Source organism: Anthonomus grandis, chromosome 8, assembly GCF_022605725.1.
Source record: "Anthonomus grandis grandis chromosome 8, icAntGran1.3, whole genome shotgun sequence".
Classification (NCBI taxonomy): Eukaryota; Metazoa; Arthropoda; class Insecta; order Coleoptera; family Curculionidae; genus Anthonomus; species Anthonomus grandis.
Window position 1 is genome coordinate 5,106,450 of NC_065553.1, and position 63,301 is coordinate 5,169,750.

A 63,301-nucleotide genomic window follows, 5' to 3' on the forward strand; every position below is an offset into this window, starting at 1 on the left:
AATCCTTAGGTGATTTTAAGAAAAAAAGGTTCAAATAAACCTATGTCCTAATGTGCTTAATTTGTGAACTACTGATGAATGTTAAAAAAAACTACATAGTGTTAAAGTGTTGTGGTGGCTACTTTCAACAGCTAATCCAAACTATTTTTATTTTTGTTCACGTATTGTTCTTTTAATTTGATGGTAAAATAACGTATGCACAGGGTGGCCAACTAAGAATACTGTCTAGGTACTGTATCTCGAAACGAACTCATCGCGGAGGCTTGCGGTAAAAATATTATAAACTAAAAAGGTTAAGAGAAATACCTGGAAAATATTTTTAAGTTTTTAAAGTGACCGCTAGGGAGGGAATTTCGATATATTAACCTAAAAAAAAACTTTTTCTTTAAAGTAGAAGACCGTTCTTGCTGTATCTCTGAAAATAAAGTGGTGGGGGGGAGGTATTCAAAGGTTGCCGTAAAAAACACCCTGTATTTTAGAAGTGGCTCAGTCGACTTTTTTTTGGCTTAGTCGACCCAATTGTGTTCTTTAAAAGACCCATTTTTTGGATTTAACTGTTTTAGTATTCGAAGTTTCCTACGTTTCACATCTCGCCACTAGAGGGATTTTTTAAACATTCCGGCAGAAATGGTAGATTTTCTAAAAAAAAATTTAATTCATTTGTATGATTTTTTTCCATGAAAAACTGCATCTCGATATGTTATTCCTAACCTAAAATTTAGACCAAAAAAGGTTTTTAATGCCTCCGTATATGTTGAAAATGTTAATCATTATGCTCTATACATTCTTGAAACCTTTCTTTCATGGGTAGACAGAACTGCAGCTTCAATTTCGGCTCTGGGCATCTTTGACATATTATTATACTGCAAAATAGAATATGGGTGGAAGCAACTACAGTATTGGCCATAATAGTTGGAACTTTTGAAAATTTATTATATTTTGTGTGCCTTTAATTAGCATTTTATTTTCTTTTATAAAGTTGTTGTAAACGAAAAACTAGTGTTAATTAATTTAAATGTTGACAAAAATTCAGCACCAGTAGCAGTTCGGAATAAAAATTAAAAAAAAGCTGGACAAAATACTTGGAACTTATAAATGATTTTTATTCAAAAACGACATAAAACATAACTTATTGAAACCATAATATTATAATTAATATTTGGTATGATAACCCTTAGCATTAATTACTGCCTGCATTCTTCTGGGCATTGATTCAATCAAATTTTCAACAAGCTTATGAAATAGTTCATCAGCATTTTTGACTGTTCCAGATGCCCGAATTTTGCGATCCAGATGTTCCCATAAATTTTCAATCGGGTTTAAGTCTGGACTCTGGGCCGGCCACTTTAAAACTGTGATCTTTTCTTGGTCCAACCATTCTTTTACCAATTTTGACGAATGTTTTGGATCGTTATCATGCTGGAATACAAAATTTACTGGCATAGACTCAAATGTGTAAGGCTTCATTATATTTCGCAAAATATCCCGATACATAAATCGATCCATTTTCCCCACAATTTTATGTATTGGCCCAGTACCATACCAAGAAAAGCATCCCCATACTATCACAATCTCGGTGGAACCTCCACATGGTTAAAAGGTTGCCATTGATTAGAAAAAGGTTCTAATCAATTGAGGCCCTATAGACTGTAAAATTTATAGGTTGCGATGGTTCATGTACCTTTGGACGGTTTTACACCACAGCCTGCTGACTTAGCACGAAAAATATAAAAGTGATTGAATTAAATTAACAGTAAAAAGACTTACCTAGGGGTCAGTCAGGATCAGGATAACACAAGAGGTTTTTGCGGAAGGCCGCGCGAATACTGGTCGTAAAATGGTTATTAACAGTAAGACGATCTAGTACCGAGTGTTTTCACCTCGATTCCCCGCGTTAGTCTTTTCGGTACTTGCGTGTGACGTATTATTTGGGTATGTACCAGGTTTGTAGTAAAAGTAAAGAATAGCAAGTAAGGAAATATTATAGGGAGAGGCGAGGAAACAAGGCAAATCTCGACATTCATTATGTAAAACAAAAAAATATTAGCAGCAAGAAGCGATACTTTGAATGCACTTAAGAATATAACTTATAGAACTAAACTAAATCAAACTAAGTATTAAACTAATCAATAAAGTGAAATTGAGATGACTACAAGAACAGAACAATCACATTACCACCTCCATGTTTAACCGTAGGTCAAATAAACTTTTTCTTGAGTCTTTGACCTTTCGGTCGTCTTACTTGAAGTATTCCATCACTGGAAAACAGATTGAACTTAGATTGAACTTAGTCCAGTTAAGATGATCCGTTGCAAATTGTAGGCGTAACTTGACATTTTTCTTCCGCAGCAAAGATTTTTTAGCAGGTCTGTAGCTGTTAAGTCCACCAGAACACAATCGCCTTCTTACCGTTCTTGCAGAGATATTGGAAGGCTCACCTTCATTTAATTTTTGTAAAATCTTGGAGGATAACAAAAATGGGTCATTCTGGGAAATATTTAAAATTCGCCTATCTACACGGGCAGTCGTGGCTTTAGGTCTTCCAGTGCTTTTACCTGGTACCACATTTCCAAATATATACGATATTTCTTAATTATCCGTGACACGGTGTTCTTAAGAACGTTTAGTCTTTGAGCAATATTACGCTGCCTAACACCCTGATTGTAAAAAATCTAAAATTCTTTGAATGTCGCTGGAATAGGCCTTGCCTTTTCCCATGGTAACACAAAATAAAAAGAACCCACTTGCACACTTGTGTGTCAAAGACTGCCTGTAAAATACATCTTTTATAAAAAGTTCCAAGCATTTTGTCGTAGCCGATCGATAGTTCTAGCCTGGACACTTATCCCCGCTTCCATCGATACCTCACAACAGAAGCCGAAATCATGCGAGACGACGACCGCATCGCGATGGAAAAAATTCCGCGCTAGGGCACATATTTTGCGTTGATTCGAAATAATATTTTACTGCAGTTATTATTATAGTTTATAGTAAGATTACGCATTTCGAATTTTAAACTACCAAACTATTTTGATACTCGCTTTGAGTTTTAAAAAGAATAAAAATTCAATAATAAAAATGTAAAATATTAGGTCCCGCGGTATCTCCACTTAGTCGTTCCACTGTACGGCGTGCGCCACCAAATCTCGGCTTCAATTTTGACGTCACGAAACCAGTGTCACGGCTAGAACTATCGATCGGCTACGATTTTGTCCAGCACAAAAATTTAAAGTATTTCTTATTGTCTGTAACAAGATGTGGTTGAAATTCTGGTATGCTTTTTTGTTTACTTATAAATATGTTTATTGATTGGATGTACAAAAATAAAATATAAATTTAAAACATTGGAAAAATTTAAAATTTTTAAAAGTTCCAACTTTTATGGCTAATATTGTATTTCTAATACATATTTTTCAGGATATTACATTTATGTATCACACGCTCCCGAAACTTCCATATAAAAGTTTTCACTGTTCTTTTTGTCTTTAATGCCATATGATTTAATGGATAATAAGATTCTTTTTCAACAGATTACGCTATTCGTACGTACTTATTCAATGACTCCTTTAAATTAGTACGACTTACACCTCAAAAAAGAAGATCAATTTTAAGGGATCTTTCGCCTAATTACTCACGGGACATTTTTCTTTTAGCCTTAAGGGCGGTTTTTCCGATATTTTAAGCAGCTTTTCCCCAAGCTTTTTTTAAAATTTCGGACTTATACGTATTCCCGTGGTAATCACGAATATTTTATGTCTACATCTTTTTTGTATATTCTCCACAAAAACTAAACTTGTATGGATATAATTGCATTTTCTATTTTGCACATTTAAGATTCACAAAGTACTTACAAATGTCACAAAACTGTTTCTCATTTTTCTATTTTGAAGAACATCAGTCCTTGATTTTATACATGTCATAAGTGATATTTCTGATCTGTAATTTTGTTTTTTCAGGTAACTTCCCCAGATAACCCAAAATAACCCAGTCTTTGGTGTACTTACTTTATCTATCTCTGGTTCGTTCTTGTGGTCAATTCGTCGCATATTTTTTAACATTCCTTTTCCCCCCTGACGGATCGCACTGGAACCACATTATCCAACCGAATGAATTGAATATTATTTATGTAAATGCAGTTGCTTGCGAAAACTAAATTGTTTTGGAACATTGATTTATATCCGCCCGTGGGATGTTATTTATCGACCAACGGCATAAACTATACAACATTAGGGAACAACTTAAGTGGTCCAATCGTGTAGTAATGATTTAATTACAAAGGCTTGAAAAAAATTTCATTGAATAAAATCTACTGGGTCATATTTAAAATAATAGAATGTGCCCAATAGACGAAAGAACTCAATTTTTCCTGAATAATAATTGTAGATCCAATTTTTGAGTTGCAATAGCAGTAAAAAGCCTTTATCTCATTAACTCCTTAACGTGCATGTTAATTTTATATTTTCCAAAAGAGCTACGTAAATTTATTATTTAACGTGTATCCGTTAAGAGTGTTCAAGCGCTTGGAAAAAATAAACGAAAAAAAGGTTATGCCTTAGGCACAGGATCTAAAAAACTAAAAGTTCTTTCAGTATACTTCTTTAAAATATCCATTCTGAAAGAATGAATCTAGTCTTCTTTTTGTAAATTCAAGCCAAGTATAATACGTACGTATACACAAGTATTATGTACGCATTAAATCAGAAATTGCTTATTTTCGACATTAAATATATTCGCAAAATTTAAAAATTTGATTCAACAGAAGACTAATGCATCTTTTGTTTAATTATTTCGTCAAAAAATTTGGTCCAAAAAGGTTTATTTTCTTATATCTTAAATCTAAGCTTCGAGCTTAGGTATAACATGATTTTTACAAGTAAATTACGTAATAGGAGTAGATTTCGGATTGAACGTGGCGAAAAAATCACGTAATTCACCGCGCCTGGTGCGGACAATTTATATTATAAAAATAACGAAAATATCTTTTAGCCGATTAGGGGCAAAATTCAGAATGTCAGTTAGGGCAGGACGGAAGTTGAGATAATGCTGAATAAAAAATAACTGAAGAATAAAAAATGGCTGTTGTACCCCACAAATAAAAAGTGTATAATTATTATAAAAGAATTTATATTTATTCTATATGTTGACTTCTTTAATACAATAATGTTTTAGTATATTCTGAAAGAACCTTATATAGCTAAATAATGGGACGCAACAGGCTTCAAAATGTTTTAAATAGAGCCTGTAAAAATTATGTTCAATAGAGCATGACAATAGGCATAAGAAATATATTTAAACTTGATAGATCTCTGGTAAATTTCGTTTTTGTCGACTATCATTGTGATAATTTAAGTTACACGTACAGATGAACTAGATTAGGAAAAGTATTTTTATATATTTTATAGACTTGTTTTACGACATGATAATTTACTAGCAAATGATTATTTATTTCAGCGGGTTCGTGTTGCAATGCTGTGAAACACGCTTTGTATGCACGGTTATGTATTTAATGCCATTTGTGTGTAATTTTTTTAGCTGGAAATAGGAATAAAAACGCTTATAATAGTATTTTTAAATGCGTTTCTTTTAATAAAGGTCATTAGGGCCCTTAATTATGCTTATAAGGTTATTTTTTAATCAAATTTGTCCATTATAAGGGCAATAGTATTTTAAATATTGTCAATGATTAAAGTTACGTTTAAATTGATACCTGTTTCCAGACATGAATTTGTCATTTATGTCTCATAATTGGAATGGTTGGTAAAAAAATCTATCTAAAAAATCTTGAATTAAGAATGGGTTAACTCTAAATAAACTATTAATAACTATTATTGCTAACTATTAATGGTTTTCAAGTTATCTTTAAAACTATTGACAAACTTAAGGCACATATATTTTCTAGACTTTCCTTTGTCAGTGTCAGTTTGTGAAAAGGATAGTTAACGTTCAAAGTTTGTTGTTCAATGTTTCTATGTATATTAAAAATGTGCTTATTATTAAAGAAAAACTAAGCACTCGAAGATATAAAGTCTATAAAAAGTCAATATGCCTGATAATTTGAAAACACTTTTACAACTAGCAGCATCTCTTATTTTCCCAAAAAATGTTATTTGCCCTACTAATACAAGCTCGAAATATAATTCCACATTTTAAGATACATTCAATTTTCCAAAAATACAAATATGTGTTTTTTTTAACTCAAGAAGTTTAAATCACCCCAATTCCATGACAGCTGCTATTTAGCTTTTTCGATACCAGTTTTATGTGATACGTCCAATTAAAAAAATCGTCCAAATATAATCGGAGAAACTTTGTTTCGCTACTATTTCTTATGTTGGTATTTCCCAATTTAATTTCGCTTTGTATAAAACCTTTCAAAGTTTTGTTCTAAATTCAAGAGCGTTTGGTTAATTTGGATTCTAAAATGTTTTCTTTACTTTATTAAACAGATATCTACCTAATGAATTTAATTCGAAAGTTTTTTCCCTTGTTAGTAGATTGGCATCATCAGGATAGCAGGTTGAACATTCATTTTGAGTTTTTACTATGGAACCAACATCACTGAGAAAGGCCACAAACAATATAGGGCCCGGAATACTATTTTGAAGAATTCCTAAGTTGTTTTTTTAAAGTGCACATATGCGATTTTAGTTTTAAGGCATTTCCCTGCATACCATAAATATCTATTTTTTTTAACAGCAGATTTGGATCTACACAATGGTATGCTTTTGATGAATTTACACAAATGTCAATCCTCATGTTATCTTTTCTTAGCATTTCCGCAATTCATGCAACGAGCTGAAAAATAGGATTATTATTTTCACTCATAAAGTCCATTACTTTATCAACAGTCGGCATCACAAAATAAAGTAAATGTAGATGCAAGCAATGTCTATCATGTGTTCATTTTATGGTCTGTACCAGGTAAACAATGTTCCAAATGAAGCCAATTCAATCTTAGATTTGATCTTCTTGGAGGATGAAAATCTGGATTTATTATTACACTGGAGTATGTATTACATAGATAGTATCATAATATAGTATGATTACATTATACAGGGTGTTTGGAAGGTGAGTAGCCAAACGGAAATGGTAAATAGGTGAGGTTACTGGCTAATTAAAACGCATAGTATTTTTTTGTTTTTCCTCAAATTTAAGGAGTAATATACTTTTTCCTTTTTTTATCAGATTTTCCCTGTTTTTTTACTTTATCCTTCAATCTTTTTTAAATTTTTGGCCAAAATGGCGCACAATTAATTTTATTTTAAAGGCTAATGTTGTCTCATTCAGATTTAGGTAATAACTGAGAAAAATATTTAAAGAGAAACTAATAGTGGAGTAACAAACTTCCTCAAATCAATAGAAAAAAAATGTTACATCAACTTTACAAAAAAATTATAATAAAAAAAAAATGTGGGGTTTTAAAATGTGTTAAAAAACTTCTCTAGTTAACAGTCTTTCTAACGATATGCCACATGTAACAAAAATAATTAGGTAACTTACGAAAAACAAATAAGTCTGTCTTCAAGGACGCGTGAACCAATTTCTTGAAAGCAACCTAATTGAACAGGTATAAACTTATGTCTCTTTCTAACACTGCTAAACCTGTTACGCTATAATCTCCTTTATCATTCGGCGACACTCCCTTTGTCAAATTCTGATAATGGAAACTCTTCTTATGAGAAAAACGTTCTTACTGTTCTCTCTAAAAGCTTCTACGTCGATAACTGCGTGACGAGTCTGCCAAATAAGGAAGCTCTAGAGAATTTTATTCGTAAGTCCAGCATGATTTTAGCAGAGGGTAATTTTGTCTGGTGGGAGCACTGGTGGAAGCCAGTTAATGAATGAAAATTATGAACCAATAACAGCTCCACTCCTTGGTTTAAGTTGGGATACTCACAAAGATTTTTTATGTACTAGTGAGACGTGTTTGAGAAATGTTGAAAAGCTAATTTGCTAAATTATTCCCTCCGTTTGCTATACTCTTCACTACTTGAATACAGTTCTTCTGTTTGGTCCCCTTACTATAGTGAACATATTCATAAAATTGAAAGTCCGCAACACAAATTTCTAAGATAAGTGGCTTTGAAACAGAATGGACTGCTTATTATTTTTATCTAGATGTGTTTAATTATCAACAATTAGAGTCATATCTGAATTTAAAAACTCTGAGGACTTGTCGCAAACTTGAACATTGAATGCCGTGTTATTCAATGTTCAATTGAATGTGTATTAAATGTTCTAAGGTCGCAAAGATAAAGACTTAAAGGTGTTTTACATATTTTACAATATTCTTCATTTTATAAATTTGTGCTTTTTACTTTTACATAAAATAGGTCGTCATGGTTAACCTTATTAGTTTCATTCTACTGTTCTCCAAATGGCACGAATTATGGTCGCAATTCCGTTTTAGCAAGAAATATTAGGTTGGGCAATCTCATGAAGTGGACTGTTTTAGGACTCAGGTAGGCTTCAGGAGAGCTTTAAATTATTCCATTGCCTAAGCTATTTTACCTCATTAATAATTTTATAAAGCTTACCTATGAATATCTGTAATATTGTGATACTTGATATTTCCTTGTAAACATTTAGTAGTGAGATATATTAGTTATGGATTAGGTTAAGTGCATCTTGCATGATTATTTGTATATTCCTTTTGTAATATTTTGTTAAGCCCGTTGATAAATAAATAAATAAATTAGCCTTGACACATTGCCATATAGCTTAGAAAACGCTAGCAGAACACTTATGGGTGTGTTCCATCACTTACATCATCGTTACACTTCCAAGTTGACCATAGTCTCTCTTATGCAGATGTTTAATTGTGTACACTTTTCATTGAAATGAGAAAATTTCTCGTTTAAAAGCGTTATTAAAACTTGATGCAAATATGATTTGCTTAGGAGTGAACATTTTTGGGTACGAAATGTGCATGGTCAGAACTGGCAGAATGGTACCAAATATATGCAGGTATATGTTACTAGGTACTGAATCTAATTTATACAGACAGAAAACTGAAAAATTTATATTTCAGAGATCTCTAATATATTTTTTGTGAATTCCAGGCAATAAATATTGACCGTATTAATTTGGCTTTTTAATCAATCAGGTTGGCATGTATGCATATTAACGTAAATCTTTTACTAAATATACCATATTTTATTTAAATGTCGAAGTAAGCATAACAATTTCCAGTTGGTAAACACGCAATTTAGTAAAGATACTGTAAGAACATGGCTTACCAAAAGAAAACACTAGACGAAAAATGTTTGATTTAAACAAAAGCTACTTATTTCTTTCAAAGAAAAAGTTCTTAGATACGTATCTTTCACTTTCAGTAGGCATACAACTTAAACTTTCAAACGTTTATATAATATTTGAAGTGTCTTTATATAAAGACAAAAAGCCTTTGAAAAAACTTTCCCAGCTTAGATTGATATTAAAAAAAATGTCTACAGGATATTACAGAATAAGATGCTGATCCTTAATTAGTTCGAGTGTTAATAGGTGGTTTTAAGAAGAAAAGTTCAAATAAAGTTATGTCCTAAATCCCTTAATTTTTAAACTACAGGGTGTTAAAATCTTAAGAAAAAAATCGTTTCTTCATCATAACTTCCTAGATTCGTTTATGAAATTTAGCACACACTCTTTGAGTATCAACAGCCATTTTTTGATGTAGGAGATTTTTTTTATTTTAATAATTTCTATTCCTTTTAGGGCAAATTTGTTCTTGCCTTATTTTCGTCCGACATGCGATTACCGCGAAAAAAAATTAATTTACTTATTTTATAAACATATGTACATTGACATGACAGTATAGCAACTCTAGTTCTTAAAGTCTAGCGGTACTTTAATATTAAATAGTTTAAAAAAATTTCATACAGGGTGTCCTAAATTTAATTTTAAGGACGACAACCTTCAGCAATTTGTAGCTCAAAAGTTACGGAGTTTAGGACATGCTTTATTTGAAGATTAACGCTCTTAGGGATCTGCATCTTATTTTGTAACACCCTGTATAAAGAATGTTAAAAAAATTGAAGACTATCACTGACTGTCTTGGTCGATCATGCAGAGTAACAAGGTTAAACAATTCAACACCTACTCATTTTCTTAAAATTTAAAGAAATATCTTGCACATTTACAAAAGTAATCAGAAGCACGTGATACTACGAAATGCATGTTTTGAAAATCATTCCTTAGTTTAAATGTATCGAAGTATGTATGTTATAATAGGGCGGTAACTAATTGTCTTCTACAAGATCATGAAAAGAATTGACTTTCGCTAGTGTATGCTTTCTCCCCCATCGTCCGCAAGACGAACTTATAAATGCACTTCAGAGCCCGCCGATTTGAAATAATATGTAATAGTAGTTCAGTTCGATTGGGCTGTGATTTGTGCGGTTTTTTTTGGTGTAATACAAAAAGGGTAAGAAAAAAAATATGGTCTGTATTTTTGAAAGAAGTATTTTTTATCGTAGAAGTATAATTTAAACTGATAGTTTCAGTAAGGAAAATATGACATTTCGTATTTCTTAAAAAGACACTAAAAGCATGAAAAGTACTTTCCACTATCCCTTTCCTGCTAGCTTTTGCAAAAAAGAGTTTGCAATTGTCGGATGAACCAATTTTGGAAAGAAAATAAACGAAAAGGGAGTCTTGCGATTGGAATCTCGGAAAACGTAAAAGCTACAAAAGATCGGTAAAATTACGATAAAAAACCGTATTAGTTGAATTACGAACATTTCCAAAGGTAACAGAAAAAATAATTTAAAAAGAAGAAAAATCCACCTTTAAATAATATGCCGTAGAGCAAATTGATATAACTAAACCGACCTTGTATGTTCATTTAGTCGCCGAGATTCCAATGACGAGGTTCAAATTTGAGCCACCCTGTATATTACAGTTTACAATATCTGTAACTTCACAACTCAACTGACTTCCATAGACAATGCGGCTCCTAACGTCATGCGGTATGCCACTTGTGTCATTCCTGAGAATCAGCTAGATTCTCGATGTTTACAATATAGGGATGCCCAAAAATTAAAATAAATCGATTATAAGATCGTTTATGGCAAAATCGATCCAGAAGTAAATCGGCAACATAATATCGATCTTATTAAAAATCCAAATTTAATTATAAATTTTTGTTTCTGTGCTTGTTTTTTAATAAAAATATTTACATAAAATTGTATAGAAAATTTATTAAATAAAATCAAAAAATATAAATCATAACAAAAAGACATCGCAAACAAAATAAATATGCTCATATTACTAATCGAGGAAACATTAACTTATCAAACAATAAATAAAATCGATCGTTAATCTAACCAGTAGGAACTATATAATGAATGCAAAAACCAAAGTTCCGATAGATCTGTTCCACTTCCTTGTCTGAGTTACAATATTTCCTGCTTGAGAAAAAAACATTGGATATGTATTTTTTCCAACATTAACTCATCTGAATGGAAATTTGACCAACAGGATTATTTTCCAGTAGAATTGATAGAAGATTTAAATATGGTTTAAGGTAAACTGACATTTCATTTTGATTAGAAGCTAAAATTTTGCTTTGAGAAGTGACCTATTTTTTTGTGATTGATACAAATATACTACTATAAGTTTCTAAACCAGACTTACATAGGAGTTATGAGAATCACAGAAAAGAAACTGCAAATAACCTAATAATCTTAATGATAGATGACGCTTCCAATTTTAAATGAAATGGCATCGATATCTAGGTAGTAAGGTTAAAACTAAATTAACCATTGTTAAATGGCACTTCCTTCCTTTTATTTTTTGTATATTATAACAATAAACTTGTAAGATCATTTAGATAATCGATCTTCGATTTTGAAACAACTAGATCGATTACTGAAAAGATCGCCTTGAAAAAATCGATCTTTGACTAAAATCACACTAAATTAAAAGTTATTGTTTTTCTTTAGGCAACTATGATATTCTCTACGCAGATAATGGAAATAGAACTACTTGTATATTTGATATATGTGTATTTTAATAGCAAGACAATACAAAGGAGTAATCTAATTGAGATATTTAAATAATCAAAATTGATCATTTCTTTCTTTCTGGTCCTAAAGAGTTGTATATAAAGAGTTGCATTTCATTTGTCCGTGTATTTACCCAAAAATACAATACCACGAAACATATAAGAAAGGATTAAAAATGTTTTCTGGAGGTCTAAAAAATGTCTTAACAATGAAAACAACAAAAAATTCACCGCAATTGGATGGAAATAAAAGTCCATAGTAAAGCCTTGTATATAGGCTATCTATCCGGAATTAAATAATTTGAAAAGCACATGGATGCTAAAAAGGCAAGAGTTAATTTTTCTGAAAATCACACGCAAATATTATGGACAAAGGATTTAAAATGTGTGTAATTTTACCGGAAACAATATTTTATACGATTTAAAAAAAAAATAATTGAGATTTGTACGTCATATTCAACCTAACCAAACTTTTCTAAAAGCCGCACTTAAAATTATGGGAAAATAGTCTAGTTTCGACACTAAAATGGGAGGAAACATTACTATAATTTCATTTTATGTTAATGAGTACAGGGTCTTTCCCCATATATTAACCCTCTCCTCTACAGGATTAGGTGAAAAGTGTCTTACTTTAAATTTTTGAATCCAATGAATCCAAAAAATGACATTTTTATAAGAAAATGTCAATTTTTGATAGATCGTTAGTTTGTTCCTATGGAACACCCTTAGTAAAGCAACCTCCTATAGAGGAAACCCGAAGTAAAGACAAAAAACTTGAGAGATTATGAACAGGAACCAGGAACAACCAACTAATTTGTGTGATCAGCTCTATTAACTCCTTCTTTACATTTATCTTTGGTTTTCTGATTGCCCTGCCCTGAAGAACCAAAAAAGCAGAAACACGTGACGGCAGGTACCATCTTTATTTTCTTTGCTTCCCGTCTCACGAGTATCCCGATAAACCTATTCTTTTGCCATTTAACTCTCCGTACTAGCTTTTCTTATTGAGAGACTATATCGACTCGAGTTAAGGGTAGTGTAGATGCTGCATTTTTACTGCAAAACCGGAGTTAATAGAACTGATTTCACAAATTGGTTGTTTGCTCCTGTTCATGATCCCTTATCATTATTTTAATAATTATTTAATTTTAAATTAAATCCAAAAAAATATAACTGTTAATACAATTGATATAATCTCGTTCAATTTTGTTTGTGTCGTATTAATTATAAATTGTCCCGAAGGTTACATGTTTCGCTAATAAAGCATCATCAGACCTTATAAACTAGATGACCTGCTTAGTACTGACATTTTTTTTTTTTAATAATTTTTCTACGGAGCGCCTTGACGTCTTCAGTTCTCTGCTCGTAAACTTTATTTTGTCGGTATCGCCATAGAATAGAAAGGAATCAAGAGGTGTCAGGTCTGGACTGTTCGCTGGCCAACCAATTCGCTAAGTTCGTTCGATCCACAGCTAATATTTCTTAGTTAGAAAGGCCAAAACAGGTAAACCATCTTGATGCCATACTATTTGCTCGTATTGCCTTACGGGTAGATCTTCAAGTTTCGTTTCTATTTGATATTTAAGCATCTCTAGATATTTCTCTCCCGATAAGTTTCCGTTATAAAAGATAGGTCCTATGGATTGATCATTTAAAATGCGACAGTATACATGCAAAGATTGCCGCCCTTGAAAATTAATTCCTTTAATTATTCAAGGGATGGTCCTTGACCTAAAGCGTATCTTTTTCCGATTGTAAATGTCCCCAATTTTTTTATCACAAAGTTATTATCGTTTTTTTTAAATAGTAACATCTCTTGACAAAATGCAACCCGATTATTTCTTTGCTCTACACTTATAGTTTAAATAGGTAATATTCTATAAGCATAATGGTTATACTTTTTTAAAATTGAGTGATTTTTTTTTAGGTGACCGACCAAAGTAACTTTTGGCATCTTATATGGAATGATTTGGGTGTTCTAAAAATAAATTAAACAATATTGATAGGCAATCTAACAGAGTCATAAGCCCGAATACGATAGTGTAGATTTAAATGTGTTGAAAATTAGTAAAAATTTACCTACCTTCGAAAATTCTTCTTGATCGACGAGAACTGAGCGACGTCTTCTTCGCGTTTAATAGAATAAAAATTATGGGAATAAAAGTAAACGACCATGGTATGGATTTTAATTTTTTACAAGAAAATGGTGACTGGGAGCGCAAAAATTCAATGGCCCTTTTTTGTTGAAAATTAATACAGTATTTCTAAAAAAATATATAGTTTTAAAGTTTTTACAAAACAGTGGCGTAGTTTTTTTTCGGAAAAAAATTAACGCACGTGCTGCACGTCCGTCCCTGGAAAAGTAAAACCACCTGCAATTTCTCAAAAACTGGCCTCACCACCTATCATTTAAAACCTAAAATTTTTATTAAAATCGCATTTTTAATACAGAGGGAAAAATTGTATTTTGTTAAAAAATATTAACACCCTGTATTTTGGAAGCACTTCCGGCCATCAGTGTCCTATCTCAAAGTAATTCTCTGTGGTTCCTAGCATTTTGACTAGTCGAAAGGGGACACATTGGCCTGTAGAATGTTCTAAATAATAGGGTTCATTGTATTATTCTCTTATAAACCTTTTAAAGAAAGATAATCATCAATTACATAGAAATAAGTAGCACATAAATAAATTATGTGAATACGATATAAAGCATTTGGCAAATAGGTAACGTTATTAACTTACGCAAAATCATTATTTTAATAATAGAACCGGGCGATATAAATCATATTTTAAAGAGATCAGATACACTCGGTAATGTAAAATTCCAGTTTTAATAACCGCAGCGTAATATTAACTAGTTTTTTTAACATTTTATCAATAAAATATATATTTTAGGTACACGGGTTGCATAATATGTTTTTAACTTATACTTTCCCTCGTTAAGATGCAAAAAACTAATCAGCATAAATGGAATTAAAGTAAATTTATTACGAACCATATTATTAAAACGCGACTGAGAATCTATTTTCATGCATTTCTACAAATATTGTTAAGACTGAGTGAGTAGACCAATCTGTTTAATATTAATGAACGCGGTGCAATTTCCTAAGGCGAAACAAACGTAAGGAAAAAAGCGATCCCCGACGTTCGTTTTACTCTCACTTTCTTCGTGGAATGCAGTTCTTTTTGCATGATACGATTTTTGTTTTATGTTGTTATACCAACTTGCACTTTCTTATACAGGAAGTGCATGTATTGGTATTAGGTAATCATAACATAATATTAATATACTGAAGCAGTAAATAATCAGTCTGCTTGGGAAAAAGCTTTGCATATTCTCTATGAAAAATTACGGATTAGAGAAGTCTAAAGATTAGGCGGATATGAATTTAAATGGGTTTTATTCAAAAAATGTTTCCAAACAAAGATTATTAGGCAGGGTCATTCAGAAGATGGTTAAATATTTTTTGATACGAAAGGAGAGGTTTTTTAAGATTATAAAAAGTAAAATAATAATGGATTTTTAAAATATATGTTAAAATGATTACTATATATCAATAATTTCCCTAATTTCATTAAGGCTTTTGTTTCACATATTTTGTTGAAATCTAATACCCACTAGGCACGAAAACCCTCTTTCAAAATAAGAAGATTCATTTTCTATTACCAGAGACGTTTATTTTTTTACCTATAACTCTTTCCCACGAGACTATAAGCCCTAAAGAACGGCTGTTCGGAATCTTGTTTCTTTAAATAACTTTTAAAATATTCTGAAGGTATTTTTACAATTTATTGTAAAAAATTTCCAGCAGATTTGTTACCCAATTACAGAAAAGATAGAGAGAAAGAAAGAAAATGGAGACAATAAAAGAATGCTGAAGTACTTTGCAAGCAAAAAAAAATATATGTGTATATAAAAATAAAATAAAAATGAATAACACCCTATGGAACCTTGGGAAGTGTATAAAGTGAGTACTTTATGCACGGTAGTAGAAAAAAAACTTTTGACAAACTTAACCTGCGGAATATTTTTAAAACATCTACAACTCCATATCTAACGAGATATAAAAATCAATAGCAAAATTTTAAGAATTATGTAAAAAAATATTTAAGAACAATTTTTAAATACCCTTGTTGTTAAAAAAAAGCGTTCTACATAATTTTGCAATTAGTGTTCGATATGAGAGCCTCATACAAAGTCGCATTCTAATCCTTAAATGGCTTTTTACAAAACTGCTAGTCAGTTGACCTTGAATAACGTTTGTAGTATTTATTATGCGATTTCTTTCGTCTTTAACATTTAGCACAGGCTCCACATCATACATTAGAATTTTTATATGCCCCCAAACATAAAAATCCATAGACGTGGACTTCTCGCTGGCCAAGCAATATGTCCATCTCAGGAAATTTTGCATCTAACCACTGCCTTACCGTAATCTTGAAATGTGCAGGACATCCTGTCCAGAGGAACATCTTGAAGAAGCTCAAACGAATGTTCTCTAAGAAATTCGCATAAGACTATCCATTTAAATTATCGGGGGGAAGAAAATATGGGCCATTTAAATGACTGTTGGTTATTCCCATCAGTACGTTTAATGAAAATCGCCGCTGTGAACTTGTTGGTAGTTTCAGGATTTCCTTGCTCAGAAGGGGACCAAAATTGCACGTCTGTCGTTATACCATCTTGATCGAACTTTAAAGTCATTTAAGAAGTAGAATGCGACTTTGTATAAGAAATAGAGGCTCTCATATCAAACACCAATTGTAAAAGTATAGAACGTTTTTTTTTTAATTTATACATTATGGGTGTTTGTTTGATTTTTTTAAAGTAGTTCTTCAAAGACGTTGGACTTTGGACCTACACATTATTAAATAATTTATTAGCTTAGACCCCTTAAAAGGATCGTGACATGTTACCAGTAACCCTGTATATGTAGCTTTGTTTTCTAGAAGATGTCTCGCTGGATCCATCTCCTGATCTTTGGTGCAGCCATAGGCGTAGCAAAATCCGCCAGTTTTGTTAAGTTAGTTATTTTAGCAGGACTGGGATTGGCTGGTTTATGGATGGTTCACACTCTTGCACAAGATTTCTCCAATATAACTCAAAATGGTTTCGGTAGCGCGGGCGAAGATCACGGCGGTGGAGCAAAATTATTTAACGGTAAAAGCGAATTTATTTAAAACTAACCTCCTAATTTACTTATTTAATTATTCTTTTTAGATCAAGAAATCAAGGTATTTAAACGGTCCATCCAGAACCAGAAAAACGAGCACCGGATAAACTGGGAAATGGTTATCAAAAGGGATCCTGCAAGTTGTGCCAGAAGTTTCATTTGCCAGTTGGCTGCTACTAAGGAAGCGGATTTGACAGATGAGGAGAAAATTATACTAAATTTGACGAGGTAAAATTGAACTTTCAGTCAGTTTTGTTAGGTTGCGCAAAGTTTTGGTGTTCTGAGTAAGTCTTAAAGAAACATGAGATGATCTTAACTACCCAAATGATTCAAAATAATTTATATGAAATTTGCATTTTATTAAAGATATTGAAAATATGTTTCTCTACTTAGGACGGCAGCTACAGATGAAACTTGGGCAAGCAAACAGCTAAATGAGGCATTGAAAAACGGAAAATCGATCACGTATCCATATCAGTGCATGAAAATGTACAAATTCTGTCCATATACCAAACGAATGATGATGACCCTCATTCGGGTGTTCGGAAATAGATAAGAATGACAACAAAGAATTTGTACATAAATATTGACTTTTTTTTATTATTTATTGTAGTAATTTCTCTTTTGGTAAAAAAGGGACGTATTGGACGTATAATACTTAAAATAGTTAGAAAAATAAAAACAATTATATTATTGTTAGAAATACACCATTTTATTGTTAAAACAAATCGACAATTCTGTCATTTATATATAATAAATAAACATGTGTTTTTTACAAATTTTTACTCCTACTATAAAATCTAATTATTTTTTACCTTTTTTGCCTTTTTGGGGCGCCTGCACCCCAGTCGCGTCCGCTAGTTTTTGCTTGAGGGTTAAAAGTTTTTTCACTTCAGGTTCCCAAACTGATTTTTCTTTGCCCCCTTCTTTTAGTGATCTTACGAGAGCAGCCTTAAACAGAATTAGAAAAAAAAACGTTGATTTTTAAACTATTATAAATTTAAATCTATTACTAGGGTTATTTGATTTTATCATGCGCATTTTGTTTTATTTTGACAACTCCAAAAAATAGTAATAAATCTTTTATTGACTCATGTACAACAACTCCACGTACTCCAGAGCTCACACCACTACATGATGGTTTGTGGGGCTGGTTTAAAAAAATGAGGTGTACAAAGTGAAAGTTGACACTCGAGAGGTCCTAATTCGACGCATTATAAATGCGTCAGTGTTTGTCAAAGAAAGACATAAATCGCTTAGAAAAGCAACGACGGCCCTTCACAGACGAAGTAGAATGTGTTGATTTGTAGTTACGCTATATTTTGAAAACGAATGAGAACATATGGATTTTTTAAAATTATTTTTACGTGTACCTGGAATTTGGTGCGTTCCTCCTGACTCACCCTGTATAATCCGATTTTTTATTTTTTCTTTACCATAGTGCCATTAGTGTTTACATGAAGGTTACTAGTTTCTACAGGATTTTTGGAGAATAAGATAGCTTGCATTTTTGTCGATTAATTAACATTGAGTTATGCTCTACCTACTGACAAATGACCATTAAGTCATCATTGATTTTGCCTACAGTTTAAATAATATCTGTAGTAGTGCAAGGCAAATAAATCTGAATTTCATCAGCGTACATAATATGATATAAGGACTTCTTTATAATACTTATAATACCAGCCATGGTCCAAGAATGCATCCCTACGGCACTCCTGTCTCAACCATTTGAAATTGCAGCTTAGCTCATTTTTGGTCAAATAATTATAATAATTTATGTTAATAGAGTTGGATGCCTTTGACATGTCAATTAATAGAGCAAAACAGCCTCCGACCTTATCAAGTGTTTGCGAAATTACATTTGTAATTCTTAGTAGGACACTAGTGTAGCCTTGTAGAAAAACAGAACTTTGAACAAGATATTATTAATGTCCTTTTTTTTTATATAATGACCTTTTATCGTTTTTTCAAGAAGTTTTGAGGCAGTGGGTAATATGCTAATTGGTCGTAAACCAGCTATGGTAGAATTAGTTTTCTTTGAAATATGTGTTATTAGGGCTCTTTTCCATAGTCCTGGAACAATTTCCAAACAAATAGAAACACAATTTTATCGTTTTTAGTGATATATTCTCAATACTCACTACATTGCTTTTTATTTTTTTGAGGTAATAAAAGGTATGTTTGAGTTGTAACTATAAAAATTGTGAAAAATAAAATACCTAAAATAAAATTTTTTCTTGTTTGATTGTAGTTGATAAATTATTTTTTATTTAAGATTCTGAGATGGCAATTGTGCAAAAGTTCTCATTACTTGTAAAATCTTTAATATCTTTAATCTAAGTCCTTGCACATTGTGACCAATTTAAAATTTAACAAGCTTCTTTTTAATTGGATTTCTGGGGTCTTTTGATCATTTAAAGTAATATTGATTTTTTCCGGTTGTTCACCGATTTTATATTTCTATATCGCCTTAAAATAATCTATGTATGCCGTGGCTAAACCTCAGATTCCTGATAGGCTTCTGAGATGAGACAGTAATTTTGTAGGTTGTAATTTCAGTAAACTGGATATTCAATAGGTCAACATTATGCCTCCATTACTTCGAAACTTAAACATATTTTTTTAAAGTTTATTGATCAAATAAAACCGTTTTTATTCGAGGACTACATAAGAGGCTGAATAAGACTTTCACCATATGAAACCAAGGTAGATGGAAAAAACCATGATACCTATAAGGCTACAAGAACACTTGAGAGGTCCAGAAATACGGAAATAAAGAAAGTTGAGATCATACTTAGATAATATAGATCATAATATATTTATTAGATTTAGAACAATTAGGCTAAAAGGTCCTCATACAGATACCAGTTGCACCAACATGGTGGACTGGGAAAAGTCAGCAACATGACTCGAAGATGATGGTAATGATCAAACCCGAATATTTTATTATTAAAACCTAAATTAAAAATATTATTCCTCGACAAATTTTACATAAATAATGTAAATTAAGAATTATAGAGATATATCCTAACATTAAATTATTGTTTTTTTTACCTGATTAGCAACTTCTGCTTCAATTCCCTTGATGTCCACTCCTTCCGGTTTTTGAGTGTTATTTTGCTGTGGTACCTTCTTCTCCTTTCCAGATGGTTTCTTGGGCGTGTCCACCCCAGTCAATTCCGCGAGTTGCTTCTTAAAAGCAAGAAGTTTATTCACTTCTGGCTGCCATACTGATTTGTCTGCTCCACCTTCCTTCAGCTTTCTTACTACCAAACCCTACAAAGATCTTTAATTTATTAAACTTTTAAACTGGAAAGTAAAACGGTTTTAACCTGTTTAGCAATGGCTTCCTCCAACGTCTCAGCATCGACCCCCGTAAGGTCAATTTTCCCTTTTGCCGGTGATTTTCTCGATTCTTGGCTACCAGAGAATTTTTTTTTATACTCTTCAATCATATTTTGCTCTATCTTTGTGAACAAAGGTTGAGGATCACCTATTTTATGACCGGCGGGCAACAAATTCACTATTTCGATATTTTGAGGGTTTAAAAGCACATCCTCGCAATTAAGTTGAGCTTTAAGAATTTTACTTGTATCGGGCATATAAGGCTGCAATAAAGTTGCTAAGAGACATGCCAAATTGGCACAGACTCCCACAACGGTACCAGCTCTTAACCTAAAATACATATAAGATAATATGAGTCTATTAACTTGTAACCTAATCCTTACTTTCCCTCCTCGCCCTCCTTGATCCTTACCCAAGGCTGATTTAATTGCATATACTGATTGCCATGCCTGGAAATCGATAAAATGTGCCTGATTCCGTCTCTTAGTCGGCATTTTTCCAGAGCCGCAATATAGCCTTTCAATTCCCGCGTGCAGAGTGCCAAAAGCGTGTAGTCTTCGACGTTTAAAGCCATTTCTGGGACGGTTTTCGCAAAGTTGTTATAAAGGAAGGTCAAAGCCCTGTATTTTAAGTTTTTTGAATGAAATAAACATTTTCGTAAGTAAGTAATTGAAGCACTAAGCTTTAAATTTTTTGTTTTTTCTCTATTCAAACTCGATTAACTTGTATATTCAAATTCGATACAGGGTGAGTCAGGAGGAACACCAAACTCCCAGGTAAGTATTGTACGTGTCAATTCACACTTATATACAGGGTGTCCAAGATAAGAATCCTAAGCATGGGGATCTCGGTACCTGTTGGAGATACAGCTTCGGTTAAATTAGGAAAAAGTTGTGCACTTTGAAGCGTATTTACATGCCGTTGAGAAACTTCAAAAATTTCCATGGCCTGCTGAGATATTTGGAAAAAACGGAAATTTGCCAATATCGATTTTATTTTTTCCTGGCTTTATTTTAAAAGATATCAAAAAACTATTGACACTTTTGAAGTAGTACGTGATGGCGCTTTTAAATTTTATATCCGACGTTTCGTTTCCGAGAAACCACCATCAACTTTATTTTTTTATATGGCGCAAAAAGAAAGTACACCCTGTATCTGATTCCATTTTTTATTACAAATTCAACGATGTATTACATGTCACATTTTTTTTGTTAGTTAAAAGGAAAAATACAATTTTTCTTTTTTTTTAAACATATTATTAAGTAGGCTTTGGAAACAAATGCTTTGACACTTTGACGTAAATACCTTTTACCCTGTCATATATTTTTTATTAAATATTAATTGCCGTTGTTGTTACCGTGATTGTCGAGGTGTTGTTTGTTGAGTAATTATTGTTATTATTATTTACTGTTGTCGTTATTATTGCTAAAATTGTGTTATTATCTTCAAATATGCCTGGTGGTCATTATAGTCATGAAGAGAAGTTTGACATGCTGTCGTGCTACATTTTGTGCTACAAAAATACTGTAAATACAGCAGCAATGTATCTTAATAAATTTCCAGATAGAAAGCAACCATGTAAATCCATTTTCTTAGAGTTGGCTCGAAATTTAAAAGAATATGGTTCGTTTAAAAAGCCTGTTTTATCTCGAAAAAAGGAATCTCTTGAAGAAACTCAAAATAATGTTTTACAAGCAGTTATTGAAAACCCCGAGATATCAACCAGGCAAATTGAAAAAAATGTAGGAGTGGCCAAATCTACAGCTCAGTTTATTTTACGTAAAAACAGATATCACCCCTACAAATTTAGAATTTGCCAAGGACTTAAACCTGAGGATTTCGAACGACGTCGGCATTTTTGTGAGTGGTATATGGTCCGACGAAAGTATGGTCACTAATAATGGTATCTTTAACCGCCGCAATAGTCATTACTGGGTCCAACAAAATCCGCGTGTTAAGAAAATATCTAGACATCAACAACGTTTTGGGTTTAATATGTGGTGTGGAATTTTAGGAACCAAAATACTAGGTCCATTTATTTACCATTATTCATTAACAGCAGAACGATATCCTAATTTATTGCAAAATGATTTAGAAGGCTGCTTAGATGATTTACCTCTGGCACAAGTCAATAGCTGTTGGTTTCAACAAGACGGGGCTCCTGCATATAATTCTAGGCAAGTTCGACAGTACCTTTCGCAGCGTTTTCCTGAAAAGTGGATTGGAACCTCCAGTGAAGTGTCCTGGCCAGCGCGATCCCCGGACTTAATCCCTTTGGACTTCTTCCTTTGGGGATTTATTAAAAACCGAGTCTATCAACATTCTTTTGGAACTAAGCAGGAGTCACGAGAATGTGTGACGGCCGCTTTTCAAAGTATTACGCCAGAGATATTGCGTGATGTTTTAACTGCTACTGTAAGAAGATCATACTTATGTCTAGAAAATAACGGAAACCTGTTTGAACACCTGTTTTAAATTAAATTTATAAAATGCGTTAATTTATTTGCTTTTTTCGTTATTTTTAAAATATATTCATTATTTGTTGCATATCGTTAGAAAAATCATAAAACATTTGTCTATTACTGGTTACATTTTTTTATTTATAAGTAGTACAATGTACAATGAAAATCAATGCTTCATTTAGATGCTTCACACCACTCTCTAAATAGATATTAAGAAAAATGTGACAGACTCGGTAACAGGTATTTACATACGTCAAAGCATTTGTTTCCAAAGCTTACTTAAAAAATATGCTAAAAAAATAGAAAATTTGCATTTTTCCTTTCAACTAACAAAAAAAATGTGACATGTGATATATCATTGAATTTGTAATAAAAAATGGAATCAGATACAGGGTGTACTTTCTTTTCGCGCCATATAAAAAAATAAAGTTGATGATGGTTTCTCGAAAACGAAACGTCGGATATAAAATTTAAAAGCGCCATCACGTACTACATCAAAAGTGTCAATGAGAAAGTGTCAATAGTTTTTTGATATCTTTTAAAATAAAGCCAGAAAAAAATAAAATCGATATTGGCAAATTTCCGTTTTTTCCAAATATCTCAGCAGGCCATGGAAATTTTTGAAGTTTCTCAACGGCATGTAAATACGCTTCAAAGTGCACAACTTTTTCCTAATTTAACCGAAGCTGTATCTCCAACAGGTACCGAGATCCTTATCTTGGATACCAGGTAACACAGGAAAAATGGAACACTTAATTAACAATTTTACTTTTACTTTTTACTTTACATTGTAAATAGTTTTTTTGACCATAAGCTTAAGTAAGGTGAACATCTAGATAAATAATAAATCTTATATGAAATCTTCTTAATGACCTCAACTGCTTGACCTTTAAAATTTGAGTCCCGATCTATTCATATGCCTAAGTATTTAATTTTTGTTACACATTCTATCGAATGTTCCCCAACTTTTATATTTTACTGTGCTGGTAAGTGTCTGTAAAAACATTCCTTTGCTATTATCATATATTTTGTTTTAGCGATGTTAACCTTTAAATCATTTACCGTTTTTACTATATTATTTCTTTTAACTTGAAGCTCATATGCGTTTAATGTAGTAAAATAAAATAAAGCATCATCTGCAAAAAAATAAGTTGTCCATTCTTTAACATAATCTATTAAATCATTAATATATATTACAAATAGCAATGGTCCTAATACGCTACCCTGTGGAACACCATATTATTTATTAACGATTTCTGTTTTCTATCTTTTAAATACGTATACTAAACCACTTTAAAACAACCCTCTCTAAACCTATACTTTTTAATTTTGTTATTAATCTATTTCTATTGATGGTTTCAAAAGCTCTTCTTAAATCCAGAAAAATGGCTCCAGTATCTAAATTACAGTCTTTATTTTTATTTTTTTATCAGCCAACACATTCTGAACAGCAGTTTCGCAATTAAACTTTTCTCTAAAGCCAGATTGTAAGTCACTGATTATGCGGTTATCATTATGATAGTTAACAAGCTGTGTATACACCACTTTTTCCAGTATTTTGTCTAACGCACATAAAATATTTATCGGTCTTAGGCCATTAACTAAACTAGATTTATTTACTTTTGGTAATGGAATAACTGTTGAAAATTTTAGTACTTCAGGAATTTCACCAGTTGCAAGAGAACAATTTATTAAATTAAGCAATGGTTGTTTAATATTCTTAAAAGTATTCTTAAGTAGGTTGATATTAATTTTATCAGGACTTGTTTTATTCGCCATGTTAAACAAAATTTCTTCAAGTTCTGTATAATTACTTAAATTAAAATGATAAAATCTACTGTTCAAATTACCAGCCTGGTTTACTAAGTCCTCTGCCATATTTCTTCTGTCTACATCTAATAGAATTTTATTTATACTGTCTATAAAATGGCAATTCAATTTGTTGGGTAAATTATTTTCCAACTTCGCCATTAATTTCCACTTTTTCCAATTCTTGCAAAGTTTTTCAATTTAGAAAATATAAAGTACATCTCAAAAGAGATGTACTTTTGGATTTCCCCTATTTCCATATATTTTATCTTCACAATACTTTTCATCCCTTATTATTTTTACTGCAAAATTTCTTTTTTCTTTGTAATTTTTGAAGTTTCACAGGAAAGTCGATAATTCATTTTATTTCCACGCGATCAAAGTCGCGGGTATAGGATTCTAGATATTAAATGGGATCCGACACAAAAAAAACATGACAATAGTATATCAATGTTACATAAAAAAAAATATCCTTTCTTAAAATTGAATTCAACATACCTATTTACAAAGTTGCCCAAATTGTTAAGCAACTCCGAGTTATTCTTGGTAACCAAATCGCTCCAACTAAAACTGGCATCCTGCGCCTCTGGCCTCACGTATAACAAATAAAACCTCCACACATCCGAAGGGATATTCGTTTCTCTAGCATCGGTCCCGAACACTCCGACCCCACGAGATTTTGAGAATTTCCCGTCTTCGTAATTCAGATATTCGGTTGCCATAATATGTTCGACCGTCACGTATCCCTTGTTCGCACCTAGTAAAATGGCTGGGAATAGAATCGAGTGGAAAGGGACGTTGTCCTTCGCCATGAACTGGTACAGTTTTACTTCGGTGTCTTTGGAGGGCCTCCACCATTTCTCAAATTCTTGAGTGTAGGCTTTCGTTATGGAAATGTAACCTATGGGCGCATCGAACCATACGTAAAACACCTTAAAGGACAGAAAGGAAATTTAATTTAAAGCATGTATGCAAAAAGAAATAAATCTTTTCATCATCATTAAAAATTTAAGACTTTAGGTATATTTCATTTATTTAGGTTTCTACTGTTAAATGCATTTGTAGGTTTATTAATTTGAATTGTTTCTGTTAAAATTATATCATCATGCTTATATTAATGGTCATAATGAGGTAACTTAAACACATGGTATGATATAAAGATACCTTGTCACTATTCTGATAAAATTTAATCGATCATGCAGCGAATAAAAATTAATGAATTTTAGTAATTTTTTTTTTTATATGTGGAACCTATCTAACTTAATCAATAAATGTTTACTACTGAACCAACTATTTAGAGAATAAGGAAAATACCTTGATGAGAATTTAAAAATTCATTTACAAAAAATAATCATCACACAAATAATTTAGAAATCTAACAATAGTTTACATTATTTAACCAAGTTAAAACTATATCTACAGATAAAATTACAATCTGAAATTTTTAAGATATTAAATATAAAGCAAAGAAAATAATCTGCGTCACTATTGCAAATAATTCTATTCTATAAGTGTTATTAAAAAAACATTGGATTGTCAAACAAACACGTAATAATATAATATAACAGTGTATTGGAACACATGTAATATAATATCAATTATAAATCTTGTTTTTTTTTAAATTAAATTTGATTATATCTCTATACTTGTCCGTTTATTAACTCTTAACCAGTAGTTAAATAAAAAAAAACATTAATTTTGTCTATTATAAAATATGTTCAATTTCATGAGAACATATAAACTTAACGACGAAAAATAAACATATATCTTAGATTTTAGTGTCCTAATTTTTATAATATAGGTTCAATTTTTTAAAAACGTACAAAATATTTTAGCCTCTAGGAAAAATTTTCAAAAATGGAAAAAATATGCATATGCATATTTTTTTTTCCGTTTGCAGGCATATATTTATTTTGCATAAAATATTGCATATGCAATTTTATGTGCTTGTCGGAGAGTCAGTATTATTATTTTCGGCGGACATGTTCGTTATAAGTAAGTAAAACTCGTAATTCGTGAAAACGCGCTCTTAATTACTATATAACAAATAAAAACGAATTACACACAATTACACTAAATAAACGAGTAAACTAACGTGCCGCCAGTATAAATTACCGTCGCGAATAAAATAAAAGAACTAGTGATCCGAAGCCGGTCTATCTATCATCAGTTCTCTCAAAAGACTGCCTTTTCTGTTCCTTTATGCTTCTCCAAGCATCCATTCCCGGCTTCGTTCCACTCTCCCAATATCTCTTAAAAGATATTGAGTCATGTCCTTTATTTTCTTTCTAAATAAACTTCACTAAAAATCAACATGAACCCAGACTCATAAAAATACCGCCGATCGGTGACAGTAATTTAATACCAAGCCTATTACTAATCAAAACAAATCCTTATCTTAAGATTCTTAGAAAAATACGTAGAGCCGACACGGCTATACTGACATGTCGCACGTCCTCGTGCGCTAGGCCATTGTTCCACCTGGAACAACCCAAACAACTATTAAACAACAAAACCGCTTGTCCATCCTGACAAGTCAAACAAATCACATAAACAAATACTTTTTACGTTCCAACCATTCTTTACTCAACTTTCGTTCTTAAATACCTTGTTACCCTCGTAACACATAAAACAAAAACTTTTTGTTTGTTGTTAGTTGTAATGTGATCTGTGTAGGTCTAGGCCTACACAGGCCCTATGATGCTCCGATAGGAGCGAAACACGTGTAGCATTTAAAAAATTATATGGATTTGATGAGACCGTGACTTTGTGTTTTTACCTTTGTTTTGTTATTCCTTCTTGTCTGACTGAGTAAGCGCACGACGCTTCGAACTAATATGATGATCAGTTGGAAATAGCGCCGGCCGCTTACCTCTAGAGCCCCTTAATGCAACGCAGAAACTCTTTAGATCTTTTGATATATCCGCCTGCAATTGCTTACGAACCGATTCAGATCTGTTTGCCACAACATGACATGCAAACAATGTTGCTAAGGCCTCTTCGTTTTCACAAGACTTTATTAAGTGCATTGCTAGGCGTAAAACGTGCAGTCCTTCGTCCAAAAGCGTTGTATTGCTAGGAACACTCTGACGTCCAAGAACTGCTTCCTCCAACATGTCCATAATGTCAACTGGTTTTGAAAATGTCTGCCCAAGTTTTACCTAAAGGTCTAGAACGAATAAGCCAATCCGCTGTATCTCCTTTTAACGCACATGATAAACTAGTCACCAGCGTAATGCCAGATAACATTTGCATTTTAACAAACAGCACCAGCCTTCCGGATCTGCAATTTTTGATTTTACTCTGCATTTCAATCATTTTTCTAAGTAGCAACTTCACTTGACTACTTGGAATTTGTCTGCGTTTTAGGCTGATTCGTCAGGATATTTTCAGCCAATTGTGGACTGGTTAATCCTACTTCTGATTTTGGAGAGTCAGTATTATTATTTTCGGCGGACATGTTCGTTATAAGTAAGTAAAACTCGTAATTCGTGAAAACGCACTCTTAATTACTATATAACAAATAAAAACGAATTACACACAATTACACTAAATAAACGAGTAAACTAACGTGCCGCCAGTATAAATTACCGTCGCGAATAAAATAAAAGAACTAGTGATCCGAAGCCGGTCTATCTATCATCAGTTCTCTCAAAAGACTGCCTTTTCTGTTCCTTTATGCTTCTCCAAGCATTCATTCCCGGCTTCGTTCCACTCTTCTTAAAAGATATTGAGTCATGTCCGGCCGTACCGCCGATCGGTGACAGTAACTTAATACCAAGCCTATTACTAATCAAAACAAATCCTTATCTTAAGATTCTTAGAAAAATACGTATAGCCGACATGCTTATTATCAGTCAAATTACATCAACTCTTTTGAGGTTGAGTAATACATTGTTTTAAAGTATTTTTTTGCAAAATAGCCTACACCCTTTTTAGTACTTGAAAAAATTAGGAAAATATTAATTATCTTAAGTAGATATCAAGAGTTGAAATAGTATAATCGTTGTTAAAACATATCAATTTGATAGATTTTCAAAATGTTAATTATTTTGAGAATTTATTCACATGCTGCTCTTATTTTCACTTTTAAATTCTACTTAAGGTAAGCATTTATTAAATGCCCTATTCATGATTTGTCATTGTCGAGTATCTTTCATTAAACGTTGCTGCAGTTTCTCTCGCCCATCGTCTACATTAAAATAAGTGAATGTAACTGCCAATGTAGCCATTTAATATTACAACAAAACTTGTTGGAATATTAAATGGTCTTTTAATAGCTACGTCAACACAACAACAAACGAACAACATTTAAATTGTAGCATTTTAATGATTTTTATAACTCTTGATGTATTAACTAATTAATTTATTTATTTACTTTTTAATCTTAAACACGTAATGTAAATTGACTGAAACTCTAGCCAATAAATCGAAAAAATCATCCATTTTCCCAAAGATGCTGGTCATACGGTTTTTATAAAAGCAAAAACAGAAAATCTATAGCATCACAGAAACATTTAATAAAACGACAAAGGTTAATTAAATAAAGTTTAATTGTATTTTTAATTAATAGGACCTATAATCAGAGGGGTGGTTCGACACTTTGTCATGTCAAAAAGCTTATTTAATTAACAAAACTATTATATAATATAAGAGACAGTTATTAATTAGGCATAGAATGTCAATTTTTACACCGTAGTAAGTCGTAAAACGGGGAAACTGGTAACAATAATTAATTAAATTTAAAGACTTTCAATTTCTGTAGGTATTTTTTTTTAATTACATTTTAAGCACTAGTTTTTATATTTTTATTTTGGACAGAAGAAACATTAATAAATACAAAAATTTTAATTGTATTGGTTTTACCACTACTACTTATGAATCTTAGCAAAATTAAATTTTTATAAAAAATTTTTATAAGTGATGTTCATCTATGCTAATTAAATTATAGAAAACATTATAATATAGTTTTCATATAGTGTTATGGTGTTTTTTCTTACTTTATTGGTTAAAACGAAAAAATTAGTTTGCATAAAAAGGTAAAGTGTATCGCCTTGTTTAAAAAAACACAATTTATTTCTAGGACAGAAATTCTGATTTTTAACATTGTTTTACTCTTGCCTAAGTTTGACTTTGACTTTTGACTAACGAAATATTAATTAACTATGGTTGATGGTAAGAATTACTTAGCGAGTTAACCGGTATGTATGAGAGTTTAAAAGCAATTAAGCCGTTACCTTATCTTTAAATCCATCCAGGGGCACTGGAACGCCCCATTTGAGATCTCTAGTAATACATCTTGGCTTCAATCCTTCTTTCAACCACGCTTTTGCTATGACTTCAGCATTATGCGACCAATTTGGACTTGACTTTTTCACCCAATGATGTAGCAGAGGTTCTAACTGCACCAAAAAATATTAAAAACTATTTTACACACATATATATCTTTAATTACCTTAGGTAAATCAATAAAAAACTGGCTGCTGGTTTTCAACTTGGGGGTATTACCACATATTTTACACCTCGGATTTTTTAACTCAACCGCATTGACTAGTTTGCCACAACCATCACATTGGTCTCCCCTCGCATCCTCGTAGGTGCATCCCACATTCGGGCAACCTCCTTCCACAAACCGATCAGCCAAATATCTGTCACACTTCTCGCAATGCAATTGTTCGACGGATTGGGTAAATGTAAAACCGTTATGGTTAAGTTGTAGGAAAAACTCTTGGCATTGCCTAAGGAAAAACAAAGCATTATAAGATGATGCAAAATAAAGCAGTAAAATGGCATATAAGTATAAGCAAATCATCCTAAAGAAATGCATTTCCATATCACAGAGGTTTGCACAAAAGTGGCCTAGTCTATAGGTTGTACTGTTTAGGTTATTGTTAGAAGGTTGAAGAATTAGATCTCTGGTAAGCTGTAGAGGAAAGTAAAAAAGCATTTAAGATTCATATAAATGACTGAATGATTTTTGTCATAATTTTAAAGTGGATTTAAAGTTAGATACTTACAAAATTTAATGTTGAGGTGGATTTGCAGGGGTAGGAGTTTAGTAACAGATTCAAATAATTTCGCTTTATTTAAGTTAGAAAAGACACACCTTCTCCTGGAATTACTTGGGTGATAGGAGTGTATAGTATTTTAAAACTCGATAACAAATTTAATTCATTCTTTAAATCCTAATAAATACAATTAATTTTTGTATATTAACTTCTTACTATCCAACCCTATGGAAAAAGGAGAGACAATATTCGTCCACTGGCCAAAATATCAGAAACAAGAGACTTAGAAGATTGAAGACCCATTAGCATACTTTCTGCTTCATCAAAGATTGTTGAAAAACATTTATTATCAAAAGAAAATCTTTATAGAAAGAACAATACGCAAACAACCGCACGTTGCCAACAGTTTAGGAGACTCTATAGTACCGTAACAGCATTAGTTAATATTATGCATGATATGAAAGAAAATCAAAAATTAAAAAAATAGTACATGCTTGACTCTTTTGGATTTTAGCAAGGCGTTCGACACTATAAATCACGAATTACTTTTAGTAAAGCTTCTTTATGTTGGCTTTTTATGCTATCAGTCTTTTAAACAATTTGGTCACTCTACGGCAGGGCTGAGTTGACTTGTAACGAGCAATCAAATGGGTATTCAAAAATCAGATCATAAAATTTCAAAAAAAAGTCTTCCACAGAGGTCATTACTTTCACCACTTCTTTTTGCTATTTATATAGTAATAAGCTCCTATCGAAATTAGACAAGAGCACCTTTTTTATATAAAAATGTTTGTTCTTTTCAATTCTAATACCAAAATTATCACGGAGTTGCTAGAAAAAAAGTTTTAACAATTTAAACTTTACCGACTTATTTTACACGTCCCTGTATACATTTTGGCAAAAATGGTTGCAATATCAGTTTTTAATAAAACCAATAGTAAATGTTGAAAATTTCAAAAGATTACAACTAGACGTTCCGGATATATTAACAAAAAACCATCTTTAACATGATTCATAAAACACCCTGTAATTTAAAAACGATGCACTTTTGAACCATACTGTATATGGACTTTTTGTCTTATTTTTAGACAAAGATGCGGCTGGTAAAATATTGCGATGTAATTTCGGGACACCCTGTAAAATAGAATAAAAGAAAGGCTTACCTGGAATATTAAACAAATATTTGCTTACGCAAAACTCACAGTTTGAACCTAAATATCTTAAAAGTCTCAAATTCTTACAATCAAAAAATAACAACAGAAATTGAACAACTTGAAATGAATTTCCAATAGTTGGGAAGGAAAGTCCTTGTATATCTTTTTTGATAACGAACTATCTTTGGAATATCATATAAATGATAATCTATCTTTAGCCCTACCTTAGGTTAAAACATTTTCATAAAACCAAAAATTATTCATCATCAAAGCAAAAATATTTTTTATGTAACCTTCGAACATTGAAAGACTTTCAATTTTCTAAGTATGCAACACTTTGGTATTATTATGATTTAATTATGGAGATGTTGCTTATGGCGATTCATTGTCTTAAATCACAAAGAAATTTATACAAAAAATGCAAAAAATCTACATAGATTTTCATACAATATTCTCAGGTCAACCTTCAAACTTCTAACACTGCCTGGACAGGTTTTGGGCACTTACCAAATGACCAATGTTTTGTTGCTTCATTACATAAAACATATGAGCAATCTTTTAGCTACGTTGTTATAAAACTGTGGAATGAGGTACAACAGGGTATAAAAAATGTATCACTTCTTAAATTTGAAAGAGCTATTAATAATCAGTATTACAAGAGCAAGCCCAATCTTAAGCTTTGGGTATCTATATGTGTTATTAGAAGAAAATTATGTACTTAAAAGATGTAAGTTAAAAATCTTTGTATATATCTTGATGTTGATGTCACAGGGGCCTGGGTGGTTGTTGTTTGATGTTTCCTCCACAAGTTCACATTTATAGTAATGAATAAGTAATGAATATGTTAACTTGTTTTTTTTGTCTATATTAATTAATTTCAATGGTTTTTTCACAATAGGTCTTACATTTAAATGGATCTATTGCTATCAGTTATATAATTGCAAACAAATCTATTTTGCCCAAATGCCAATTATATCAATATTAATAAGTAATATAAAAACAAGTGTAAACACTGAGACAACAATGTCAAACTGCAAACAAACAGACAACCGAGAACAAAAACCTAAAAAATCGACGATGTACTTACTCGGTCTGAAATGGTGTAGAAGTGCGTCCAAATTGGTCAAAACTAATATTAAACCAATCATAAATCTCTTTATGAATCTTAAAGTATTTATCACATATCTCCTGGCAGTTAAGTCCTTCTTCCAGGGCCTTTGTTTCAGTGGCAGTTCCATACTCGTCCGTCCCACAAATGTACAGGGTGTTGTTATTACAAAGGCGTGAATACCTAGCAAATACATCAGCGGACAAAACACAACCAATAATGTTGCCTAAATGGGGCACATTATTTACATAGGGTAGAGCAGAGGTGATTAGAATATTTTTTTGACCTGGTTTTGGAAGCCTAAAAGGTTTATGTATGTGTGAATATGTTAATATCGAAAAATTAGTTTATTTACTATAAAAGTAATAATAGATAAAAAGATGATTTTTACTGTTTATACCATTTTACAATAATGATTGAACTGACTTTCATGATCATTTAGCTAAAAACAATAAAACTATACATATACATTGATTTTCATAGAATAAATCATATGAAAACTTTTTATGGACCCACTTTTTATCAGCCAGTTACAATTCTAATATACTACAGTTCTTCTATTTGTATGCTTTCTTCCATTCAATGACACAAAGCCATTCTGTCTGGAAAATCTTTTAGTAAAAGGGCCTAAATATGATAGGCATAGGCAAAGATTCTTTTCAATTCATTCCAAACTGTAAAACGGCTAACATCAGCCCATAAATCAAGTGTCAATTGCACATTTCATTGCTGATGTGAGTTTGGTCAGTAAGCCATATTTATGCAAAAAAATGACGCTGAATTATTTGACTACTATCAATGTCAACCCATAGATCATGAATATAAAAATTAAAGTCACAAAACTTTATAAATGCCTACTTTATCATGGACAAGAGAAGAAATGTGGCAAAAAGATTGACCTTAAATGTTTTAAAGTAAAAAAAATCTCCCATTTTTAGATATCACACAAAGGTGTATTATGGAAACTGAGTACCAATTTTTAGAAAAATATCTACAGAGGTATTTATATAAATTTTCTTAAAGTTATAAGAAAAATAGTTTTTTTGTTAAATTTTTGTTTATTTTCTAATTCTGTAGTTCAAAATCTTAGATATTTAGGACCCATGTTTGTAGGTATTTCTTAATTTTGTCCAAAGAATGTATTTCTCGATTTTGTCTCAATCTTCAAAAAAACACCACGTATACTAGAAATTCCTAATATGAATGTAAATAATCATTTATAATATTATCAGTTCAAACATAACTTTGATATTGTTTTTAATTTGCGACTACAAAATCTGATGAATTACCAATGTATGAGGTGCCAAATGGTCTCAGTTACTGATATTTAAAAAGACGATTTCTTTTTTATAAGTAGTTTCTCTGGTAGACAAGAACCTTTGGTATAAATGTACAGATTATTGTTGAGTTATTAATGAAACCATTTAAAAGCAAAATATAGTAAATGAAGTTAGCATAAACAGTCAAAAAATATCAAATTTATTTAAAAAAAATATACTTACACTACTTTATCCTGATTTCTCACTTTTGTAGATGCCTTTTTCATCCAAGCCTTTTTAGCATTTTGTATTTCATCAGCCGTGACAGCTTCTACGTCATGTTTTGGACTATCCTTCTCTTGAACATCTTGGATTTTCTGTTTATTTTGGTCAGTATTTTGCAAGTTGAGATATTTAGAACTTTGGAACAAAGTTTGATAAGATGTAGATCCAATGAGTTCTTTTTTAGGGAATATTTGTGAAATAGCATTTTGGAATTCTGTAAGTAGTGCTAGTTGACCAATCCACTTCTTAATGTGTGGGAAATTTACTAAATACTCTTTTGATAATTTGTCTGATTTTGCCATAGGGTACAGAGTAGAAAAAAGGGCAATATCGGCAATACTGAACTCCTGAAATCAATTTTAATCACCAGAAACTAATAATGAGAAATTAGCAACTTACATTAAAAAGAAATTCTTTCCCACTAAGTAATCCATCAATTTTCTGTAGGCCCTGAATAATAGAGTTTCTTAGGGTTTCAGATTTATTGTTGTTTCCTAAAATTGAAGCTAAAAATGGGGCTAAGATTGTTGAGTCTAGCTCTAGAATTTCCCGTACTTTTTCTATGAGGTCAGGTTTTGGAGGGTACAACAACCATAAGGCAGCATTGGGCATAAAGATTTTTTCCAGATTGTTAAGTGTTATGTATGGCAGAAAGTAAGGCTCATCTAAAAGAAGTTTGTGAGGACAAATGTGAAATCTAGTACATCTCCCATATGTCTACATTTTAAAGAAGAAATCTAACCATCTGGATTTGGGACAATGGATTTAAATGTGACCAGGTTTATTTAAATTGTGAAATGCGTTATTTATTATATTAAATTATCCATATATGTAGTTTTAGAGGTTCTTACCGCTATTTCCCTTAATGCTAACACAAAATTTTGCTTTAGCATAGCTATTTGCGATTATTAATTTGAGCGTAGAAGGGTTATTTTGGTTTCCTACTATTGTTGCCATAGTACCTTAAATAATATCGCTAGTTTTATCGTTTTTTTTGTAACTTTTTAGTTAAGTTTTGCAAAATCTTTCGCAAAATTACACTTTTCTTGCAGAGGTTCAACATAACCTAGAATTTTTAGACAGTGACAAGTGGATACACAAAACACAAATATAAAGAAATGCGGGTTGCCTTGTTAACAGGAAGAAATTTTTTGGCCCTCTACTAAAGGTGCAATAATTCGAACTAATTTTGACATTTATAAGCCATAACTCTATTGGCAACCCGTTTAACCAATCAGATTCCCATTTAACCAATCAAGAAAACGGGATGAAATCCGGCGCCTAATTTGAATTCAATTAAGCGCTAGAAATTCGAATTTTAAGCTGGGCCCAACTTGAGAAAACTACTAAATGTCACAGCCTACGGGTACTTCACTCGATAAAGACAGATTGTCACCAATACTTATTCTTTCCAACACATTTTCTTTTTACACCGTTGAAGTTAAACAAAAAAATAGAGAGAATTTGCCTAAAAATAAATTTTTCTCATACAAATTTATTTCAACTAACACCGGTCCTGCAATTTGATGTAGTTTCCTAAATTGAAGAAACATGTATAGAATATTACCTATAAATTTAACTATTGGAACTAAAAGAATTAAAAATCAGTTTTACACTTTTTCTACATAAAAAAATGTCCTTGTGTATGATTGACACGCATAATTATGTCATATGCAAAAAAAATATTTCTTCACTAATGTTATACAACATACAACACAACAGTATAATTTTATGTAAACAGAAATGTATTATTTAATCATCTGGAAAATAAAAAGATTTTAAGTATGCTGATACTAGTTACTAATTATAATAATAACAGTGTTAATTTATAATACAATACAAATTGTAATATCATAATAATATTCTTGGACATGTTTTCTCTGAATTCCAAAGACTACATTTGTTCAATAATTTAACAATTTAAAGATAGTAAACTTGCCTAAATTTATAAATAGACCAAAGAATATGAAAGTAGCTAAAGCTAATAGTATAACATTTAAATTTCTTCTTCTCAAGATAAACATAGAACACACAGAAAAGGTATTAAGTGAAATAAAGTTTATTAATATAAAATAAAATATTAACATATAATAACAAAAGAAAAAATATATTTCAATATATCACAATAATCACTATCGATAGGGACGAATGCATTAAACTCCAGTTGAGTATTGTACACGTGAAAATAATTTTATGGGCTTCAGATGTGAAGAATTATGGGCTCCAAAGTATGCATCCCTAAAGCTGTTGAGAATTTAGATATAAAGTTCATTATTGCCTTTTTGGGCTCTGAAATTATTCAAGAACAATTTAACTTTAAACAGAATTCATCAACAGAATTGAACTTGGTCATGTATGTTGACTTATTAGGCGAGTTCCTAATCTACCGCGAGTAAGGAGATTCATTCCATTTACACCGACAATTGAGTTAATAAGTTGTGAATGTGATTTTTTATTCACTTTGAATACCAGCTGTGAACGTTAATTCACGATAGGATAATGTGAATATTATAAGGTATATTGCTTATCGCGCAAACATCTTATTACTATTTTCCCGATGGGTTGTCGCTGATCCAGGAAATCCAACAAAAATGAAAAATATTTAGTTAAGTAAGGTCCTATTTCTATTATATATGTTAATGACCTAAGCTTTCTACCACTGCATGGACAAGTGGTTGAGTTTGCCAACAATAACAAAGAATTAAAAGTATTTAGATCTCGCATAGTAGAGGATCTTCGCAAAACTAAAGAGTGATGCATATGTAATCATCTTATATTCAATGTTGATTGATTGATTAAAACTTTTAATCTAGGCTTTAAATGTGATATGGAATATGGAAGGTCTTTTATTCAATGAGCAAAGCCCTCTACATAGTAGGGATTATCGTCAATATGTGGGCCTTTTCATTGATGGAAGTTTTGAGAACCATGTTTTGGGCCTCACTGCTAAACTTACCTCTGGTTATTTTGCAGTCAGGATTCCCAGGCATGAGCTAGGAGGGTTGTTTGCTTGTTCAGTTTATTTCGCTTTAATAGACTCTTATATCCGGTATGGGTTGCATTTTGGGGTTTGTGCAACAAGGGATTCCTTAACATCATTTTTACTAATTAGAAAAAAGAATTAAGGAATCTTTGTGGTGTTGGTCTGGGAGTCTATTGCAAACCTTTTTTTTGTAGCTGAAAAAAGGTTTGCAGTTTGAACAGTTTTCTCACTCCTTATGCAAGAAACTGCTACACTTATACATAATTCCGTTTATCCTGCACTAGTAATAATACTTGTCAAGTAAACAACTTATCTTTTCCAATCCTCCCCTCCTCACTTACGAGAAACTCTCTTATATTTATAAGTCGTAAAATTTTCATCATGTTCCTGTATTATGTATTACGTATTTATATATTAGATCTATTATAGACCCTAAAATGTTAAGGATAGAACTAAACTAGATTCAGCTTTTATTCCTTTTAGTTTTTTGTTTAATGATTATAAAATATATACCTACGTATAATCAAAATCAATTCTGTCTCTGTTTTACGTGTAACCAAAAACTACGACTACTGTAAATTCCAGGATTAGGAAGCTCTTAGCACAAGTTTGTAAACTTACTAAATAAAGTATATTTTGACTTGACTTGACATAGTAATCTCACAGCTAATTATCACCTATAGAATTCCTAGAAAAATATTCCTTTAAAGGTTTATATTAACAATAATTTTTCGATATTCGAGTCCTCAGAAAAATTAAAATATTCCTTGGCAGTATGAATGTGAAAAAAAACCTAAATATTATACAGGAAATAATATACAGGAAAATCCAACATTCTTTATAGACAATGACTAAAAAAAATGAGTTCAAAAGTAATTTTATCATAAAACGCCGAAAACGTTCGACGTATATTCGTTTATTTCAATGTGAACGCGCCCTTATCATTCACGTTTTAACATATTTATTCTTAGCTTAACCTTAAAAAATTTTGCTCGACGCAAATTGTCATTATTGTCATGGCGTAAAATGTCAAAAACTTGGGTATTTTGGATATACGAGTTCATAAACCCAAGAGAACTTTATCATATTAAATTAATCCAAAAATTGTAATCAATCAAACCCTTAGGTCCAATAGTTAGACCACGAAGAACCCTAGAAAGAAATTTCACTTACCAATTTGTTAAAAACAGTTTAAACGTTCCTAACCTATAAATGATAGCTGGAAGCCTCCAAAAATCGGCGAAAGTCATACGTTTAGTTCATTCACTAGTTAGAGACACATTTAAATGGCCAATAATGGTTTAGGAAGTTCCAAACAAGACAACTCGGGTCTCATCACTCACACAAACTTGGAATGCAAGAATCTTTATGACTATTTGAGGACTCGGCCACAAAATGTGTTAGAAACACTTTATAATCATCCTGCGATATGTTTAGCAGTGTATAGGTAACTTTTTTTGTTAATCAACTAGTATAGGCTTTACATTTAAGTAAGAAAAATCCCATTAGTAAGTAACCTTTAATCTTACCAGACTTGTTTTAAATCCACTTTACTATGGAATATGACAGGGATAGTCTATGTATATTCAAATTCAAATAGTTTATTGTCCAACAGGAAAATTCCCAATTACAAGACAATCGAAATAATTAAAATTAAAACAGTACAAGTTATAAGCACCTTAAATAAGTAGTACAAAAAAATAATATAAAAAAATAATATAAGATCCAATATAGAGTGATAACAAAATTTAAAATTTAGAACAATAGCATAATTGTAAGAATATAAGACACACTAACCAAATGATACAATCACAGAAAAATAATCAGGTATCATTCAAATTAAGAGAGGAACACATCCTTTTTTTAAAAACATATTCAGTGCTGCTAAAGATGTCAACATCTATGGCATTCATCTGATTATACTATGTACAAGCACAGCACAGTGGAGCTTTGCTGGACAGATTTGTTAAGTTAAGAGAGGGATAAAATATATGGTGCCTCCTTGTATTGGCAGGAGGAACAAATAGAGGTAGCCTCTCTAAGAGCTCAGAACAATCAATTTTATTATTGCAAAGTTTATATAAAAATATCTGACTAGAGAGAATAGTATTTTGCTTTAGTGACAAATAGTTAAATCTATTCAGCAGGTACTCCTGTTCCACACCTCTTACTGGATATACTCCATCCAACTTAACAGAAAGTAACTTTAAGAATCTGCTCTGTACATACTCCAGTCTGTTAACATGAACATCATAGATGGGGAACCACAACATAGAGCCATACATTAATTTAGACTTTACCAATGAATTGTACAATACAGTCAAGCTGGATATATTCTTAAATTGAGAAGTGGACCTTACTATAAACCCGAGGGATTTCAAGGCTGAACCAGTGACCTGTGCTACATGCTGGTTGAATGTGAGCCTCTTATCTACTTCAATGCCCAAATCCTTCACTGAAGAACAGTCTAGCAACTGAGAACCACTCAATATATATGTCATTTTTGTCGAAATTGTCATTTTTTTACATTTGTCACAGTTTTAGGGGTAGTTTATTTCTTTCACACCATTCAAAGACCCTATTCATGTCCTCTTGCAGCTTCAGGCAGTCCAGCATAGTACGAATGATATGAAACAACTTCAGATCATCAGCGAATAAAAGACAGAAACTCTCCATACAATCAACTAAATCATTAATAAATAGATCGAACAGCATTGGGGTGAAATCCAGCCAAAGCCAGCTTCTGTGCCAGCAAACCGTGATCCAGCCGATCAAAAGCCTTCGAGAAGTCTGTGTACAGCACATCCAACTGGCTTTTCTGATTTATAGCTAGATATGCTGTTTCCAAGAAACAAGCCATATTAGTGACAGTAGATCTTTTCTGAAAGAAACCATGCTGCTTTTCTGTAATTATGTGCTTAATTTGAGGAGACAATTTATCGTGCACACATATCTCAAAGGCCTTCGAAAAATTAGAGAGAATTGACACCAGTTTGTAGTTCTCTATTCTGCCATGGTTGCCACTCTTAAACACTGGACATATTTTTCCACTCTTCCGGAAATTTATTGGTCTTGAGTGATAAGTTGAAGATTTGTAAGAGTGGTACAGCCAGGGCCGATGCACAGTCACGCAAAAGAAATGAAGGTATTTGGTCAGGACACACAGTTTCTTTGTTTTTTAACTTCTGTAAAGCTTTCTTACATCTGCCTCAACAAAAGATTGGACCAAAATGTTGTCTGAACCATATGTATCAGATTCTTTGGGCTAAGCAATAGAGGACTCAACATAAACACTCCTGAAAAAATCAGAAAAAGCATTTACAATACTTTTAGGAGCCACAACAGTGGTATCTTTATAGCTCATAGAACCTGGAATGCGAGAGTTGTTTCTTTTAAGGTGAATGATCCTCCAGAATTGCTTTGGATCACTCCGAATAGCTGACTCAGTCCTGGATATATACTCGTGATAAGCAAGCTAGTATATATACTCATGATAAACAGCTAGACAAAAAATTTCATGGATTTTGTCATAAAAGGTTTTAACTGCCTCATTAACATCTGACTGGGTGCGTATAAAAGTCCAATCCACATCAGAGATAAGCTGGTAAAGATAGGGAAAATTAGCCCTCCGAAAATTATACTTAGGACTCATTGTTGGAGGGGAAATCTGTAACACTCTCGAATTTGACAAGATTCAACGAGATATTAATAGCAGGGTGATATGCATCCTCAGTGACAAGGGGTTGGTCGTCCTTATCCACAGAAAACTGGAAGTTGGAGAGAACTAGATCAAGCAAATTATTGTTGCAGTTAAGGCCATTGTTAAATTGAGAGAGATTCAAAAACGCCATAAAATCTCTTAGGCCAGCAAGTTTAGTGTTACAATCATAAACATTATCCTATATAAACCTCATATTAAAATCCCCCAACAACAAAATATTTTGGTCCTGAATTGCCCTAAAAGAGGAAAGATAATCAAAGAGAGACAAGTATACATTTATATTTTCATTTTAATCTAAACTGAATTTTTCTGTATAGAGAAAGTAAATATTTAAATTACTTAGTAAAATACATAATGGAGGTTTTGAAATTTTATATTTATCATTTATTTCGATTTTCTCTATTACAAATAAAAATGTTGCTTTTCTTTTTTTTTAATTTGACAATCTTTTTGTTACTGCCTATCTGCTTATTACTTACTCTTTTAATAGATTACAAAATATTTATCCTACTGTTTTCCTGAACTAACCCTGATTTCTTTTCCCAAAAGGCTTTAAGTGTAAATCAAATTGTAAACCTTTAGGACTCATTATTCAAAATACCTCTGTTTATTACAGTACAATACAATACAATATGTAGTAATGATAGTTATCATAATTAAAAAATAAGCTTAACAAAATTATACACAAATAGTATCACAGAACACATTCATATCAAAAAACAGGACAAAAATAATATCATCTGCAGGTGGGCATTTTGTATGAGATTGAGACCAACAATCCTTTAGGAAGGAGAAAGCATTATTTGTCAGGAAGCTTTTAATGGCTTTACTAAGTATATAAAAACATCTGAAGTTCTTTTTATTGCAGAGAGTTGCCTGAATTAGCTCGTCAATATGTTATAAGGATCCTATTTGTAGAACAGGCTGTGCCCCAAGCAGTTGTAGCCTCCTGGGCTAGTGCCGCTTATGCACAGTAAGTAACTTTACAACATTATGGATTGGTAAATAAAATAATGAATTTTCATAGAGAACATGGCTGTGTTACCAAAGTTCTAACGGAATTGAATGTGTGGGTAGAGGAGTTGCTCACCGGAGGACTTGTTGGCTGGATATTATCCCCCACTTTCAAGAAAAATCTTAAGATTGCTCTTCTTGGAGGGTAGGTTAATTTTTTTCCAGGATTTTCATAATAAATACTAAATATGTCATAGTGGAAAGCCATGGAGCATGTCAGCTGCTTTGGAACCAGACAAGAATGCCAGAGATATAGCTTTTTTGGATTCTTATTCCTCAGAAAGATGGGAGTGTGTCCTACATTATATGGTGGGGTCGCAGCAACAAGAGGGTATATCTGCAGATGCAGTGAGGATCCTGCTTCATGCAGGTCTCATGAAAAGGTTGTTAATTTTGTTTTGTAAAGGCTAGGATTAAAATTAACTTGTTTTTTAAGGGATGAAGAAGATGGAAGTCCAGTTATCACTAGACATGGTTTCCAATTTCTGCTGTTAGATAGGCAGTCTCAAGTGTGGCATTTCTTGTTACAATACTTGGACACCATTGGAGAAAGAGGCCTGGATTTGGTAGAATGTCTCACATTTTTGTTCCAGTTAAGTTTTAGCACTCTAGGAAAGGTAGGGTATATTCAAATTACACAAGCATGGTTATTTAGACTATAAGATTTTAGGATTACAGTACAGAAGGAATGAGCCCTGGTCTCTTAATTTTTCTTCAGCACTTGAGAGAGTTTGGACTTGTTTATCAAAGACGGGTAAGTTTGCACATTTTCTCAAAGCCTGAATTAATATCTTGATTTTGTTTTGGGTAGAGAAAAGCAGGTCGTTTTTATCCAACTAGGCTGGCTCTGAATATAACCAACAGCCAAAATAAAAACATCCCTATTTTGGAGGAGGATGCTCCCAAGGGGTATATCATAGTAGAAACAAATTACAGGGTATATGCTTATACTGATTCAAATTTGCAAGTTGCTCTTATAGCCTTGTTTACTGAGCTCATGTACAGGTCAGTCCAAATAGTCCATTCGTCTTTTTTACAAGATTTAATATTTTGAAAATGTTTGCAGGTTTCCGAATTTAGTGGTCGGAGTAATTACAAGAGACTCAATTCGACAAGCATTAAGAGGCGGAATAAGCGCGGATCAAATTATCAGTTATCTAAAACAGCACGGGCATCCTCAGATGTTGACTATGGACCCAAAGAATCCTCTGCCTCCAACTGTGGTTGATCAGATAAAACTATGGGAGTTAGAAAGGAACAGACTGACTTACCATGAGGGAGTGTTGTATAGTCAATTCTTGTCACAAGTGAGTCATGAAAATAGAAAAAAATGCTTTATTTGGTACATAAAAAAAAGCATAAAAATTATAAAAGAATATTTTTAATTAATACAACTAACGGTCTAAAAGCTAGCTACGTAGGTCGACTGGTCACTCGGTAAACGTGAAATGTTGTTATATACAGGCTCGGTTGTTACTGACATAGCAAGGGGCAGACCGTCAGAACTCGCCCTGGACGGAATAAGTGAGGGTAGGGGGTTAAACATGTAATTTTTTTATGAAAAATTTTTGAATAGGTACAAAGCTGACAATTTGCACTAGTATAGGAGACGATATTAGAAAATAGGAAAAAAATTGTCAGAAGTCTACGCGGAAGATAAAGGGTCTTCAGAAGTCGGTAATGTTGCAAAAATTTTTGCAACAATTTTGTCACTAGGTACACTTCTGACATTTTGCATACTTATTTTATAATTCAAATTGAAATTACCTGCAAGTCGTCAGAAGTCCAGGTGGAAGAATAACGGAGATATTATTAATAATATGAGCGTCGGCGCTCCTCTCCCACCTTCATAATATCTCGTATTTTAATTTTTTTGTCATCAGGTTCACTTCTGACAATTTGAGAACATAATTTACAATGTTTGAACATACTATTGCTCAACTGTCAGAAGTAAATTCAGAAGACATTGCTAATTATTAATATTCAAATTTTTTTTTTCAAAATTTTCAAATAGTCGTATAAATAAAACAATTGTTTTATTTATACGACTATTACGACATATATATCTAACGCTAACCGCATACTTATACTAATGAATCGCGAATATTAATACTAATTAATCTATATTCTTGCAAATTCTAATATTGATCGAAAATAAAATTAGTCTGATCCATATTCCTCCATATCGTCATCAAATTCAAAGTCATCATCGCTGATATAAGTGGTTTCGTCATCGTCAGGTGAAAGTCTTGTAATCGTGCATACATTTCGTCGTCAATAACGCAGCCATCCTTTGGCCCAATAAATTGTTTTTTATTTAAAGATACAATTTGAATTTTATCGTCATAAGATTTTTCTAATTTTTCAAGAAGCTGATAAGGCATGTATTTGACGCTACTATCATCAAATTCTTTATTATGCAACTTCTCAAGAATTTCATTATAAATGTCAGTTAAATATTGTAATAATTGTGTTTGTTTTTGTTCAATAATAACTTGCCCTACATAAATGCAAACTTCTGCGTAGACAGCTTCATGTAATTCTCTATTTAAAAGCCAATCGGTGCGAATAGTATTCGGCGCATTGAGATGCTTTTTTAAATATATAATTTTACACGGATTATGATAATTTATTGTACCTGTTATTTCTAGCGACTTTACTCTGTTCTCCATTTCATGATCATTCAAGCCAGTAGTGTTAACCAAAATATTTTTTAATTTCTCATCTGTAGAACTATGCAACGGTATCGGTATAGTGTAAAATATATTCAAATATCATATAATAATATGAATATTCAATAAATATTTAAAATCTCTAATGAAATAAAATTAATATTTTTTTTCATTTTTTGAATTATTGATTTATTAATAATTAGCAATGTTTTCTGAATTTACTTCTGACAGTTGAGCAATAGTATGTTCAAACATTGTAAATTATGTTCTCAAATTGTCAGAAGTAAACCTGATGACAAAAAAATTAAAATACGAGATATTATGAAGGTGGGAGTGAAGCGCCGACGCTCATATTATTAATAATATCTTCGTTATTCTCCCACCTAGACTTCTGACGACTTGCAGATAATTTCAATTTGAATTATAAAATAAATATGCAAAATGTCAGAAGTGTACCTAGTGACAAAATTGTTGCGAAAATTTTTGCAACATTACCGACTTCTGAAAACCCCTTATCGTCCGCGTAGACTTCTGACAATTTTTTTCCTATTTTTTAATATCGTCTCCTATACTAGTGCAACTGAATGTTTAACCCCCTACCCTCACTTATTCCGTCCAGGGCGAGTTCTGACGGTCTGCCCCTTGCTATGTCAGTAACAACCGAGCCTGTATATAACAACATTTCACGTTTACCGAGTGACCAGTCGACCTACGTAGCCAGCTCTCTGTCTATAATATTATATTTAGTTTTAAATGCATTCTACTACAAATGAATGTTGTAAAGAAAAAAATAGTGCAACTTTGCAAGTATCATCTTATGATTAATTATATAAAGTCTGGAAGACACAGGAAGTTAGTTATCTTCATTATGTCTTATATCATGAATAAGCTTTCCAAGACAAGTAGTTATACTGAACTGTTTACGAAAACCGGATTGACAGCTTGAAATGATATTATGAAAGTCACACAATTTTGGAAACAACCGGTAGAATACTAATAGGTCTTAAATCTTTAAGCTCCCTAGGGTCGTTAAACTTTAGCTAGTGTCTTGATTATAGCTTTTTTTCACAAGTCAGAAAATGTATTTTCCAAAATACATATATTAATGATATTTAAAAGCGGTTTTTTGCAAAAATGTGAATATGAGGTTAAATCTTGTATAGAAAGATCATCTTTTCCAACTGAGTTGGTACTAATAAACTCATTAGTTTTATTAGAATTGATTCATCCATTAAACTAAAACTAAGCTTATTATTAATTATATTAGAGTTAATATTATTCTGATAAAAATTAATGAGGTCATTTGAAGTGCTATCAGATAAACTATTACAATGAGCAAAGTAGTTATTAAGTATATTAGCATCATTTAAATTAGAAGGAATCTTAGAATTAGAGCTATGTATAACGTTTAATTTTTTTACAGTATTCTAAAATTGTTTACCCTTTTTTTCTGATAAACTCTTAAAGTAATTGTATAAAGTAAAGTAATATGACTGCTGTTCAAATATTAATGATATGATTATCATTAATCTGTTACTTTTGTTTTATATCTATTTTACTTTCAGGCTGATTTTAACGTCTTAAAAGAATACGCCCAATCAAACAACGTTTTAATCTGGTGTAACAAAGAACGACGAACGTTGGTGATCCAGAAAAACGCCCACGACGACGTCAAGAAATTTTGGAAAAAATATTCTAAGGGTAGTTAGTTGTATGTATGAGCGAATGTGTAAATTATTGTTTTAATATAGCCATCTTTGATATAACTTGTTAGACTTTATTATACACTCCCCTTAGTTACCATAGTATTTGTTTTTATTAAATTTAGAACCCTAATAACGCTCAAAAAGCGTTTTTCCTAAGGTTTCCCTTTCAATTGCGTTGAAATCACTTTCGCGGGGTCCAATCGATTGGCGTTAGCATTGGCCTTGAGCCGGTTTCGTAACTTAATTAATTACAACTTAAAAGCGCAATAAATCGTAGCAATGGTTTATTTTAAAGTAAGTCTTAGCTAGTCATGAACGACAAAATTAAAGAAAGATTAGACTCTGGCAGGGCCACCCCGGTGTTCACTTGGTCACCGTTACCCCCGAGAAAGAAACTTGGCTTCACTGAGAAAAACTCGGTATTTATTGAATTATTAAAAAAAAAACAGCTTTTTAAAGGTATATTATATCAGTTTGAGCATAAAATAATATAATATACCTTTTAGAGTGTTAAGAATGACCTGCCAATCTCCGAACCGTATTATCCAAACTGCGAATTTCAAATTTGGTTACGCTCTTGTGAACAAGAGATTGAGGAACCTCTGGAGGGTGTCGTTACAGGATTAATCCCTGAATGGTTAAATGGTAGTTTGATTCGTAATGGACCGGGGTCCCTGAAGGCTGGTAAAGATGAGTTTCAACACTTGTTTGATAGTTCTGCGTTATTGCATAGGTAAGTTACTTAAAATAAATACATAGATCGTGTTGCTAGAGTTTTAAATTTATTATCGGAAACATAAAATAGGGCCCACCAGAAGGGTAAGCACCCCTGAATCCTTACCTAAAATTGGATTTACATCACTTTTTTGTGACGGAAAATAAAAAGAGCACTCAGAAAACGGAGATGTGCAAATTTTCAGGAAATCTGAGTCACGGTTCTAAATAATCGATTTTTTTCAAGCATTTTTCTGAATTATTTTATTTAGAATTGGAATTCTAAACGTCGTTCCACGTAGATTTTACCGCTTCATAGTCATTACTATTCAGAGGCTACTTTTGTTTTTAGATTTGGTATTAAGAATGGCACTGTCACTTACCAGTGCAAGTTCCTACGCTCCGAAATCTACAAGAAAATATGGACCGCTAACCGCTTGGTGATGACTGAATTTGGCACCAAAGCCGTGCCCGACCCTTGCCACACCATTTTCCAGAAGTATTATTTACCTTTTTTCCTTTAGCTCTATTTTAACGAAATTTTCCTAGAGTGGCCACAATGTTCAGTTTCAAATCAGACATGTCAGACAACGCCATGATATCCGTTTATCCCTTTAGAGATGAAATATATGCTTTTAACGAGATGCCTTTTATTCATAGAATAGATCCAGCAAATTTGGATACCTTAGAAAGAGTGGATCTAAGTCAACACGTTAGTATAGTCAACCATACTTCACATCCACACGTCATGGAAGATTGTAAGTTTAATCCCGATGAATTATGTGTCATAAAGCATTTAAAAAAATCAATTTTAGCTAGTGTATATAATATAGGCATGACCATCTATCCTACTGGGCCTTATTACAGTGTGATTCACTTTGCAACACGAAGTACTGGTAGGTCAAAATTGACAGTCAAATTGAAATGATCAAATTCAAATTAAATTATTTTTAGCTAAAGAAATGTTTGCCAGTGGTAAAATAGTGGCCTCTATTCCAGCCAGGTGGCCCCTAAATCCATCTTATATGCATACTTTTGGTGGGTTGGTATATAAAATTAAGCTACTAAAGTCTATATATTTTAACAAGTTCCCTTGATTCGAAAAGTTTCCCTCCTACGCACGCATTTAGTTTTGCCTATTGGGTTCAATATTATCCCGACTAAAAAAAGGGGCTCGACGATCGGTATTGTTTTGTAATTTAGGTATCCTTAAGATTGAGAAGTTTTTAGTTTTAATGGGTACAACCTACAGTTTTGAAACTTAATTCCATAGTGGGTACCTAATTCAAGAGCCTTTTTCTAAACTTTTTTAAATTTCGATTTTACCTGTGTGAATTTTTTCTTGGTGTCTCAGTTTTTCTGGCGTAAATTAGTATTTTAAAAACGGACACCCACAGCACATTAACACTTGAAAAATCACCAATCAGCTTTCTTTTGACAAGAAGAGTGTAAGACTGCTAAAAAGTAAGCGGACTTGTTGAAATATACCGACTTAAAACCATAAATAAATTACTATTATATTAAATTGGTTTTGGTTTTTAGGCATAACAGAAAACTATTTCGTTATAGTCGAGCAACCTTTTAGTGTATCTCTCCCGGGTATTTTAGCTCTGAAATTTCAAAACGAGCCATTAGCAGGGGCGTTTAGGTGGTACGAAGACCAATACGTATGTTTTTATTTATTTTTTTTTTTAAATCTAGTTAGAATAGAGATTGAAAAAGCTTTATTATTTGAGTACAGTATTCCTACTTACTTGTAATTGCAGGGCATTTCGTTTACCATAAAAGATAAAATCGTGTGCCACTTTTCTTTATCAAAAATGAGGTGCCTTCTTTTCTTTCATTTCTTTGAGACACATGGTAATAAATAATAGTTTAAAAAACTAAAAGAACACGCTTTTATTGCTAATAGAACTAAAAAGTACAAAATAAGATTTTTATTTGAGGTGATTAATTATGATTGATTGTACGACCTTATTCCTGCAATAAAGGTGTGTTCTTTTAGTGTTTTTAAACTATATTTTTTTTTGTATTTTCTGGTTTAATTAGCAATAAAAGCGTGTTTTTTTAGTTTCTTTAAACTATTATTTATTTAATTCATATTTGTTTATTGCACTTTAATCTTAATATTTTCGATATTTATTAAAAAATGAATTTAATAATCCTGACAGTCCTAATAAGGTTAATGGTAAACTGTTGTCAAATTATTGCATTGTCATCGGACCTTGATACGTGTGCAAAGCTTCAAGTTGATCAGACTTTTAGAAACCAGTAAAAATTAAGCTCAAAAATTCCGTTACATACATACATATGTATATAAGATAATCCAGCTAATAAAAGCGTGTTAAAAATTAAGTTTCGCGAAGGTATTGTAGCGTTTTTCCTGTTCGTCAGGTGCGAATTAAAACAATCGAATCGAAAATAATTATTTTTACTGTATTTATTTACAGCTATTTAAATCTCGCGTCAATATTTCGAACTTTACTTCACTGAATTGACAACTATCGGCGATGCGGCTCCTTATATACTCGGCAGAACGCTGTTCAGGAAGATTCTCGCCAACCTTCGAGACGTCGTGCGGTGTGTCACTTGTGTCATTCCGGAAAATCAGCTGGTTTCTCGTTGTTTACAATAAATTATTTTAATCAAAAAAAATAAGAGAAAGTTTGGGTCATATCTACGGAAAGAAATCACTAAAATTTTTTTGGTTATGGCACTGAAGTTTATTTACGTAAAAGCACATATATGTATATAACTTAACGAGACAAATCTGTAGTAAAAGTATCTAATTAATATAGCAGTTTTTTACTTTTTTTAACGTATACAGGGCCTAAAATTTGAAATTTAAATGTTCTCCCTGTGTTTCAAAAACAAATAATTCATTCACAAGTTTGATTAAAAAGTGGAAAATGTTCGTAAATACCGCATCTTTCATAGTAAAGGAGATATGCTCTGTTTTATTTTCTTTAATCGCACCCTGATAAGAATCGCTTAATTCCAGACCCAAATAAATGTAATCTCACGTAAAACAGGCCGATTAACTCATAAATTCCAAGCAGAAACCTTCTTTTACTTACACATCATCAACCAATACGAAGATACTGGCTATTTAATTTTAGATGTGTGCGCCTACAGGGATCCTTCTATGTTGGATTGCATGTATTTTGAAACCATGAGGGTAAAAATTAAAAACTGTTAAAATATGATTATGCTAATGAGATTTTAGAATATGCAAAATAATCCGGACTATGCCAAGATGTTTAGAGGCAGACCAATAAGGTTTGTGCTGCCCTTAAATGCCCTATCACCAGAAGAAGTAGGGGAAGCAAATCTGGTTAACTTAAAGGGCACTAAAGCTTCTGCAAAGTATTTGGTTAATGGCGAAATCTTGGCTAAAGCTGAGAGGTTATGCAATATGGGTTGCGAAACTCCTAGAATTAATTATAACAAGTTTCTAGGTACAAATATCAGTTTGTTTGACTCTGTATAATAATTTTTTTTGGCAGGAAAAAAATATAGATATTTCTACGCTATTAGTTCGGATGTAGATTCTGATAATCCCGGGACTATCATTAAAGTTGATACTGTTACAAAAACTACTAAAACTTGGCAACAGAAAAACTGCTTTCCTGGGGAACCGGTTTTTGTGCCGTCCACCGAAAGTGATGTAAGCATTTTGACTACGATTAAGTTTAATTAATTTAATAGGACTAAAAGTTATTATCGCTTCTAAATAAATTAATTTGATAAATGATTTTCTTTAGGCTGAAGACCACGGAGTGATTTTATCGGTGATGGTGTGGGGGCAAGAAGACACAAATCATGTAGGACTGTTAGTTTTGGATGCTAAAAGCTTTGAGGAAATTGGAAGGGCTGAATTTAGGACCCCCAGTGCCGTGCCCAAATGTTTGCACGGATGGTTCCTTCCAGAAAAATAGCATTAAACCCAATCAAAAATATTTAGTTCTTGAAGTTTATTAAAAGATCTTAATATATGAAAAGAGCTTTATTACTTCGTGATATGGAACTTCAAGGGAAAGTAAGAGCATTAATAACTTTGGTGACTTCATTAAATGCTATATAATTTACGTAAAATCAAATTGTGAAATACTATCCAGTGGCTTTTAAAAAGACAAGTTCGTAATGTGTTTTAACGATCAATTAATCAACATATTGTCAATAATCAAATGGTATTATTCGCGTGAAACGTTGAAATATAAACCCAAGCAACACCCGATAGTTAAATAAACGATTATTTTTGGTTTACACCAGATGTAGATTTTTGGTTGAACTTCAACTATAAATATCGGATAAAATGTCCGCGTGATATACGTTAAGGAATTTAATATTATGTTTTATTCACGTTTAACAAGAAAGCTTATTATATGTCAATAATATACAATTATTATTTCATAAAAGTTTTAATGGAATGAGATTTTTTTTTAAATAACTTTACTACTAATGTTTTTTGAAAAAAAAAAAGTACACCACTGCATTTTTCTAAAATAAATTTTATTTTTTAAATCCTTGTTCAGTTTTCAGCAAAGTTGTATTCTTGTGTTTTTTTTTTATTTCTATTCTTATTTGGTATTATTGAAGACACCGGCGCAAAAAGGAGGCAGCTCCATATTTTTACCATTTTTCACGTCGCGTCGCGGTCTCGTTTTGCATGCATTTATTTCTTTTGTTTACTTTAGTAGGTAAGTAACTGGCGTTTATTCACGTTGTTATTTCGTGCTTTTTATAAAATTTATAGCGCGTGTTGAATAATATAGTGTTAGCAAAATGTCGGATAGCAATAGTTCAAGCGAACAATTTGACGATTCGGACAGAAACCCTGAAGTGCGGAAATTTCATCGCTAGTTCAAAGTGATTCTGAGAGTGATAACGGTGTACAAAAACAAACAATGGTGAAAAAACAAGTTGTCAAAAAGCGGACAAGGGATGAAAGTAACTGGAAGAGAAATATTTCTAAGAAAAGGAAAGCTGAAGAAAAATCTTATATCGGCATTAAAAACAAAAATAAATGCCTAAAAAGTTGGGAAAAACTGCAACCGTAAGTTCAAATGTTTTGAAAAAATAAACGATACTGCTAAGGAAGATATTTTGAAAATATTCAATATCATTGGTAACAAAGAGAAACAGGACATATTTTTAGGAGGGCAAATAGTTATAAGAAAGGTTGCTAGATCTAGACCTAAATCGGGTGGAGGACTAAAACGTTCATATTCCTGTGAATACAATATAAAACTGGGCACAACTTTAAACAGGGTTTGTAGAAATGCTTTTTGTTCATTATATGGTGTTAGTAAGAAAACTTAAAAGATAACGTTCCTGCACCCAGAGACATGCGTGGAAAACACAGCAATCGTCATAATATGCTAAGCGAGGATATTATACATCAAATTAATTCACATATACAATCCTTTCCAAAAAAGATCGTCGCACTATAGCCGCACAAAACATTAAAATAAGTTTTACTTGTCACCGGAACTAAATATGCGAAAAATGCACGGGCTTTATCTCCAAAAGTACGAACCTGATATTTACGTTGACATCCAAAATAATAAAAAAGTAAATCCTAAAGTTACATACGACTATTTTTGCCGCCACTTTGTTTCAAATTACAACTACTCATTTGGAAAGCCACAGGCCGACACTTGCCAGACTTGCGACAGACTGGATTACCTTATATCAGCGAAAAATGATGAAGAAGTAAATTACCACTAAAGCGCCCCAAATACTTGCATGGAAAGAACTGGCCACAAAATATGTCCCTTCTGATTGTATGTGGTTTTATAACCAGCTAAACTGTCAAGGAGAAGAAGAATCTACTCAGCCAGAAGACGGTAGCTTTACAGAAGATTAGTTCATGTTTATGTATTACTTTTAAGAACATGTTGTTAATAAATAGCTTTGAAATTTAAGTTTGTTTTTTTTTAAATGTCCGGTGCAAAAAGGAGTCAGCTCCAAAGTTTTCTTTTTTGAATTTATTATCTAGCCGAAATTCCAATAAGTTCGTTTTATGAGTATATTATTTCTCAAGTATTAGAGTTTAACCTTACATATAAATAAAAAAAAATTCTTAGTTAATTTTTTGCTTCTCCTGAAAAAAATGCTAAAATGGAGCTGCCTCCTTATTGCACCGGTATCTTCAATTATTGTTTCATACACGTTGCATATGCATTTCCTATTTTTTTCTAGATTTCTTGGTGTATGATGTTCCATTATTACACTATAAAATATATATGTGTATGAAAAGTATATCGAATCCTACATTGACATATATGTGATATCAAGGTCGTTTTATCACATATTTAAGTGATAGGTGAGTTTAAGACTATAGCTTCCATCCCTTATCAATTTTTTTGAATGTCGAAATTTTCTTCCTTGTGTAAACAGAATCAAACATATATGATATACGTATATTCTACAGTTTAATAAATATACCTTGACCATATACGGTTGATAAATATATCAAGTCTAAATTTCAAAACTGTACTTTTGAACCTAGATAAAAAGTTGTCCAGAACCAAAAAAACTGAAATTTTTTCAAAACTTAATGACTCATTTTTATAGCGATACGCATTGCTTTCGAGACATAAAATTTTTTTTTTCACGTTTCGATCAAAAACCTTAGGGTTATGTAAGAAAAGTATAGATACAGAAACTATAATTTTTTTATCACCTATAATTTTTTTAAAAAGCATTTTTTTCTCAGGCAATTATCTTTTGCAAAAAAACCGTTTTTCATACACTCTACCATTAGCCCCCCACACAACTTACCAGACTCCAAAAAAATGTTTTCCAAAATAATACACATAAATACCAAGCTGGTTTCGTTGCTAATATCTAATCTAATAACACAGTTTGTTTATTTAAATTTGATGTAATTATATTAATGAATATTTAATGCAAAAACAGTGCTAATAGATTGGATATTATGGACGAAAAACGGTGATTTTTCAAAAGAATTTTTTACTGGGCAAATGTTTGGGGTGGGTAAGGATTGTGTTTATTAAGAAGAATGTTTTTACAAAAAATATATATTTATTATTTAATTTAATAACACTGTTTATTTAGATTTGTTAAAATCTTATTTAGTATAAAAACAGCGTTTTTAGATTGGATAATATGGACAAAAAACAGTGATTTTTCAGAAGAATGTCATCAAATATTTGAGGTGTAGTAATCGAATTGAAAAACTAGATATGTAAATTCCGTGTCTTCTCGTATATTCTACAGTTTAATAAATATACCTTGACCATATACGGTTGATAAATATACCAAAACGAAAAATTTACTAAAAAATCGTTATATATTTAACGATAATATATGATGTGTTGTTTGGGAAATTAACTTAAAACGAAATAAAACAAAAGAGAGCGAAAAAAATTAAAAAATACATATAAAGTAGAGAATAGTAAACAGCATCATGCTAAGAACAGCATCGTATCTTGTTCTGAGTTAAGGTTTTTTAACGCAGATCGATTATAAATAATTAATATCGAGACAAATAGCAGTTCGATACAATATTCCGAACTTCACTTCCTGTAAACTCATCTGGTTGTAGTACAGTACCACCAACATGCCATAGTGCTGCGCAATATTTAAATCTTTAATATCCTTATTTACTAAAAGACTCACATATTTCAAACTAAAAATCAGTGGTAGAAACGTCAAAAAAAGCTTTAATCGTTAAAAAAAACATAAAATATATATCTACATTTAAAAATACTCGATCTTATTAACACTTAAATTGAACTTCTCTTTCGCTTTAAATTAGGCATCACCGGCGGCGGTACCGGTATTTTCAAAATAAAAACATTCTTGTTCTTGTTCGACTGACTAAAGCCCAAATTTCGTGCGAACTCCTGTACTTTTTTCAGTCCTGATTTTAGCTCTTTAGAGATCGGCTCCAAGTCCAATTCATAATCGAGCGCTAACATTAGTAAAACTAATGCGTAACAAAGGCCTTTGTCTCTCATACTCAATGGTCTTGTGCTATAAAACAAAATAGGCATTTAAATATTTTTTTATAGAAAAAAACCGAATGTTAGCTTTTCTTACCCATTAATCATGTAGGTTTCTTTTAAATTCTTATCAACCAACTCTGAACATTCACACGCAATAAACTTCTTGGTCATGCTTTTAAGGGGTGTATTTAAAAATTTTACTAAAAAGTGAATGTACAGAAGGATTTTGCATTTTTCAATGACCACCATCTCTGGGAAAGAAGAAGACCTTAAGGCTTCGATATATTTTTGGATGGAAGGCGTTAATCTGCAAAAAAAAAATCTATGATGAAATTTAATTAAATATTCATATAAGTTTATCTTTTCAAAAACATGCAACGGTACACAAATGAACTTATGACACACTATTGTTACTTTTTGTTGTTAAACTAAAAGGGTTCTTAAATTATCAAAAATTTTTCAAATAAGGTTGCTTGATGTTTTTTATTGTTTATGGTTGTTAAATTAATAATGATCTTCATGCAATCAAGGAACTGCTATTGCCTAAGCACAACTTTCATTGTATTGTATTAGTTAAGTAAATTTAAATCCACTTTCTTTGTATATGTGATGTACCTATTCAATAAAGATATATTTTATTCCATTCATATCAGTTAAATATGTAACCTTTATTATGAATTTCTTATAAAAAATAAATATACTTACTTTTCAAAAACTAATTTAAAACTCTACAAAGTTAAAAATCTAACTTACTCAAATTCAGTCATATCTTCACTCTCCAAAACTTCAGTAACACTATTTTCCAATGAATCTAAAACCTCCTTTGGAACTAAATCTCCCAACAGATAAACTTGCTCTTTTGTGGATGCATTCCTGTTAATCTTTGGCCTATATAGACTCTCTCCCTCATCTTGTACACTTGTATTTAACTGGGTAACATTGATGTCCGCAACTGTTTGTTCCAGATGTTCCTTGACATTTTCAATATTCATGTTAAGCCTTTCTTGCTGTTCGGTATATCGTTTTGCTTTTTTTGAGCCAAACTCTTTTCTGAGATCTGCCAGAGATTTACTTTTAACCGGGCTAGTGACGGATTTAGTCTTTTTATCTAATAATGGGGTTCCTGTGCAAGTGTCAAGCAGCACCAAAGTTATCTGCAAAAAGAGATTTTTTAAAAAATTATGATATGAATAATATTTTTTGGATACCTCTTTAGATCCCGGTGGCTGCACCATTAAAAAAGTATTATATTCAGAGTCCTTGTGGGTCTCCCCACTATAACACACGTCACCATTTTGTACCCCTACAATAACATTGTTTCCTGTTTTGAATACTTCGCAATTCAGTGATGTTTCAGCTGATGGCGCGATTTTACTGTTCTGAAAATCAACTATAAAAAAAAATATTAGTTACTCTAGTTTCAATATATTGTGTTTAAATTATAGTTTTGCTGTAGAGTAAAAAATAGTTCAATAGATAAATAATTTAAATTTCCATTGATAAATCAAATTAAAATTTACCCAAATGAATTCTGGTCATATATTAGCACAAAACAATAAAGTTCCCCTAGGATCCCAAATGTAATGGAGTATTATGATAATCACATTTCAGGTATCCAACAGATCGTAGATGTCTTTTCTGACTTTCTCCAGAGGTCATTTAGAGCAAGTAATACTCAGGTTACTTGCTCTGCTATCAATAAAATGATCAAAATACTAGCAGAATCCAATTTTTTGACATGTTTACTATATATAACTATATTTAATTACCTAAGCTCAATATAAGATGTTTATTATAATTAATGATATTATTCACTGTTGAAATGGATTTTACAAATCCATTTGGCCATTCTCAACTGTGTAGATAGGCCAATGCAATTATGTTCTTATTTCTTGAATGGAAGAAAGGTGTTAATTAGCACATGATTGCCGTGGGTTTCTTAATAGAGATGAGTTGTATTCGTATGATTCATACCAATGATACGAATGTCATTTGCTTCTCGACTTATACGACTCCTAAAAACTTTTTTGTATTCTTCTGAATCATATCGCAACAATCTTACCAACTGTGTGTTGGTTGAATCGTCAACAGCAATTTGAATCTGTACTTATTGTATTAATCGATTTTTGTAGTAAGATATTAATTCGATGTCGTATTGTGTAAATACTGTTGGTTCTAAAATTGGTAAATCATTAATGTAGATTAGAAAAAGTATGGACTCCAATACTGAACCGGTGGTACCCTTAGGGTGGTTATACTTTTTGCTGATGTCACTCTATCAACTCTTAACTGCCTGTGTTCTGTTTGCACAGGTATGATGTCACTAATGAAAAACTTTTATCACAAAAAAAGTATATTTTGAGTCTGCATAGGAGGATATTATGCAGACATAGTGAAAGGCCTTGCTAAGGACACAAAACAATGAAGATATACATTTTTGGCTGTTTAAAGAATCAAGAACAAATGACACCAGATCCATAACACTTTAAGTAGTGGTTCTACCTATTCGGAAACCAAAATGACAATCTGTAAGATAGTTAGAAAGAAATGTTTATTCATACATTACACAAACTGTGTTGTATGTACAAGTCAATGTGGATATAAGTAATAATAGGGTAGCTTTTCAATCTAACAACCTAAAGAACATACATCATCTAAAAACCACTATACTATTTAAAATTACCGAAATATACGATTTATCACTAATAAAAACTTAGAACCAATATCACATCAATTTTAGACACACCAATCACAAACATTCAGTGTAAAAATTTCACAGAAAATCCAAAATATCCATCATACAACATTAAAACTACTTTCTAGGTATTCATGAATAGAGTAAAAAGCACCAGTAATCAAATAATGTTTCATTTTTGATAAAAAATAGTTTAGGCTCTAAAGTTCTGGTATGCAGTGGAATGGCATTAAAGAATTTAACACAATAATAATCAGAGCTACCCATGGTCCTTGAAAGTCTATAAAAATTAGGTACAATATCTCTATTATGCCTGGTATTATAATTGTGTATATCAGAGTAAGTTGGGACATATTATTAACAATATACACCAGACATTGGTACATATAAGCACAAGGAAAGGTAAGTACATATATGAAGCTCTGAATTGCTGCCTGAAGGAATCTCGGTAACAAAGCCCAACAATGGATCCAACACATCTCTTCTGGATTTCCAAAATTCTGTAAGCATGACCAGAATGACCTCAATTAAGTATTGCATATGACATAACTGCAGTGAAATACCCATGATAAGCAGTCATAATAGTTGCTTTTGGTGTTATTGATCTCAGGGACTTAATTACAAAAGTGATTTTAATAATAATAATAAGCCTTTATTTCCAACAGGCAACATGCCCAATAACAAGAAACAGTTGCAAAACAATGAAAAATATAGTTAAAAAAAACACACACAAACAAACCTAAAAGAATGAAAAGAAAAGAAAAAAAGTAAAGTAAAGTCACAATCACAATTAGAACAAATAACTATAATATATTAATATGATATAAAAACTCAATTATAAAAGTTTAACAAGATATTCAACAAAATTAAATTAAATTAACTGCAATATACCTACTAACTATAACTTAAACACATGGGTCTTAACACCAAGAGTAATGATCCACCAAGATATCGACAATCACATGAACCGGAGAGAAATTTATATCGCACATGTGACAGATCCGATTAAATATAGCGCATATTGTATATAGTGGCGATTTTAACAGGATGTTAGTATGAGGCCTTGGCAGAAAAAATGTTAGGGAATGTCTAGCATTCAGCCTAGGCACCATGAAACGTACACCAGAAAGAAGTACAGGACTATCAATGAATCCATTCAGTAACCCATGCAGGAATTTTACAGAGAAGATCATTCTTCTGAGATGTAATGGATGTAGATTGAAGCGTTCCAATAGTTGCCGAGAATCAAACCCTCTCACCGGATATATGCCATTTTGCCTGAAGGCCAAAAACTTAGCAAATCTACGCTGAACAGATTCAAGGAGATCAACATGATTCTGATAGAGCGGCTTCCATATAATGCAGCCAAACTCCAGTTTTGATCTCACAAAGCAACAGAAAAGCAGTCTTAATGTAGATTCTAAAGTAAAACTCTGAGAACTTCTAATTATGAACCCAAGCCTTCTCAGGGCTGACTTGACTATGTTATTGAAGTGTGGAATGAATGTAAATTCAGAGTCAAATGTGATACCAAGATCAGTAATTTGCTCTAATCTACTCAAAATAGTATCATTAATAAAGTAATTAAAATTTAAGGGTGTTTTTGATCTAGAGTAACTGACCACACTACATTTAGCCGCATTCAAGCCTAACCTGTTAACAGCGTACCATACCTCCAATGTATTTAGACAGTTCTGAAGAAAAACACAATCCTCCAAACCATATAGATTTAAATATAGCTTCAAATTATCGGCAAAAGCCAGCCTATGACAAGTGCAATAATTTTGCTCATGTTCTACCCATGTAAGTTTTGCATCCATCACAACATTCAAAAACTTTGTAGAAGAATTACAAGGTAGACTGTGGAAGTTAACTCTAAGACTGAAGTTTAAATTTTTGGTCTTTGAAGCATTTGGTGAAAGGACTGAATTAACCTTATGCTCGCCTCATCTACGTGGTAAGATTTTAGTTTCTGGATCAAAATTCATGAGAGACACAATCAAATGCTTTAGTGAGATCATAAAAAGAAGCATACAAATCATTACCCCACTCCCATCCCTCAGTTACGAGCATCAACAAATTCCTAAAAACATTCAGAAATTCTCTTATTAAATAGGAATAAGCGTACCTGAGTTATTGGATGATATATCTTATTCAACTGAAGTAAATGTGGTTCTGATACAGGTTGAGAAACCACAATATTGTCAATATAAGTACCTCTATTCTGTTTAAAATTCTATTTTATAACTCCTATTTAATATTAAAAGATAGAAAATACAAATTTTGAACACTGAACAATTTTAAACAAGGTGAAATGAAAATTTATCTTTAGGGACCTAGTGACCATAGGTACATACAATATTTGTCCTCATCTATTATTTATATTTAGTAGGAATAATATGAATAAAAAATATGCTATTCCAATTTGTTTTTCAATTCATCCTAGCTACTACATACAGTAGTAATCAAAACTTCCAATTAATTATTACTTACTTAACACGGGATTATGACTAGAAGAGGTGATAACTTCTTTGATTTTTGGCATTTTTTTACATGAAAAACTTTAAAATAGGTCTTTTTTGCTATAAACTAAAGCCAATACCAATAAGCAAGCAAAGTCTCAAAAAATGAGGTTAAGTTGGTTCACACGACAAAACATAAATACAGAGAAATGCGAGTGGCCTTGTTATTGTTAACGGGAAGAAATTCTCTGGCCCTCTACTGAAGGTTCCATGATTCGAACTAATGTTGACATTTAAATCTTAACTCTTAACTCTATCGGCAATCCGTTTAACCAATCAGATTTGAAAGAAAGATCCGGCGCCAAATTTGAATTTAATTACATAAACGCGTAAATTCGAATTCGGGCCCAACTTGAGAAAACTACTATAAATATCACATCCTACGTGTACTCGATTAAAACAGATTGTTTTCAATACCTTTTCTTTCCAATACATTTCCTTTTTTTATTTTTATTAAAAAAATATAACGAGAATTAGGAAAAAAAAAACAAAATTTCTTTTATACAAATTTATTTTAACCAACTAGAATAGTGGCTAACTGTGCAAGTTAATTTAGTATCCTAAAAGTATGGAATATAACCTGTAAATTTAACTTTTGGAATGAAAGGAGTTATAAGACCTTTCTACCAATTAACAGTTTTACACTTTTTTTACTCCAAAAAATTTCCTCAGACAAACACGAATAAATGATATCGTCGGCTAAGTGTGTTAAACTGCTAACACCGTTTTCTACCATTTTACAGGAAGTTAAAAAAACATTCTAATTTTACAATTTACAACATAGTTGTTTATTTTTTGTTTCCAAAAAACGTATTGTATTGTAAGTGAATATTTCTTATAAATAAATTATACGAAAACTTTTTTTTTATTAATTTATTGGGGTTTAAAGGAGATAGCAGGTTTTTTTTTCAGTTTTACTATTTCAAAATCAGGAGTTAACAGGTTTTCATAACGTTTGAATAAAAACCATCATTATTTTTTTATTAACAAAAATACAAAAAAAAAACATTCTTTGGTAATAAGGAAAATATGAACAGAAAATCAGATCTAAAAAAAATTCCTATTTTGAACATTCTAAATCACTAAAATTAAAACACAAAACAAACTAATCATGGGGAATATTGTCATAAAACTCATGGTAGTCGACAGGCAGGGTTGCTTTTAGGAATTGTAGGTGATTAAATTTCCTTTTTGAAATTTTACGTCTCTCAGTATGAAGTTGATTTAGACTATCAAATGGACAGGAACTTACATTTGAAGATTTTCTTTAGGATAATATTTGCCATGTATCTTCAAAACTTAATTTATAAAATATATCTCCATCTGGGATATATTGCAATGCTCTAATCTGCGTTACCTTTGCATCACCTTTATTTTTTCCTGGACGGATACTTTTGAAGAAGTCAATTTTATCAAATTTTAAAAAAAAAAGTGAAGTTAAGGTAATTTACTTCGTAAGGGGTAGGAATTTTACGAGCATTTCTACAAACTTGTAATATACTCAGCGGGTACATTGATATTAATTTTTTTTAAGCGTCGTTCTATAGTAGAGTCTGCCTCCATTTGAGTATGCCCTACTTCTAAATATTTTTGTGTAATTGTAACATTGAATTGTTGAGCAAAGTTCAAAAGTGCATTACTTAGTAAAGCGTTCCGATTTTGGTAAGTACATCCATCTGTGTATATTATTATATTTTTATCATTGCTTTTGTTTACAAGGGGCATTACTTTAATTTCAAGGAAATTACACCAAATAGTTGCAAATTCTTCAGAGTTTACACCTCCTTTAGTTTCGTTCCACAAGTAGCAATAACCATTCTTATTTATTATATTGTAGAAACATAAATTATGAACTTGCAGTTTTGTCCTGTCTTTGGTGAGAAAAATGCGATGTTTCGTGTATTTAACCCGTTATTAAAAATGGTTATCGATAGTGGCTTTAAACTTCGATTTTTGCACCAGTCATTTACATAAAAGTCGTATAATGCCTTTTTCGAATGCCATTCTGGAAGGAGGTACTTCTTTTCTGTTTGAGATCTGCAGTAATGTGACTCAAGTGAAGGCATGGAATCTAAAAACTCAACAGTTTTTCTTTGGCATCTTGAAAAGGCTTAGCTCTTTTCTCACTGTTCTCACTGTGGTTGATATATTCTTCCAATTTAACACTGACCATCTTCCAATACCCAGTGTATTTAGGAACATTAATCGGCATACTCGTACCAATTCATCATTTATTTTTAAATGATATTCCAATGTTTGTCCTCTTCTAGATTCGTCGGGAATATTTCTTTGTCTTTGTCTCTTTGGAAGAATAGATTTAACTAAACTGTCAACGTATATCTTTTTTTCTCCCCACGCCAACTGCCAAAAGTAATTAAAAATTGTTTTTCTGTCAACTTCTTCTATTGATGCACATCTAAGTATGCCTTTTGAAGTTACTGGCCACCTGCACTTTTCTTTCATTTTTCGTGGCTGCTTGGATTCATCATATTTCCACCGATTATTACTCTTTTTTCTTCCTAAATATGGTTTACCTCTCTCCCGTAAAAGTTTATTTTTTTCAACAAGCCATTCAGATTTATCAACCTGGAATCTTTTTTTTCGTTTTTTGCTTTTTTCTGGATAATTAAACGCCTCATCCGAGTCAGAATGGTCAGAGTATGGAACCAGAGGATGGTTACTCTGAT

General features: G+C 31.8%; 5 protein-coding genes across 8 annotated transcripts; 3 read left to right on the plus strand and 2 right to left on the minus strand.

Annotated features, from left to right (window-relative positions):
• The first annotated feature begins 10,261 nt into the window (after window positions 1-10,261).
• LOC126739355 (uncharacterized) lies at window positions 10,262-17,863 on the plus strand. 3 transcript variants are annotated; one of them, XM_050444999.1, is made up of 4 exons: window positions 10,262-10,423; window positions 16,955-17,165; window positions 17,226-17,406; window positions 17,572-17,863. In XM_050444999.1, exons 1-4 carry the CDS (start codon window positions 10,325-10,327, stop codon window positions 17,732-17,734), a joined length of 654 nt encoding a protein of 217 aa, XP_050300956.1. In that variant the 5' UTR covers window positions 10,262-10,324; the 3' UTR covers window positions 17,735-17,863. The 3 variants fall into 3 exon arrangements, with proteins under 3 accessions (XP_050300956.1, XP_050300959.1, XP_050300958.1); XM_050445002.1 differs by having other exon boundaries at window positions 10,265-10,423; window positions 16,942-17,165; XM_050445001.1 differs by having other exon boundaries at window positions 10,266-10,423; window positions 16,958-17,165.
• Window positions 17,864-35,682, minus strand: LOC126739354 (methionine--tRNA ligase, cytoplasmic). Its single transcript, XM_050444998.1, has 11 exons — window positions 35,463-35,682; window positions 35,011-35,276; window positions 34,570-34,958; window positions 33,047-33,367; window positions 30,253-30,535; window positions 30,035-30,199; window positions 25,296-25,729; window positions 20,910-21,146; window positions 20,514-20,856; window positions 20,236-20,457; window positions 17,864-18,129 (listed from the first exon to the last, which is right to left on the minus strand). Exons 1-11 carry the CDS (start codon window positions 35,566-35,568, stop codon window positions 17,983-17,985), a joined length of 2,913 nt encoding a protein of 970 aa, XP_050300955.1. The 5' UTR covers window positions 35,569-35,682; the 3' UTR covers window positions 17,864-17,982.
• Window positions 35,683-38,612: 2,930 nt separating this feature from the next.
• On the plus strand, window positions 38,613-46,767 carry LOC126739754 (general transcription factor IIH subunit 4). The gene is made up of 9 exons (XM_050445553.1): window positions 38,613-39,041; window positions 42,184-42,288; window positions 42,343-42,474; window positions 42,527-42,712; window positions 42,766-42,946; window positions 43,000-43,083; window positions 43,141-43,334; window positions 43,396-43,636; window positions 46,567-46,767. Exons 1-9 carry the CDS (start codon window positions 38,881-38,883, stop codon window positions 46,708-46,710), a joined length of 1,428 nt encoding a protein of 475 aa, XP_050301510.1. The 5' UTR covers window positions 38,613-38,880; the 3' UTR covers window positions 46,711-46,767.
• A 144-nt stretch (window positions 46,768-46,911) lies between these two features.
• Window positions 46,912-51,432, plus strand: LOC126739378 (carotenoid isomerooxygenase). The gene is made up of 11 exons (XM_050445034.1): window positions 46,912-47,126; window positions 47,214-47,440; window positions 47,774-47,920; window positions 47,971-48,179; window positions 48,237-48,317; window positions 48,376-48,459; window positions 48,964-49,088; window positions 50,423-50,599; window positions 50,648-50,879; window positions 50,928-51,088; window positions 51,186-51,432. Exons 1-11 carry the CDS (start codon window positions 47,019-47,021, stop codon window positions 51,357-51,359), a joined length of 1,725 nt encoding a protein of 574 aa, XP_050300991.1. The 5' UTR covers window positions 46,912-47,018; the 3' UTR covers window positions 51,360-51,432.
• Window positions 51,433-55,092: 3,660 nt separating this feature from the next.
• LOC126739314 (uncharacterized) lies at window positions 55,093-60,751 on the minus strand. Of its 2 annotated transcripts, none has more exons than XM_050444941.1 (5): window positions 60,586-60,751; window positions 56,606-56,787; window positions 56,151-56,551; window positions 55,492-55,704; window positions 55,093-55,425 (listed from the first exon to the last, which is right to left on the minus strand). In XM_050444941.1, the coding sequence occupies exons 1-5, from the start codon at window positions 60,635-60,637 to the stop codon at window positions 55,176-55,178; spliced, it is 1,098 nt and encodes a 365-aa protein (XP_050300898.1). In that variant the 5' UTR covers window positions 60,638-60,751; the 3' UTR covers window positions 55,093-55,175. The 2 variants fall into 2 exon arrangements, with proteins under 2 accessions (XP_050300898.1, XP_050300899.1); XM_050444942.1 differs by lacking the exon at window positions 60,586-60,751 and adding an exon at window positions 60,221-60,376.
• Between the last annotated feature and the right edge of the window lie 2,550 nt (window positions 60,752-63,301).

Excerpts from the sequence above, each read along its gene's own strand:
- LOC126739355 (XM_050444999.1), top strand. The coding sequence starts at position 10,325 with ATGCACTTCAGAGCCCGCCGATTTGAAATAATATGTAATAGTAGTTCA. Across the intron at positions 10,424-16,954 it reads TTTGGTGTAATACAAAAAGG|AAGATGTCTCGCTGGATCCA; the intron begins GTAAGAAAAAAA and ends TTTGTTTTCTAG. Across the intron at positions 17,166-17,225 it reads TGGAGCAAAATTATTTAACG|ATCAAGAAATCAAGGTATTT; the intron begins GTAAAAGCGAAT and ends TATTCTTTTTAG.
- LOC126739354 (XM_050444998.1), bottom strand. The coding sequence starts at position 35,568 with ATGGCAACAATAGTAGGAAACCAAAATAACCCTTCTACGCTCAAATTA. Across the intron at positions 30,536-33,046 it reads TCTACACCATTTCAGACCGA|GCAATGCCAAGAGTTTTTCC; the intron begins GTAAGTACATCG and ends GTTTTTCCTTAG. Across the intron at positions 25,730-30,034 it reads TGGATGGATTTAAAGATAAG|GTGTTTTACGTATGGTTCGA; the intron begins GTAACGGCTTAA and ends CTGTCCTTTAAG.
- LOC126739754 (XM_050445553.1), top strand. The coding sequence starts at position 38,881 with ATGGCCAATAATGGTTTAGGAAGTTCCAAACAAGACAACTCGGGTCTC. Across the intron at positions 39,042-42,183 it reads ATATGTTTAGCAGTGTATAG|AGAGTTGCCTGAATTAGCTC; the intron begins GTAACTTTTTTT and ends TTTTTATTGCAG. Across the intron at positions 42,475-42,526 it reads AAGATTGCTCTTCTTGGAGG|TGGAAAGCCATGGAGCATGT; the intron begins GTAGGTTAATTT and ends AATATGTCATAG.
- LOC126739378 (XM_050445034.1), top strand. The coding sequence starts at position 47,019 with ATGAACGACAAAATTAAAGAAAGATTAGACTCTGGCAGGGCCACCCCG. Across the intron at positions 48,460-48,963 it reads ATCTTATATGCATACTTTTG|GCATAACAGAAAACTATTTC; the intron begins GTGGGTTGGTAT and ends TTTGGTTTTTAG. Across the intron at positions 50,600-50,647 it reads TGTATTTTGAAACCATGAGG|AATATGCAAAATAATCCGGA; the intron begins GTAAAAATTAAA and ends ATGAGATTTTAG.
- LOC126739314 (XM_050444941.1), bottom strand. The coding sequence starts at position 60,637 with ATGCCAAAAATCAAAGAAGTTATCACCTCTTCTAGTCATAATCCCGTG. Across the intron at positions 56,788-60,585 it reads TAGTCATAATCCCGTGTTAA|TTGATTTTCAGAACAGTAAA; the intron begins GTAAGTAATAAT and ends TTTTTTTTATAG. Across the intron at positions 55,705-56,150 it reads GAAGATATGACTGAATTTGA|ATTAACGCCTTCCATCCAAA; the intron begins GTAAGTTAGATT and ends TTTTTTTTGCAG.